This window comes from Antechinus flavipes, chromosome 1, assembly GCF_016432865.1.
Source record: "Antechinus flavipes isolate AdamAnt ecotype Samford, QLD, Australia chromosome 1, AdamAnt_v2, whole genome shotgun sequence".
NCBI lineage: Eukaryota > Metazoa > Chordata > Mammalia > Dasyuromorphia > Dasyuridae > Antechinus > Antechinus flavipes.
Window position 1 is genome coordinate 604526866 of NC_067398.1, and position 72089 is coordinate 604598954.

The following is a 72089-nucleotide window of genomic DNA, read 5'->3' on the forward strand; positions in this document are numbered from 1 at the left end:
TCAATTCAATGTAATCAAAGCAGTCCATTTTGCCTTTCATACCATCTCCAATTATTCTTTGGTCATATATTCCTTTCTTCTGCACAGATTTGATAGGTAAATTATCCCTTGTCCTCCTAAATTGATTATGTTATCATCCTTTGTGCCCAAACCATATACCCATTTTGGGTATTTTGGTATGGGGGTATGAAATGAAGATCTATGCCAAGTTTCTGATATATTATTTTCCTGTTTTCTCAGCAGTTTTTGTAATTTTTATTCCAGAAGTAGTTTGGAAGTTTGTCAAATACTAGATTACCATAAGATTGATTGTTGTGTCATGTGTTTCCAATAAAATAGACTGATCCACAACTCTATATCTTAGACAGTACCAAATGCTTTTCATGACTGCTGTTTTATAATTTTGGGTTTGGTACTGCTAAGCCACCATCATTTATATATTTTTTCATTAATTTCCTTGATATTCTTTACCTTTTGTTCTTCCAGATAATTTTTTTTATTTTTTCTAGTTTTATAAAATAATTTTGGTATGGCATTGGACAAGTAGACCAATCTAGACAGAACTGTTATTTTTGTTATATTAGCTTTGTCCATCCCGAAGCAATTCATGTATTTCCAACTGTTTAGATCTGACCTTATTTGTGTGAGAATTTAGAGACTGCTAAATTCTGTGTAATTCTGACTGTTGTTCCTCAGTATTTGAATTATTTCTCTCTGCCTACTTACAGTATTTTCTACTTGAACTGCTAATTCCAGAATTTAGCTACACTATTTCTTGGAGTTTTTATTTTAAGATCTCTTTCAGGAAATGATCAGTGGATTCTTTCAGTGATATTTTGGCCTCTACTTCTATATCTCAGAGCAATTTTCCTTGAAAATATCTTGAAACATGCTTTCCATACTCTTTTTTTTGTTGTTGTTGTTCATGATTTTCACATAATCTGGTAAGTCTTAAATTATCTTTTCTGGTTCTATTTTCCTAGTTGTTTTTCCAATGAGGTATTTTATATTTTCTTTCATTGTACTTTTCATTATATTGATCTTAAATTGACTGATTTTTGATGTCCCATTGAGTCATTTTCTTCCAGTTCCCTAATTCTAAGTAACTGTTTTCTTCAATTAGCTTTTATGCCTCCTTTTCCATTATGTCAATTATACCTTTAAAAGAATGTTTTTATTCAATGAATATTTTTCCTTTATTTGGACATTTCTGTTTTTTAGGATGTTGTTTTCTTCATTCAATTTTTGTTCTTCCTTTTCCATACTCTTGACTCTTTCATCATATTCCTTCTGCATAACTCATTTATTTCCCCAAATTTTCTTCTACTTCTCTTACTTTAAAATTTTTTTCTGCACTCTTCCAAGGGGTTTTGGGGCTTGAGATCAATTTTCATTACCCTTTGAAATATCACATATAGACAAATGAGTTTGTCATTTGATTTTTCCCTGTTGCCATACTAGTCTTCTATAGTTAGGATTCTTTTATGTTTTCTACCCATTTTTATCCTATTTTGGCACTGTATAAAAAAAACTTGGCTCCTGGGGTACAAAGGGCACTATCTCAAGATTTTTATTCTGGGGGTCAGGGTCTTGTTCACTGACTTTTAATTTTATGGTTTCAGAAAAGTGTGACTTGCCCACCTCATTGTAATTGGCCAGCCTATTTTTGTATCTTGTTCAGGAGACTTTAATTGCTGATTTATGGTTGGCTAACAACCTCCTGGTGGCTTCCCTGAATGCCAATTGTACCTAGCAATGCTCTCTTTTTACCCAAGTGAAACAGACTTTTTCTGATGTCATTCTAAGTTATCATATGCAGGAAAATTGTTTTACTCCATTTTTTTTTGTGAATTCCTTCACTTCAGAATTTATATTAACATTGTTTCTGAGGGAAACTGGGGAGAGCTCAAACAACTTTCTGGCTTCTCTCTGCCAACTTGGCTCCACCCTTGACACACATACACAATTAATTTTCTCTTACAAAAAGTACTGGAATAAATATTTTGTGTCCATAACACATTTGTTTTCAAACTTCTATCCTCATACACTAAAATAGTACTCATTTGTTTCTTTTATGACTTATGTTACATGCTTTGCCTAGCAATGTCATTGACAATAGCAGAAAAAGAGGCATGAAGGGAAAGATGAAGAAAAAATGGAATATCAATAACAATGATGCTGATGCTGATGATAGGATTTTACAGTTTGTGAATCATTTCACAAATATTTAATTTATATATATATATATATATATATAGATGCTATTATTAACCTCATTTACACAGAGGAAACTAAATCAAGCAATGATTGAGTTGATTAGGATTACATAGTTAATAAGTATCTAAGGCTGGATTTGAATTTAGATCTTTCTGATATTAATTTCAGTGCTTTATTAACTGCATCTTTCTTTTTCCATCTATCTATCAATCTACTTGTGTGTGGGGGGAGGTGTACTGAAACCTATCCAATGCAGGGGTCCTCAAACATTTTAAATAGGGGGCCAGTTCACTGTCCCTCAGACTGTTGGAGGGCTGGACTATAGTAAAAACAAAAACATTGTTTTGTGGGCCTTTAAATAAAAAAAACTTCAAAGCCCTGGGTGAGGGGGATAATCATCCTCAGCTGCTGCATATGGCCCACAGGATGTAGTTTGAGGACCTCTGCGACAGACCTGTAGCAAAGGTCTCTAATATCCCCCTTAATCTCTTTTAAGTCCTAACATTTCCATTATACTTTAATTTTTTTTCATTTTTATATTACTTGTTCATCTAAACAGCCCTATAAAATAGTTATTTTTATTTCATTTTGCATTTAGAAAAAAATAAATCTGAGAAAGATCAATTGACTTAAAAAGTATTTCTCAGTTTCTGTTTGTATGATACAAGGGTTAAACACAACTGTTCTTGCCCCCCAATATAAATCTTTATTTAATATGCCATATAATAAGAGTTCTTTTGAATCAAATAAAAGATGTAGTGTAATGACAAGAACCAATGAGGAACATTAATTATAATCTCTGATAAATTCTTTGGCAAAAGACAGATGTGATCTAATGTTTTGAAAGGACTTATACTCAGAAAGATAAAGACAGGTGCAACCATAGATCTAACAATCAGCCAAAAAAAAGTTGAGAGAACCAGAGACTTGAAATTTTAAAAACCTGACAAGTAATTGTAATGCGCTGAGGCTTGAGTGGATGCACTGAGGTCCCAAGCATGTGAGGCTAAATAGTAATTGGACCATACTCTATTAATATATATGCTTGGAGAAAGAATGGCTCCCTTCACTCTTTGTGCAAGTCCTGATGTGTTGTATGGGAAATGACGATTTTGGTGGGTGGAGGCAGGGGAGTGGAAAAGAAAGCGGAAAGAGAGACTGCTGCTGGCATCTTGTCACGACTGCTCACATTGCTACTGTGATCATCCTTCACCTCTGATCCCCTTTTCACCTGCAATCCCCCTTCACCTCTGCTAGCTGGCTTCCTGTCGCAGCTGCCCATATTGCTATCACAATCCTTCCTCACCTCTACTGAGAATAAAGATTGAAGATTTTTCCGTTAACCTGAATTTGTGACTCCAGCTGATTTTAAATAGGCAGTCCCAAGCAGTACCCAAGCGTGGGAACCAAGGACCTTACTTTCACTGAAGAAGTCTCCAATGACCAGGAACTTAGGTGAGTATAACAGACTAAACTAGTAACTTTTTTTGGCTGAAACAGGACAGATCCTAGCTAAAGATTGTCCATCCCCCACCCCAACCCCCCCCACCCCCACCCCTAACCCAGGAGTGGCACTATAGAAAGCCTGCTTAAACAGATAGAAGATCAGGAGCTACTTATAACTTGGGAACAGACAGCTAGACTTCTTGGTACATTAAAACGCACCACCCCTTAGTTCTTAGAGGAAGAGCACATCTCACCAGATAATTAGACATTAATTGGGTAAACAGCTCTCCGCATATTGCAACAAAAACAGTCCTCATTCAATTTCCATTGAGACATTCTATTTATACAATATAATACAGTTGGCCTTAAGAAACCTTATAAGTTCTAGAAGAAAAGGAAAAAAACTCTAGGAATAGCCAAATGGGGAAGCCTGAGATAAAGGAGGAAGGTAATGAACAGATTAATGGCCATATCCCCACAGGGCATGGAGACTTAAGTGAGGCTCAAGGGTGGGGTGAATCTGAGGCAGCTTCAGCCCCACCTAAGGAGCAGGTAACTGACTCTCCTCCATCAACTCCACCCTCTGGGATGGAGGGAGGAGGAGTATTGGGGGGAGGGGGGGGGAGGGGAAGAGGGAGCAGCTACAGCACCAGCACCTCCCCCCCAGCATGCAGCCACTACTATGACTAGATTGCAAAAGGGATTAATTAAGGCCAAAGTGGAAGGGAGAAATGTATTGGAATTTCAACACCACATTTTTCCTGTAATTCAACAGTTTAATTCTTCAGGTCAAGAAAGTGGAAAATATGCTCCTTTTAATAGAGAAATCCTCAAAGACCTGAAAAAGACTTGCACTCTTTATGAGGCTACATCAGCTTATGTTAAGATGTTATTATAGAATTTGGCTTTTGAAATCTTGACCTCTAATGACTGGAAATCTATAGCAAGGATATGCCTAGAACCTGGAGAAAACTACTTGTGGCTTTCTGAATATAGTGAGCTCTGTAGGATACAAGTCCAACAAAATAGTCAAAGTGGAGTTCATGCTGCAATCACCTGTGACCTACTAACAGGTATAGGTTCCTATGCAGATGTTGCAGTACAGGTTAATTATTCTATAGCAGCATATGAGCAAATTGCTGCTAATGCTATCAAAGCATGGGCTTCTCTCCATAATCAAGACGACAAGGGGGGGGGGGGGAACCTTCACAAAAATAACACAGGGCCAAATGAACCCTTTGCTGACTTTGTGGGACATTTGCAGACAGCTATCACAAGAACTAATGGGGAAAATGCAGTAACAGACATTTTGATAAGGCAACTTGCTAAGGAAAATGCTAATGAGATTTGCAGAAGAATTATATTAGGACTGCGCAAGGATGCTCCTTTAGAGGAGATCATAAGACGCTGTGCCACAGTGGGCACAGATGCCTTTTATACCCAGGCTATGATGCAGACTTCCCAAAATCCAGACATGGGAAGACAGGGTCCCTCCTAGCAAGGGACTTCCACAGAGACTCGTAGATGCTTTCAGTGTGGAAAAGTAGGGCATCTGAAAGCTCAGTGTTGGTATAGAGACAATGAGAAAACAGGGTGAGAGAACAAGACCCAATGCCCCATGTCCAAAATGCAACAGAGGCTTCCATGGAGCCTCAGAATGTAGACACATTCAGGGAAATGGGATGAAGACCCAGGCAAAAAACACTTAGGGCATGATGGCAGCCAATGGTGCAACCAGAGAGAGCCTACAAGTCCAGTACACAGGCATGACCAATCAGCCAGAAAGTCATATGATGGGAGAAGGGGATTACATAATCAATCAGCCAGGAAGCAACCTGATGGGAGAAAGGAATTACAATTGGGGAGAATAGAGCTGTATGCGGCTGGGACAACTGAGATAGCCCCTAGAGACGTGAAATCTGTTCCTCTCCAGCCTATGGATCCCTTACCTCCAGGCACAGTAGGCTTGACCATTTCACTTCCTTTTTGTATGTACAAAACAGTGTCCATCCACACACTGATGTGGAAAACTGGGGAATGTGTAGATAATATCCCAGTCACTAATACAGGTAGACAATGCATGACTTATCACCCAGGAGAAGTAGTAGCATCAGGTTTACTCATACAGAATCCTAATAAGCAACCTGGTGATAGTCACCCAGATTCTGACTCCAGACCACAAAATCCAGGAATATACTGAACAGCAGCTGTAACAGCTGACTGACCTATGCTCATGATCTACATAAATGGAACACCATTAGAAAGATTGGTAGACACAGGTGCAGATCGTACAGTCATTAGAGGTGCCAATTGGCCCAGTCACTGGCCAAAGATTAAAGCAGACACCTACATGTCTGGAGTAGGAAGATCAATAGCAGCTAAAGTTAGTGCTGCCCCTATGAGATGAACTTTTGAAGGCAAAACAGGAGTTTTTACTCCTTTTATAGTTGAAAAATACCCATCAATCTGTGGGGAAGAGACGTTTTACAGCAATTAGGTTTAAAAATGAGTACTTTGGTTTTTTAAGCAGGGCTGTTGTTGAAGGCCTGCCAACACTTTCACCTGTTTCTATCCAATGGAAAACTGATACACCAGTGTGGATACAACAGTGGCCCTTAGGTAGCGATAAAATTCAGACCTTATTAGATATAGTACAGGAGCAGCTTGAACAAGGGCTCTTACAACCTTCTCTAAGTCTTTGGAATTCCCCAGAAATCTGGAAAATGGAGGATGCTCACTGATTTAAGAAAAGTGAATGAACAGATGGAAACTATGGGAACTCTTTAGCCTGGACTTCCATCTCCTACTCAATTGCCTAAAGAATAGCCTCTTTGGGTCATAGATGTTAAGGATTGGTTCTATTCTATCCTTCTGGATAACTAGGATATGAAAAGATTTGCCTTTTCAGTGCCCAGCATTAACTTAGCTGAGCTTTATAAAAAATATGGACAGTTTTGCCACAGGGAATGAAAAACAGACCCACTATGTGTCAAATGTGTGTTGCTGCATGCATTTCCAAAAGTTATGCTATTACATTATATGGATGATATATTGGGATGTGCACCTGAGGAACAAATGTTAGAAGCATTTCTACAAAAGACCATAGAAACACTAAGATACCACAAAAAGATACATAGCTTAAAAAAAAAAATCCAAGACCTGCCCCTTTTCAATATTTAGGATAAGAAGTATACCCTAAGGTGCTTACAGTACAAAAACTGTCCTTAAGAACAGAGAAGCTAAACACCTTAAATGATTTCCAGAAATTGATAGGAGATATCCAATGGATGCGACCAGTGTTAGGCTTGACTACCTATCAGTTACAACCATTGTATGACATTTTAAGGGGAGACAGTGCTTGTGGCTAGAATTTTATTAAAGGCCATTAAGTGAGCAGTACAATTACCTGCGACAAGACCTGACAAAATATACACCTTTTACACCAATACACAAATTAATGTGTGCTGTGAGACCATCCCAGAGTGGCAAATTTTATTAGCCATGGCTCCAAATTTTGCACATGGGTCTCCATTAAAGATAACCAGACTATTACATAATAGGCGATGGATTCTTGAAGAAAAAGTTTCTAACGTTCCTCTTAAAGGACCAACTCTCTTTACAGATGCATCCAAACATAATATTTGTGTTGTATACTCTCATGACTTAACTATAAAGAGAGTAGTCAGAACTCCTTTTCAGTCCACTCAGCAGAACTAATTATATGAGATCAGACTAGCTTTTACTTATTACCCAGGAGACATAAATATAATATCTGATTCAGCCTATTGAGTAGATGCGGTACAAAGAATTGCCATAGCCCAAATAACATTTGCAGCTTCTAATATATATCAGCTCTTTAAGGAACTTCAAGAGCAAGTGAGAAAGCATCCAGGAAAAGATTTATATTTTGCATGTCCACTCACATAGTGGACTTCCAGGTCCTATTTTTGATGGAAATTCAAAGGCAGATAGCCTTTTAACTATGTTAGCCAGTATGCTTTATTTCAGGAGGCCCAGCAATCCCATTCTAAATACCATCAGGCTGCTCGAGCTTTGCGTTTACAATTTGAGATAACAAAAGAGGAAGCTAGGAGCATAGGAAAAGCCTGTACGGCTTGCCTTCTTTTCCACATTCTTACACTACCTCCAGGGAAGAACCCTCGTGGTTTGAGACCCAATGAAATCTGGCAAATGCATGTGACCCATTATAAATCTTTTGGTCGTCTGTCTTTTATCCATGTTGTGGTAGACACCTTTTCAGGATTCACTTTTGCCGTACCAGCAGCAAAAGAGACAGACCGAGTGGTCACTGAATTCCTCACACAAGCATTTGCCATTATGGGTGTGCCACAAGCAATAAAAACAGACAATGGTTCTGCAGATACCTCCAAACATTTTGCACACTTTTGTGCACAGTATAATATTTTACACACCATTGGCATACCTTTTAATCCCCAAGGACAGGCAATAGTAGAGAGGAGAAACAGAGACATTAAGATGCTGCTCCAAAAACAAAAGAAAGGGGGAGCCACAGATAACCCTAGAGAACTTCTAAATCTAGTCCTTTATACTATTAACTTGATTTTTGACAAAGATGCACTGGCTCCGGCAGACAGGTTTTATAACCCACTGGAAGGGCAGTGTCCAGTGCGAGCAGCTCCACTATCTTTAGATAATCACCAGGTGATATGGAGAGACCCAGAAAGTGGTGAATGGAAGGACCAGATAGGCTAACTGCTTGGGGGAGAGGGTTTGTGTGTTACAGGAGGAAAAGGAATCAGATGGGTGCCAACAAGCCGTATTTGCCTTGTCCATCGCAGAGAGACGAGCAGACCCTTGAAATGAAGGAGAAGACCCAAGAAATATCAAGTGGTTCTGTTGCTGATTGTGCTCACCATTGAAAGAGCATGGCAGTTATGGTGTTTGACTCATGGACATAGAAAATTGTTGGACTTCAAAACCCTCAGGAATCATTGGATTCTCTGAGACATAAGATTGTTGTAGGACTTGAAAACCCTCAGGAATCATTAGATTCTTTGAGACATGATAAGATTGTTATAGGACTTGAAAACCCTCAGGAATCATTGGATTCTTTGAGACATAAGACTTGAAAGCCCTCAGGAATCATTAGATTCTTTGAGACATGATAAGATTGTTATAGGACTTGAAAACCCTCAGGAATCATTGGATTCTTTGAGACATAAGACTTGAAAGCCCTCAGGAATCATTGGATTTTCTGAGAAATGATATGACTGTTACAGGACTTCAAAAATCTGCTGGAATCATTGGATTCCCTAACACATAAAAAGACTTTTGCTGAACTTCAAAAACTTGGGGGGATCATTGGATTCCCTGATATGTGAAGCAATGGACAATAAATTGATTTTGGACTATCTCTTGGCTGCTGAAAAAGGTATATGGGTGACTGCTGTTTACATACTCTCCTTCTAGGACTTCTGGCAATCTTTTACAACACCATGTTGATTTATATTGTTTGTTATACCATTACTTGCCTGTACAATTCATATTTGTTACACCACATCAAGCCTGCACTGACTGTGGGGAGAGTCATCACTAATAGCCTCTGTGTTATTGCTCTGCGCTTGTGTAATACCTCCCATGCTGATGGGTTTGTGCATACCTGTTTCTAATAAGACCCTTCAGCCCAGAAATCTGCTAGCAACCCCCCACTTCCCTTTGGTGCTTTTCATCTCCCTTTCTGAGATGTCAGGGAGGGCGTGATTATCTCCTTTTTAGTGCTTTCACCTCCCTTCCTGGGAAGTCAGGGGGGTCATGATCACCTCCTTTTTGGTGCTTTCACCTCCTTTTCTGAGAAGTCAAGCAGGGTGTGATCACTTTCCCTTGGGGGCTCTGACCTCCCTGAGGAGTGAGGGATGCGTGACCACTTGTGTTCTAAAACAAAAGAAAGCGGGAGATGCAATGGGCTGAGGCTTGAGTTGATGCACTGAGGTTCCAAGCACATGAGGCTAAATAGTAATTGGATCATACTCTATTAATATATATGCTTGGAGAAAGAATGGCCCCCACCCACTCTTTGTGCAAGTCTTGATGTGTTGTATAGGAAATGACGATTTTGGTGGGTGGAGGCAGGGGAATGGAAAGGGAAGCAGAAAGAGAGACTGCTGGCTGGTGTCTTGTCACAGCTGCTCACATTGCTATCGCGACTGTCGACTCTCCTTTCACCTCTGATCCCTTTCACCTGCGATCCCCCTTCACCTCTGCTGGCTGGCTTCCTGTCACAGCTGCCCATATTGCTATCACAATATTTCTTCACCTCTTCTGAGAATAAAGATTGAAGATTTTTCCCTTAACCTCAATTCCTGACTCTGGCTGATTTTAAATACGCAGTCTTCACAAGTAACCACTCAGAGATGTTGAAATTCTTATTTTCATCTTCCCTATATCTTTCCCCCTCTACCCATTTTAATCAGATATAATATAACTAAACTTTTTTTTTTTAATTTCACCATACATTATTGATAATCATATCTTGAAAGGTTGCATTCTGAATTCTATGTGAGATCTTATTGTCAAAGACTTTATTTGGGGAATATTATTAATTATATATTTTTGAACCTCTCCACTGATCCTTGATGGTATGTTCTACATATTGTTGCTTTGCTTCAATTTGTGAATTTTCTCACATAAATGTATTGTGTTAGTATCCTCTAATCCACTGTGGCATCTATACATTATTTGTTATTATTTTTTTAATAATATGTACCTTACAATTGTCATTTTCCAATCGCTCTGATTTTCATTATTCTTGAAATTATTATTTTTTTAATAGTAGAATGAACAATGGATTGGAGTCAGGAGCCTGAGATCCAAACAAAATTCTAACATTTAGTAAAAGTATGATCATAAACAAATCACTTTAATTCTCTTATGTTTATTTTTTTATATTAAAATGTGATATATTATTTACATTAATTACCTCAGATTTTTTTTTTCCCAAAAAAGCTAACCATTTCCCACTTTAAGGATATTTCATTTGTGGCTAATGACAAATGTGAGAAAATTAACTCATTTTTTAATTCTCAGAGAAAAGGTGAAAGCAGAATCACTTAAGAAAGTATGATATGAGAGAATGGCAAATTACCTTAAAACAAACTCAAGTACACAGAAAGATTATTTAGGAATAAATCTCAAAAAATGTCTAATAAAATTGGGTGATGTATGATAAGGATGAAAGAAAGAATATGTCCATTTCTTTGCATGGATATTAAAGTAAGAATTGCTGATAGAGAAAGATAAGATTGTTTTACTAAATACATATATGTGCATGTGTATTTCTTACTTTATTTTCTAAGGCCAATGGTCTACAGACAGGAAGATGCAGAGAAACTATGGTTAAGAGGAAATTTTTCCCCAAGAAAAGTGAGTTTTTTAAGGTAAACTGAAATAATCTTTAATTAGTTCAATATTCATCATACATTTCAGATTATTGGAAAAACTAAAGGATAGGATTACTCAGAAATGTTGAAAAATAATGGTTGACCTCTCATTATACATGTTGCAGTGGGTATGCCATTTACATACTGGCTATGCTAGAAGCCTGCTCAGTTCTCTTCCAAGTATATTCCAGCCCATTGAGAAACTACAGGACTGGACCTAATAAATGTGATTCTGGAGTTCACAAAGATACTTCCCAAAAGACACACTAACCTTTTTAAACTTTTGAAAACATAAAATCAGTGAACTTAACTATTTTTTCTGGCAAAATTTAAGTGCATGCAACTCAGATAAATGTACCATATCACATCAAGTTTAAAAATCTTAAGTGTTTGCTTGATTGCATTCATAGTAAAATACATATTATTCTTTCAAAAAGTCAATGTTCCTGGTATGTGGAATTATCATTATTCCCTTCTTTCTATTATCACATAATACTCTCCATATTCCAACAGTGGACTACTTTTCTGTTACTTAAACACACAATGTGTGGTCTACATACACAAAATCTTGCTTCAAACTATTCCTTAGGCTCAGGTTTTTTTTCTCTTCCTCCCTCTTGGTCTACTCCAATTCAATCTGACAAATATTTAATAGCCAAAGAATGTATGTTGTGCACTTTCTATGATTCTGTTCTTTAAGCTCACTTAAATTACCACTTCTTCAAGGGTATTTTCTTCATGTCAAATGTCAATAGTAACTTTTCTATAGCTCATTTGTCATTTTTCTACTGGGCTGATCATTAATAGTGTACCTTATATCTATATTTATTGGTGTCTTTACCCCATTTCTGCTGTACTATATCTAGTTTCTTTTTTTGTTGTTGTTCTTATCCAGCCATTTTCTGCAGAGCTGATTCATGTTTAATATAGTGCTATATAATATTAGAATTGGATCGTGAGCTTTTAAAATGAGAAGAGATGGCCATCTTACAACAGCAAACATTCATAAAATACATTACCCATCCCCCCGAAGTGATTTCTTTTTAACACAGTTATTAGTTTTAGAGGCAGTATGGCATAGTAGATGAAGAGCTGTCTTTGAATCTAGGACAACTTAGTTTCAAATCCTGTCTTAAAACATGCCATCTATATGAATCTAGACAATTCACTTGACCTATCAGTGCTCTAGTAACGCTAATATAATGGGGAGAAGATGCTGACTTGCAGTGGCAGAGAATGTTTTCTCACCTGCCATTTCTCTAATTAGTCTCATTCTTTATTCCTAATGGACTGCATGACTTAGGGAATACCGTAGATTTTTACAAGGCATTGGGCAAAGCTTTTCATTTTATTCTTAAAGAAAATAGAAGACATAATAAGATAGATAAATGGAACATTTGGTCAAAATAGTGCAGATTAATGGGCATGTCAAAATATAAGAAAAATCTATATCCTATCCTCTTGGAAAAGTTTAGTTCAATATTTTCATCAATAACCGAGATAATAGCATGTTTATAAAACTTACAGATAAAGAAAAAAAATGAGAGGAGTAGCTAATTTACCAGATAATATAATTGTGATCCTAAAATATCTTAGCCCAGATGAAGGAAGAAATTCTCTATGATTAATGAAATTAGAAATATAAAGTCAATGTTACAACAAACAAACAAAACTGAAATGTCAAAGGAAAAGATATGGCTGGACATAGATCAATGTAATTGGTCATAGACATCTAATAACCTGAAAACTCAATGGTTGATTTTCATCTTTGGTTCAATCATAGAAACACAGTGTTAATCTAGCTTTTGCTCTGATTTAATGATATCTAACCATTTTGTCTCGAATTCATCTTGAATTTTAGGCTGTATATAATACCTAGAATTATCGCTTAATTTTTTTATCTCACTTAATCTTCAAAATAGCACAGGTAAATTTGAATCCCAACTATTATTTTAGAGATGAGAAAACTAAGGCATAGAGTTGCTAACTTACTAGCACATGGCTAAATTAATAATCATCAATTATATAAAATGTATATAGAAATAGATCAGAAATTATGATGTTGGACTTCCAGGGGTAGAACCAAGATGGCAGAGAACAGGCATAACTCTCTGTAACCTCCTCTAACCTTCTCTCAAAACAACAGTAGATTAAGTTTCAAAAACAGATTTGAATTCAAAGAATTCACAAAGATTTGGAGTATAACACATTCCCAGAAGAAGATACCTTGAAAGAACTTCAGAACAGGTGTGTTTCAAACAGGCAGGCAAATAGTCTGCCGAACTCAGACTTCTAAAGGAGGTCTCTATAGGGGGATGACTGTTTGAGGGAGGTAGTCATTAAAAGCAAAATACTGGGGAGGAGGAAAGGAGAATAGGAAGGAGAAAAGCATAATCTAAAATAAATAAAATGGCAGGAAATACAGAATTAGCTATTTTAACTGTGAATGTGAATGGAATGAACTCCCCCATAAAACAGAAGCAGATAGCAGACTGGATTAAAAGCCAGAATCCTACAATACATTGTTTACAAGAAACATATTTAAAGCATAATGATACATACAGAGTGAAGGTAAAGGGTTGGAGCAGAATATATTATGCTTCAAGTAAAGAAAAAAAAAAAAGCAGAGCTAGCCATCCTGATCTCAGATCTAATGAAAAGAGATAAGGAAGGAAGCTATATCTTATTAAATGGCATTATAAATAATGAAGCAATATCAATATTAAATATATATGTACCAAGTGGTGTAGCATCCAAATTCCTAGAGGAGAAGTTAAGGGAGCTGCAAGAAGAAACAGAGAGAAAAATTATGTTGTTGGGGATCTCAACCTTGCTCTCTCAGAACTAGATAAATTGAACCACAAAATAAATAAGAAAGATGTTAAAGAGGTAAACAAAATGTTAGAAAAGTTAGGTATGATAGGTGATTGGAGAAAATTGAATGGAGACAGAAAGAAGTTTTTTTTTTTTTTTCCCCCCTCAGCTGTTCATGGAACTTATACAACAATTGACCATGTATTAGGTCATAAAAACCTCAAAATCAAATGCAGAAAGGCAGAAATAGTAAATGCATTTTTTTTCAGATAATGATGTAATAAAAATCACATGCAATATAAGGCCTGGAGAAAATAGACCAAAAAGTAATTGGAAACTAAATAATCTCATCCTAAAGAATGAGTGGGTCAAATATCAAATCATATACACAATTAATTAGTTCATCCAAGAGAATGAAAATAATGAGACAACATACCAATGTTTGTGGGATACAGCCAAAGCAGTTAAATGGGGAAATTTTAAGTTTCTAGACACTTACTTGCATAAAATAGAAAAAAAGAAAATCAATGTATTGGGCTTACAACTAAAAAAGCTAGAAAAACAACAAATTAAAACCCCCCAATCAAATACCAAATTTGAAAGTCTAAAAATAAAAGGAGAAATGAATAAAGTTGATAGTAAAAAAAAATTATTGAATTAATAAATAAAACTCAGAGTTGGTTTTATTAAGAAAAAAAAAAAAACAACAAAATAGATAAGCCTTTAGTTGCCTTGATTAGAAAAAAGGAAAGAGGAAAATCAAATTGTTAGTCTCAAAAATGAAAAGGGAGAATTTTCCACCAATGAAAAGGAAATTAGAGCTATAAGTAGGACTTACTTCGCCCAACTTTATGCCAATAAATTTGACAACCTAAGTGAAATAGAGGAATACCTACAAAAATATAGATTGCCAGAGTAATAGAAGAAGAAATAAATTACTTAAATAGTCCCATTTTAGAAAAAGAAATAGAAGCTATTAATCAACTCCCTAAAACAAAGTCCTCAGGACCAGATGGACTTACATGTGAATTCTACCATGCATTTAAGGAACAGTTAACTCCAATACTAAATAAAATATTTGAAAAAATGAGCATGAAGGAATCCTATCAAATTCCTTTTATGACACAGACATGGTATTAATACCTAAACCAGATAGGACAAAAACAGAGAAAGAAAATTATAGACCAATCTCACTAATTGATCCAAAAATTCTTAAATAAAATATTAGCATAGAGATTACAGAACATCATCCCCAGGAGAATACATCTTAATCAAGTAGGATTTAAGCCATGAATGCAGGGCTGGTTCAATATTAGGAAAACTATAAGCATAACTGACTATATAAAAAACCAAATTAACAAAAAAAAATATGATTTATCTCAATAGTTGCAAAAACAGCATTTGATAAAATCCAACATCCATTCCTATTAAAAACACTAAAGAGTATAGGAATAAATGGACTTTTCTTTAAAATAGTCAGTAGCATCTATTTTAAACTATGAGCAAGTATCACATGGAATGGGGATAAAATGGAACTATTCCCAATAAGATCAGGGGTGAAACAAGGTTGTCCACTATCACCATTACTTTTCAATATTGTATTAGAAATGATAACTTTTGCAATAAGAGAAGAAAAACAGATTAAAAGAATTAGAGTAGGTAATGAGGAAATTAAATTATCACTCTTTGCAGACAATTTGATAATATATTTAGAGAACCCTAGAGAATCAACTGAAAAATCATTAGAAATAATTTACAACTTTAGCAAAGTTCCAGGATATAAAATAAATCTACATCAAAAATTTTGTACATCACTAATAAAATTCAACAGCAGGAGACACAAAGAGAAATTCCATTTAAAATAACTGTCGATAGTATAAAATACTTGGGAATCTATGTGCCAAGAGAAAGTCAGGAACTATATAAGCAAAACTACAAAACATTTCCCACACAAATAAAGTCAGATCTAAAACTGGAAAAATATCAAATGATCTTGGAATAGGTTGAGCAAATATAATAAAGATGACAATACTCCCTAAACTAATCTATTGATTTAGTGCTATAGCAATCAAACTCCCAAGAAACTATTTTACTGACCTGGAAAAAATAACAAAATTCGTTTGGAAGAACAAAAGGTCAAGAATTTCAAGGGAATGAAAAAAAAAAAAAAAAGCAAATGAAGATGACCTAGCTGTATCATATTTAAAACTATATTATAAAGCAGCAGTCATCAAAACCATTTGGTACTGGCTAAGAAACAGCATATTTGATCAGAGGAATAGGTTAGATTCACACGACAAAATAGTCAATGACTATAGTAATCCAGTATTTGACAAACTCAAAGACCCCAACATTTGGGAATTCAGTATTTGACAGAAACTGCTGGGAAAATTGGAAAGTAATAAGGCAGAAATTAGCCATTGACCCACATCTAACACCATATACCAAGATAATGTAGAAATGAGTTCATGATCTATACGTAAAGAATATTATGAACAAATTAGAAGAACATAAGATAGTTTATCTCGCAGATCTGTATAGAAGGAAGGAATTAGTGACCCAAGAACTAGATATCATTATTGATCACAAAATAAATAATTTTGATTTTTATATTAAATTAAAACTTTTGTCTACCAAAAAAAAAAAAAAAAAAAAAAAAAAACACCCTAATGCAGACAAGATTAGAAGGGAAGAAATAAATTGGGTAAACATTTCTACATTCAAAGATTCTGATAAAGGCCTCATTTCCAAAATATATAGAGAATTGACCCTAATTTATAAGAAATCAAGCCATTCTCCAATTGATAAATGGTCAAAGGATATGAACTGACAATTTTCAGACAAAGAAATTGAAACTATTTCTAGCCATAAAAGATGTTCCAAGTCATTATTATTTAGAGAAATGCAAATTAAGACAACTGTGAGATATTACTACACACCTCTCGGATTGGCTAAGATGATAGGAAAAGATAATGAAGAATGTTGGAGGGGATGGGGGAAAACTGGGACACTGATACATTGTTGGTGGAACTGTGAACAGACCCAATCATTCTTAAAGCAATTTGGTACTATGCTCAAAAAGGTATCAAGCTGTGCATACCCTTTGACCCAGTAATGTTTCTACTGGGTTTATATCCCAAAGGTATCTTAAAGGAGGGAAAGGGTCCCACATGTACAAAAATGTTTGTGGCAGCCCTTTTTGTAATAGCTAGAAACTGGAAACTGAATGTATGCCCATCAACTGGAGAATGGTTGAAAAAAATTGTGGTATATGAATGTTATGGAATATTATTGTTGTGTAAGAAATGACCAACAGGATGATTTCAGAGAGGCCTGGACAGGCATCTCCAGAGAACTGATGCTAAGTGAAATGAACAGAACTAGATCATCATTATACATGGCAAAAGAAGATTATACCACGATGAATTCTAATGGACATGGATCTCTTCAACAATGAGATGATTAAAATCAGTTCCCACCATTCAGTGATGAAAAAAGCCATCTACATCCAGAGAGAGGACATGGGAACGGAGTGTGGACCATAACATAACATTTTTATGCTTTCTGTTAGTGTTTGTTTTCCTTCTCGTTTTTTTTTTTTCTTTCTGGATCCGATTTTTCTTGTGCATCAAGATAACTATAAATATGTATACATATATTGGATTTAACATATATTTTAACATATTTAACATGTATTGGACTAATTGTCATCTAAGGGAGGGTGTGGGGGAAGGAGGGGAAAATCTGGAACATCAAGCTTTGCAAGGATCAATGTTGAAAAATTACTCATGCATATGTTTTGTAAATAAAATGCTTTAATTTAAAATAAAATAATAAAATAAATCACACCAAAAAAAAAAAAATTTAAGATATTGGAGTAAAGAAGAAATTCCCTGAAGTCCTCCTAAATTCTTCTCCAAACAAAGCTTTAAAAATACTTTATATCCAAGTTTGGAACAAAGAGCAATTTATCAGGATAGCAGAAAAAGCCTGTATCATTGGGATTAGACTGGGATCCATAAGATAAAGAGTGGTAGGAGGCTACACCACAGAGGGTATACATGAAAGCTCTTAGTCCTAGAACTCCACCAGCAAGATCCCATTGTGACACAAGCCAACAGCCTAATACATAAACCAGCAGGTCCAGTATAGCAGCATAGCAAAACCTTATCAGCATTGAAGGTCACCAGTGAGATCCTTCTATCCTTTACTTATCAAGAACAAGGCCTTGATTCTAAAGAAAATCATCACTGAGACTTGATCACTGAGTGATCACTGAGATCACTCCAGAGTCAATCAGCAGAGAGACCCAATTCCAAAGCAATCAAATTAACCAAAACTATATCTATTTTTTTTTTCACAAAACCAACTTAGTTTTTTTTTTTTTTTTTAATTAGTTCAGTAGTGGTCTTAGTTTCAATTTTATTAATCTCTCTTTTGAGTTTCAGAATTTCTAATTAAGTATTTATTTGGAGGTTTTTAATTTGTTCTTTTTCTGTCTTTTTTAGTCTCATGTCCAATTCAAAGGACAGTCATTGAGGAGGAAAAGTGTGAAAGGAGAAAGAGAACAAGAAAAAGAATAGAATGGAGGGAAAGGCACAAATAGTAATCAAAAGCATGAATGGGAAGGAGATAGATTCTTCCATAAAACAGAAGTGGATAGCAGATTGAATGAAAAAAAAAATATATATATATATATATTTGTATAATACATTATTTACAAGACACACACTCACAGCAGAAAGACACACAGAATAACAGTAAATGGCTAGAGCAGAGTCAATTCAATTCTGAATATCAAGACAACTAAAGAAAAAATTAGGAAAAGAATTGAGAAGAACGCCTAAAAAAGCTAACCTGACCAAATGGCAAAGGAGATACAAAAACTTGCTGAGAAAAATAATCCATTGAAAATTAGAATACAGCAAATGAAAGCAATTGGCTTTATGAGAAATCAAAATACAATAAAGCAAAAAACTGAAAAGAAAAAAAGAAAAGAATTATCTCATTGGGGAAAAAAAAACTGATTTAGAAAATAGATCCAGGAGAAGTAATCTAAAAATTATTGGCCTATCGGAAAACCATGGTCAAAAAATGAACCTAGATATCTGTCAAAAAAAACTATTCTGATATGAATAATCAGAGGGCAAAATAGAAATGGAAAGAATGCACCAATCACCTCCTGAAAGAAATTCCAAGATGAAAACTCCTAGGAATATTGTAATCAAACCCTGGAACTCCCAGGTCAAGAAGAAAATATTGCAAGCATACAGAGAAAAGCAATTAATGTTTAGTGGAACCACAATTAGAATAACACAAAGTTTAACAGCTTTTGCATTAAAACAATGGAGGGCTTGGAATATGATATTCTCTGGACAGCAATGGAGCTAGGATTACAACCAAGAATCATCTATCCAGCAAAACTGAATATAATCCTTTAGGGGAAAAGTTGAATATTTAGTGAAATAGAGGATTTTCAAGCATTCATGATGAAAAGATTAGAGCTGAATAGAAAATTTTATTTTCAAATACAGGACTCAAAAGTAGTATCATCAGGTCATCAGGAAAGGGATAACACAAAGGACTTAAAGTTTATCTTTTTACATTCTTACAAGGGAGGATGATATTTGATGATACATCAGGACTTTTTCATTATTGTCATAATTAGAAAGAGTATATATATAGAGGGAACAATGTGAGTTGAATATTAAGGAATAATATCTAAAAAACCATAAAATTAAGGAGAAAGGAATTTACTGAGATTGGGAAAAGGAGTGGAAAGATATAAATTATATGCCAGAAAAGAGGCAAGAAAAAGCTTTTTCAGTGGAAGGAAAGAAGGGGAGGAGAAGAGTGAATGAACTTTATTTTTATCAGAATTGGTTCAAATTGAAAATAACATTCAATATGGGCATAGAATTCTATCTTCCTGGGCAGGAAAGTAAGATGGGAAGAGAATATGAGAAGGAAGAATGGTGATAGAAGAAAGGGAATATTCAGAGAAGGGACAGTCAATAGCAGAACACTTTTGAGGAGAGTCAGACTGAAAACAAAAAGTAAATAGGGGAAATGGATACAGTTAGCAATAGTAGTGTTGAAAATAATTTTGATGAAAATTTCTCTGATGAAGACCTCATTTCTCAAATCTATAAGGAATGGAGTCAAATTTATTTTTCAGAAAATAGCTGTTCCCCAATTGATAAATGATAAAAAAAAATATGAATTATTCTCAAAGGACTATAAAATCATGCATATTTTGACCTGCTATTCTATAAGCATGAATCCCAAAAGAGATTTAAAAAAAATTTATGTGTACAAAAATATTTATAGCAGTTCTCTTCTGAAGACAAAGAATTGGAAACTGAGAGGATGCCCATAAATTGGAGAATGACCTGAATAAATTGTAGTCTATGATTATGAGGCAATATTATTGTTCTATAAAAAATGAGCAGGATGCTCTTAGAAAAAAACTGGAAAATCCTCCATGAACTCAAGCAAAGTGAAATATACTGTGTAAAAAGCAATAGCAATGTTGTGAAATGGTAATCTGTGAATGACTTTGCTGTTCTCAGCTATACAATAATCCATGACTACTCTGAAGAATTTATGATGAAAAATCCTATGCATACCCAGAGAAGAACTGATTGTGTCTCAATTCAGATTGAAGCATACTTTTTCTTTTATTTTATTTTTTAACTTTATTTTTCTTGAGAATTTTTTTAGGGTGGAAGATCTATGTTTTCTTTCACAACATGACTTTTTTCAGGAATTGTTTGCATAAAGATATGTGGTTTCTTTTTCGCCCCCCAGGTGAAACACGGGCTTTTATGTACAACGGGTACCAGACGGGAGGGGGGAAGGGCATCAGTAATAAAATACATTCTCTATTCCTCGTGGCGGCCTTCTCCCCCACCCGAAGACCCCGCCCTGGCTGCCCCCAGTGAGCAGCTGACTATAAATTACAAAATAAATGAGAAACACCTCGAGGAGGGGGAAGGGGAAGAGAGGGGAGGGAGGCCAGGACTTATTGCTCTGACTGGGAGCAGGACAGGCACTTGAGCGGCTGCCAGTGGAGGGATGAGCCCAGGGACGGGAGGGGGCAGCAGCCATGACTGAAAGTCCCCGGTGGGGTGGAGGGAGAGGGCTAGAGGGAAGCCCTGGGGATCAGTTCCTGAGATGGTCCAGGGCAGTGGATGCTGGTGATCTGTGGGGATAAGGAAGAGGATAGGGTGGGGCCCCCCTCTCCCACCCAGCCTCCCCTTCAGTCCATTTCCATGGGCTCGGCCCGGGGACAGAGGCCTGGGCCATCACCAGGGGGTGTGGAGACCGTGCTGGCCACACCAGGTCGGGTTGGGGACCGCCGAACCTTGTCCTGCCGGTGATAAAATAGAACATAGGCCGCTTTGGACTCAATCTGGCTCTCAGACACAGGCGAGACGCTGCTGTCATCGAAGTAATGCCACTGGCCGCTGTCCTTGTTCCGGGCAAACGTGGTGTAATGCCCGTCTCGCAGGCCCCCGTAGTGGTTCGAGACAGCGATGAGGTCATATTTGCAGGGTATCGGGTCGGCCTCAGTCCTTGGCTTGATGATGAACTCAGAGAAATCGAGATCCCGGATGGGAAACTCGACCAGTGTGTCCAGCTTCTCACGGGAGAACTTGGTGTAGGAGAAACGCTTCAGGTGGATGATGAGGGCCTCCGGGAGGGACCACAAATCCAGCTTCTTGGTGGCCAGCTGATGGCGCTTACAGGTCGGGCAATACCAGGGATTCTCTTCTTCCAAAGTCTCCACGGTGGTGAATAGCTCGATGCACTCCTGAAGGCGCACAGGGGCCTTCCTCAGCACATAGCCCATGCAGTCATGTTTCACGTAGCCCTCGGCCTCCACCTCATTGTAGTAGCGCTTCTTCATGTCGGGCTCCCAGTCGATGGCGATGTACGGCTGGGAGTTAAAGGAGACTCCGTTGGCATCCTCGGCAAAGCCTCTGCGGTCACTGGTTCCGTTGGAATTCACCGTGTGGAGACTGAAGAGCACTTTCCGCCGGGGCCTCCGCCGCCGCCGTCGGCGCCGCCTCCTTCTTGGCTTCTTTGCGGGGCCGGGAGGGGGACTGGGAGGGGGACTGGGAGGAGGACCCTCCTCCTCTACCTCCCCTACCTGAATCCTGATGGCTGCACCCGAGCCCTCCATAGAGGGCCGGGCATCCAAGGTACTCTCCCCTCTCTCCTCTTCTTCATCTTGCTCTCCTTCACTCAGCCTGCTGGGGCGTTTATACAGATCCTCATCGTCATCCTCCTCTTCCTCCTCCTCGTCATCTTCGCTGTTGTCTTCCTCCTCCTCTTCGTCCTCTTCGTCCTCGTCATCCTCCTCTTCCTCTTCCTCCTCCTCCTCGTCGTCTTCATCGTCATCCTCCTCCTCCTCCTCTTCCTCCTCCTCCTCGTCATCCGATTCGGGTCGGGTGACGTAGCGTGAAAGGCGGTGTAGTAGAATATGGTAGAGGGCGTCCCAGGAGAGCCGGTCGCGTGGCACAGATACCAGTAGAGGGTGTCCGAAAAGCATGAGGCCGTAATAGGAGTCACTGTAGTCCCGGGCTGGGGTCCGCTCCCGAAGGTAGACAGGCAGCACCACGTCCTCTCCCGTGCCCTCTCCACCGCCAGCCCCGCCGGACACCTCATACACAAAGATGTCATCCCGATCAAGGATGCAGCTCAGAGACTCCTCCAGCTGGTAGATCTTGTAGAAGCGGTGACTGAACACATCAGCTACCATCATCCGGTCCGGAGAGACACCCGTGTGCTTAGCCAAGGCGAAGCAGAGGTCCAACACTTTCCCTGCCTTGGGCACAACCAGACGATGCTGCTCAGGTTTTCGGCGTGGATCCATGGAAACGAAGAAGACCTCCATGCCACGTTCTTTGCTCACAGGCAGAGGAACACTCAGATAGCAGAAGGGATCAAAGGTTACAGACACCTTTCCACACTCAGGGCAGACCAATGTTGATTTGAAGAGCCCATGGAATGTGTCCACAATTACAGAATCATTCCGACGCTTATGATTTCGCCAGGCTTCATCTGCCACCTCCTGGTCAGGCCGTCCAGCAGCATCCCGAAGCTCCACATACTCCTTCTTCTTGACCCGGTTCAGGTCCTCGTGCAGTCCATCGAGCAGGAAGGAGAGCAGCTCCTGGGAGTCGTGCTGCTGGTAGCCAAGGAATTGAGAGGCAAAGTGGCCGACCTTCGTCTTGAACATCCTGGGGACCACAGAACGGTGGTGGCCAGACCAGGCTTGTTTGACCAGGTCGGCGTAGGCCTCGGCGATCTCACCTTTCATGCCGAGGGGATTGCAGAAATTCAGCTCCTTTAAGTAGTGGTTGTGAAGGAAGTATTCTGTCAGCGGGGGGACATTGCTCAGACACTGCAGGGCGGAGTTCATGAAGCACGTGTTGCCCAGGTTGGTGAGACCACAGACGCCTGGCTGGCCCCGGAAGCCCTCGTCCTCTTCTGACACGTTTTTCATGATGTGAGGCCAGGAGCTAGGCCATGTGCCATCTTTGTTCCGGGTCTCCATGATGACAATCTGACCAGGCCCAAGGCAGGCATCTAACACAGACATATTTATATTCCTCAGCCTCTCGCAGGAGCCATCTGCATTCTTCACCCACAAGCGTGTCTCCTCATCTGGCCCCACTAAAAACTGCTCCCTGGCTGTATGAAGGACCAACTCAACAGGATCTGCACGGCTGAACTGAGCAGGCCGGGATATTTCCATGTCATTGTGCTGACACAGGAGCAACTCCACCAGATAGACTTCTACCTTGTGGGTGCTGGGCAGCTCTACCACCTTCCGCTCGACGGGTGGCTGCCCGGGCTCCAGTCCATACCAGTTAACTAGAAGATGCCAGGCCATGGCTGGCAGCAGCACATAGTCCTCGCCTTCCACCAACCGTTCCTTCAGACGCCAGGTTTCTTGGTCTTCGAAGAGCTCCGCATTGTTGACAGGCCCGGGGAAGGCGCTAGAGTCCTGGTCTCCAGCTCGGACATAGGCCTCCCACTGCTGGTACCAGTGTTGTTCCACCAAGAACCAGCTCTCCCCTGGTCGCAGGGGCCGCTCCCGGCCGCTCTCCTCATCCTCCACCAGCCGCCGCTGGATCTCCAAACTCGGCACCGACCCCACCCCCGGGCCCGACTCCGCCCCTGGCGCCGCTGCGGCCTCCACGGCCGCCATCGCAGCCCGAGCACCCTCAGCCCGATAGGTGGTTTCTTAATGAATCCTGGGGGTGGGGATAAGGGAAAGAATCTGTAACTCAAAAGTTTTAAAAACAAATGTAAAAAAAGTTTTAGATTTAAATGAGGGAAAATATTAAACTAATTTATTTTTTAAAAAGAAAGAAAAGTGTACATGGAGTCCTAGTGAATTCTTTTTATGACACAAATATGATGTTGATATCTAAACCAGGATGAGCTAAAACAGAGAAACAAATTATAGACCAATTTCTATACTGTATATTGATGAAAAAAAAATCAAGTCAATTACATCAGTATATCACAATAATTATATGATATGATCAGGTTAAGATTATACCAGGAATATATTTTGTTCAATATTAGGAAATCCATCTAAATACTTGAAAATATCAATATGAAAAGCAACATAAATCATATAATTATTTCAATAGATACTAGAAAAGTTTTTGACAAAATATAGCACCCATTCTATTAAAAAATACTATCTAAAACTATAAGAAGCATTATCTATAATGATGATAAGCTAGAAGTTTTGCCAAAAAGAGCAGAGGTGAAATAAGATGCCCATTATCACTACTCTCATTCAATATAACAGCAGAAATGTTAAGTGTTAACAATAAGAAAAGAAAAAGAAATTGAAAAAATTAAAATAAGTAATGAGGAAACAAAACTATCCTTTTTTGCAAATGATGATATTATATTTAGAGAACTCTAAAAATCCAAATGAAAATTACTTGTAATAATTAATTTTAGCAAAGTTGCAGAATATAAAATAAATCCACATCAACAGCATTTTTATATATCCCAGAAGAGAAATAGAAATTCCATATTACATTATAATAAATAATAAAATATATTTAGAAGTCTACCTGATGAAATAAACCTAGGAACTATGTCAACACAAATACAAAACATTCTTCACACAAAAAATTCAGATCTAAAAAACTGGGAAAATATCATTTGTTCATGGGTAAGCTGAGCCAATATAATTTTAATGATAATTCTGCCGAATTTAATTAATTTCATACCAATTAAACTGATAAATCTAGAAAAGATAACACACTTTACTGGAAGAATAAAGGTCAAGAGTATCAAGGGAATTAATGAAAATAAAAATACAATAAAAGGTAGCCTAGCAATATCAAATCTCAAACTATATTATAAAACAGGGATCACCAAAATTATCTGGTATTGGATAAGAAATAGAATGGTGAACCAGTAGAGTTGACTGGATTTATATGAAACAGCAGTCAATGACCAAAGTAACTTTGTGTTTCATTAACCCAAAGACCTCAGTTTTTGGGAGAAGATCTCATCATTTGAAATCTATACATATATATGGAAATCTGGAAAACAATAGGACAAAAACTCATTATAGACCAATTTTCATATCTTAGTTTACCTAGTTAAGGTCAAAATGGTTTATCATGGTTTATTATGAAAGTTGACACCATAAACAAACTATAATATCAAAGAATAGTTCATCTATCAGATTTATGGATAAAGGGATAATTATATTAATATGGATAATTTATAAACAAACACAAGATATAAAGTATGATAAAATGCAAAATAAAGTAATGCAAAAAATGATTAAATTGTTTTTGTATAAACATAGATTATATGCAACCAAGATTAGAAGGAAAGCAGAATACCCTTTGATCCAACAGTATTTCTACTGGGATTATATCCCAAAGAGATCTTAAAGGAGGAAAAGGGATCCATGTGCAAAAATGTTTGTGGCAGCCCTTTTTGTAGTGGCAAGAAACTGGAGACTGAGTGGATACCCATCAATTGGAGAATAACTGAATAAATTATGGTATATGAATGTTATGGAATATTATTGTTCTGTAAGAAACGACCAGCAGGATGAGTTCAGAGAGTCCTGCAGAGACTTACATAAACTGATGCTAAATGAAATGAGCAGAATCAGGAGATCATTATACATGGCAACAAGACTATATGACGATTAATTCTGATGGTGTGGCTCTCTTCAATAATGAGATGATTCAAACCAGTTCCACTTGTTCAGCCCATCTACAGCCAGAATGAGGACCAAGGGAACTGAGTGTGAAATCACAATACAACATTCTCACTTTCTCTGTTGTTGTTTGCTTGCATTTTGTTTTCTTTTGCAGTTTTTTTTTCCTTCTTGATCTGATTTTTCTTGTACAGCAAGATAACTATAAAAATATATTAATATATTGGGTTTAACATATTTAACATTTATTTTATATTTTACTTTAACATATTTATATTTTAGCATATTTTTATTTTAACGTTTTAACATTTTTTTTTATTTTAACATATTGAACATATTTTAACATATTTAACATGTATTGGACTACCTGCCATCTAGGGAAGGGGGTGAGGAATAGGAAGGGAAAATTTGGAACAGAAGGTTTTACAAAGGTCAATGTTGAAAAATTACCCATGCATGTTTTATAAATAAAAAAAAAAAAAACTTTAATAAAAAAAGAAGGAAAGCAGAAAACTGGAAACAATTCTTATATCAAATGTCTTTGATAAATGCCTCATTTCTCAAATACATAGAGAAGTGAATCAAATTTATGAGAATACAAGCCATTTCTCCAATTAAAAAATGGTGAAAGGATATGGACAGGCAGTTTTCAGATTAAAAAAGCAAAGACAATTATAAGTATAAGAAGAAGTTCTCTAAATCACTTTGGATTAGAAAATTGCAAAAAAGCAAAAAAAACAAAAAACTTTGAAATACTACTGCATATTTATCACATTAGTCAATAAGACAACAACTAATTTTTCTCTTTTTTTTTCCTTTTGATCTGTTTCTTCATTCACAACTATGACTAATGTTAAATTATATTTCAGATGATATCAAAACTATATCAAACCATCTTCAGAAGAGGAGAGAGGCTAGAGTGAAGGAAGGAGGAAGACAAATTTGGAACTCAATCTTATAAAAATAAATAGTAAATGTTTTTCTTGCCATATAACTGAGAAAAAATAAAATACTATTTAAAATTTAAAATAATATTTATATGAAACCATTAGCAAGCATCATCTATATTACAGGTAAAGTAGAAACCATGCAATATGAGGTATGAGGACACGCCACATTATCACCACTATTGCTCAGTATTGTCTAGAAATGTTAGTTATAGCAATAAGAAAAGACAAAAATGAAGAAATAAGAATAAGCAAAAAGAAAATTATCAATCTTTGTAGATGATGTGACTATAAATCAGAGAATGAACTAAAAATAAAAATAGTTGAATTAACAATTTTAGCAAAGTTTCAAGAAACAAAGTAAATCCACAGAAATCATCAGCATTTCTATATACTACCAACAAGCATCATCATCAAGAAATAGAAATATTTAAAATAACAGTAGACTATATAAAATACCTGGGAACTTGCCAACAAAACACTCTTCATAGAAATGAATACAGACCTAAACAATTGGAAAAATATCAATTGCTCATGATTGATTTAGCCAATTAAAAAAAAAAAAAGGACAATTGTACCTCAATTATTCTTCTTATTCAGTATTATATTAATCAAAATACCAAAAAATTATAATACAAAAAATAACAAAATTCATCTGGAGAAAGAAAAGGTCAAGAATATCAAGGGAATTAATGGGGAAAAAAAATGCAAAGAACAGTGGCCTACTAGTATGAGACCTAAAACTGCATCTGGTATTTGCTAAGAAATGGAGTGGTAGATCAAAGGAAATAGTTAGGTACACATGACACAATAATCAATGAATATAGTAATCTAGTGTTTGATAATAAACCCAAAGACTCCAGCTTCTGGGGTAAAAACTCACTATATGAAAAAATTGCATGGAAACACTGGATAATAGTATGTGAGAAACTAGCAATGGACCAATATTTCACACCTTATATCAAGATAAAGTTCAAGTGGGTATATGAGTTAGGCATAAAGGATGATACCATAAGCAAATTAGGAGAACAAGAGGTAGTTTATGTATGAGATCTTTGGAGAAGAGCTGAATTTATGGCCAAAGAAGAACTAGAGTATTATGAAATGCAAAATGGACATTTTTGATGACATTAAATTTAAAAAGTTTTTGCACAAACAAAAATGATGTAGTTAAGATTAGAAGGGAGAGAGAATGCTGGGAAACACTTTACAGTCAGTATTTCCTCTTTTCTAAAATATATAGAGAACTGAATAAAATTCTTTAAAAAATAATTTACTAGTTGATAATCAAAGGATATGAATAGACAATTTTCAGATGAAGTAATTAAAGACATCTATAGTCATATAAAATGCTCTAAGTCATTATTGATTAGAGAAATGCAAATCAAAACAACTCAAGTACCACTTCATACTTATTAAATTGATTAAGATGGCAGGAAAAGAAAATGATAAATATCAGAGGGGATGTCCTAATGCATTGTTGGTGGAGTTGTGAATTGATGCAGCCGTTCTGGAGAACAATCTGGAACTAATGGATAAGAGAAAAATTTAGCACTAAGCAAGATATAGAAAGCATAATAAAACACATTATCATAATTACATACAATTTTAAAATTGAATTTTAAATAAACAAAACCAATGAAACTGAAATTAGGGGAAAAAAGTAGAAACTTGGTTTACATGAGAATATCAATAAGTATCTCTGAAAAAGTCTTCATTTCTCAAATATGTAAGGAATTGAGCAAGATTTATAAGAATAAAATTCATTCTCCAATTGATAGTTAAATAATATGAAAAGTTCATTCCCAGGTAAAATTAAAGCTAACTGTAGTCATGCAAAAAATGCTCTTGTGTGAGATAGTCCTCACACTTAAAAGATTGGCTAATATAATAGAAAAAAAAAATGACAAATGTTGGAGAGGATATGGGAAAACTGGCATATTAATACATTGTTGGTGGAGTTATGAACTGATCCAATTTGGAACCCAAAAGGATATAAAATTGTGCATACTCTTTGATCCAGCAACATCCCTGCAGAATCTATATCCTAAAGGTATTTTTTTAAGGGAAAATGATCTGTTTGTACAAATATATCTATATGTATAGCTATATGCATATATAGGAACTCTTTTCAATAGCTAAGAATTTGAAATTGAGGGGATGCTCATTAATTAGGAATAACTGAAAATTTATAGTATATTATAGTAATGGAATATTAGTGTTATAAGAAATGCCAAGCAGGATGATTTCAGAAAATCTCAGAAAAACTTAGATGAAATCATACTAAGTGAAATGAGAACAACCAGAAAATATTGTATATAGTAACCAAACCACTGTATGAATGAAAAATGGTAATTCTCAGCAATTCAATGATTCAAGACAATCCCAAAAACTTATATGAGGAAAAATATTATCAGCTTCCAGAGAAAGAATTGATTGTTTCACGACAAACTAAAGCACACTTTATTTTTTAATGTGTTTTGCCATTCTAGCTTTGATTTAGAGATTTTAAGTTAATTGAAGGGTCTTGGAGTAGGAAAGTCCTTGCTTTTACTCTGCCATCTTGACTCTGAATTCCTGCATTTATCTTTTCCTGTAGGGTCTTCTCATGGTTAATTCTCTGGCTTCTTATACCTACTAATGATTCAAATCAAAGTCTCTTGCTGGTAGATGACATTTATCTTATGAAATAAAAGGCAATAAGTCTATTTTTCTTAATTAAGGACTCTTAAATACAATTTTTTATTATGTATCAAAGTTCTTCTATAGTGTCTACATTTGGCCAAAGGTGAGACTAAATTTATAATTTAGTCAGTCAATACCTGTAAAACTCAAAAAACAATGAAATATAAATAAGATGAAGAACCATAAAGGTCTGTAAACACTGCTACTTGAGTCATTGCTTCACTCTGTATTATTACAGGGGTGATATTTTATTATTTGTGTAAACAGACATTAAGAGAAGACTGGTACCTTTGGTATTAACAGCTGCTGAGTTCTGTTTCAGGGCTTCTTTCCACCTTTGGTGTCTATCTGCCAGTCAATTCTCATCTGTGAATATAAGATGCAAATGTTTGGGGTATGAAAAGTTTTAGTAAATGACAATGTTTAAAAAAAAAAAAAAACTGGCTTTGGGAATCTCCCCTGTGGAATGCAAACTTCTTGAGAATAGAAACTATTTTTCATCTTTTTATACTCTCATTATAGCTGAATGGGTGTTGCCTTAGACAAACTGAGACCTGGAAAAGACCTTAGTCTTCCACTGCATCTACAGCCATCTCTAGGTCTGTCTTGCCACTGGACTCAGATGACTCTAGAACAGTGATGCTGATAACTTTGCAGAGTCCTGAATTACTTAAATCCAAATCACTTGCAAATAAAAACATCACCCTCCAGATGTCATTGGTCTCTTTGAGTAGTAAAAGCAATTTCACTGGGGATCCAACTTTACAGTTCCACAGTGGCAATTGTCCTTTCTCCATATTTCCCTCCTTCTTTCACTCTTTCTTTCCTTCCTTCCTTCCTTCCTTCTTTCCTTCATTCCTTTTTTTCTGTCTGTCCAAATGGGGAAACATACTCTTTCATGTGGGTGTTCTGCCTGAAGCCTCACAAAATATCTTGGAATTTGGAGGATAGATTTTTTTTTTCTTTCTCATCATCTACTATAGTGTCATACACAAAATACACAAGTGATAAATCCTTTTAAATTGAATTAGGCTAGAATGAACTGGATTCTATTGTAATTAACAAATGATAATATAAAGTAATGGGGAGTTGAACATCTATAGATTCCCCATAGAAAAAGTAAATCCTTCTAACATCTATGAATTAGTAGAAAATGTTTGCTAATGGAAAAGTATTATAAAAACCTGTAAAATAAGGCCAGTGGTTCTCAGATAAATTTTCAGTGATTAAACAAAAGCCTTTTAAACAAGCTTCAACAGCATCCTGCCTTTACAAACTTTTCAAATACTATTAAAATAAAAGAAAGTCTTCTGCTAATGGGACCAATTTGCAAAATATTTATTTTAAATATTATTTTAAAACTCTTATATTTATTTTCCTTTCATATCAATTTAACAAGAATATCAACAACAAAAGAATCAAACAACAGTATTAACAATATGCTTGTAGGAAAAGACACTTTTTTCTGGAACAATATTAAACATTGTAAAAGTTTCACAGATATTTTCCTGTTCCCCTTAATTTCATCATATTAGAACTTAAAAGAAATATGTTATTTTTCCCTAAAAGACTAAATTTCTCTATCAACCCAATCACAGAACAAACAATTATTAAGAACTTAATGTCTTTCAAACACTATAGTGAGAGAAAGCGAGAATGAGAGACAGAGACACAGAAAAATACTGACAGAGACAGAAAGAGACTGAGAAACAGTAAAACAGAGAAAGAAACAAAATACAGAATGAAGAATAACAGAAAAAATAGAAAGGAAAAGAGAAGGAGCTGGAGGAGGATAGAGAAAGGGGAAAAAAGAGAGTGAACAGTCAGACACAGTGAAAATAATTCCCTGAGAATATCTTCTAAATTTTCTTTATTTACAGTTGTATATGCGTTATTTTGCTGAAATTATCATATCCAAACTCAATAATGATCTCGTACTTTCAATTCAAAAAGCTGGTCTCTTCTGTCATCCTTATTCTTTTTCTCTAAAAGTTTTAGCCTTGTTGATCAATTTCACTTTCTGTTTACTCTCTCCTCCCTAGATTTTCATATCACTTCTCCTGATATTCTACCTATGTAACATTTATTTCTCTGTCTCCTTATCTAGCGCTTCTTACATATTATATCCACTAAGGATAGCTGTACTCTGGTAGCATAGTCCAGAAGAATCTTTTCTTTTCCCTTTATGTCATTTGTCTAGGAGATTTCATAGGGTTCAGAAATATGGTTATTACCTTTATGTAATAGATATGTATGTATGTATATATGCAAACTTAGTATTTATTCTTAACTACAGCCACAATTCACAAACTCCCTAAGAAATATCTTGAACTGGAGAGGTATATAGGCATCTCAAATGCCACATGAGATAAAGAGAATTAAGTCCTTGAGAACTTATCTAGTGTCTTTGAGAGGATAGACAAATAAGAATAGTCTAAGCCTAGCCATTTTATCAGCAGTTGTTTAAATAGTGTTAAGCCAAAGTCAAATGTAAAATGCATGTTTAACAGCACTCTGAGCTGTTTATTCTATGATAAAGTTTAAATATCAACTTTTTAGTATATTAGAATAGTTACTAGATGTTGTTAAATCTTGTTAATGTATGTGGAATATTTCATCAATTTTTTTTGATATAAGAAGGCATGCCTCATAACATTTATTTTATTTATTTGTTTGTTTGCTTGTTTACTTATTTATTTAGTTAGTTTCGTTTGTATGGAAGCTTTAGACTTTTGATCCCTAACATAACTTATTTTAATTAGTGTATTTAAATTGGTATATGAAATTACAGGATGAATAATTTAATGAGCCAAAGAGAAAAGGGAGATCCCTGTCATAAGAGGCCAGATTCCTAGAGATAACATTGGTATAAGTTTCAGGTTTTGGCACAGAATAAGGAAAGGTACTTCTGTCTAAGTCCCTGCCAACTATTGCTTCAAGACTCAATTAAAATAGAATTTAAAATAAATGAATCATAAAAGCTTTCTTCAGGATATTCTACCACTTGTTGTATTTGTGTAGGTGTATTTGCAGTACAGGTCAGGAATAGGTACTTTACAAGTATTATTTCTAAGATTTATATGTAATCAATATTAATTTATTAGAATAAAAGATAATTAATTTAGATGTCAAATGAAATAAATCTATTGTTAATAAGAATATACTGTATTAACAGGCCCTGTATAAAGTGTTAGGAATACAGATAAAAGCAACAACAACAAAAAAAATCTCTTCCTTAAAGGAAATTGCATTCTACTAAGGGCACATAAAACAAGCTTGAAAATACCCAAAATGGAGTGGAAAGAAATACTCTTCAATGGGGACAATTCCAGAGATACAGAAATAGAGCAAGAAGTGAAATTAGTTTTGGTTAGGCTAAGCTTCCTCAAATAAATTTTATGGCTAGAAATTTTTCAACGGGAGGCAGTGATAGCTGCCTTTATTTTTATTTTTCTATTTTTTTTTTGCTTTTAACAATCATCTGAAACAATTATTTAAAATTCTAATAATAAAAGAAAGGTAATGAGATAGAAATGTTGCAATGAGAAACTATGAATGGTCATTTCAAAACTGAAGAAAATAAGTCACTAAAAATTAGAACTGAACAAATTAAAGTTAACGACTTCATGAGATATCAACTCAAACAAAACCCACCAAAGTAAATAAATAAATAAATAAACAAACAAACAAACAAACAAATAAATAAATAAGAAAAGGAAAGGAAAAAATAGAAGAAAATGTAAAACACCTCAATGGAAAAACAACTGACTCAGAAAAATAGATCCTGGAGAGACAATTTCAGAATTAGTGGACTATCTAAAAATGGAAAGAAAAAAAAAAAAGAAAAAAAAGAAAGAAAAAAAAGAGGCTGGACAACATTTTTTTAAGAAACCATCTAAGAAAACTACCCTGATATCTTAGAAGTAGAAGATAAAATAGCCATTGAAAAAATACGTGGATCACCTCAAGAAAGACACCACAAAATGAAAACTCCAAGGAATAATGTAGCTAAATTCCAGAATTATTGGATCAGGAAGAAAATATGGCAAGTAGCCAGAAATAAACATCAAATATGGAGGAACTATAATCATATTATGCAGGACCTAGAAGCTTCCACTTCAAAGGATTGAAGGCCTTGGAATATGATATTCCAGGAAGAAAAGAACTTGAATTATAATGGAGAATCCACTACCCAGCAAAAGTAAGCTTTATCTTTTAACAGAAAAGATATTCAATGAAATAGGGGATCTTAAATAAGATCTTATCAAAGAGATTACAGCATCTTATCACTAGGAAATTACACTATGACCAAGTGGAATTTACACCAGAAATTCAGTTATAGTTCAATATCAAGAAAACTATTAGCATAATTGATCATATCAATAACCAAAATAATAGAAATCACATAATTTATAATAGATACAGAAAAAAATTGACAAAACACAACACCCATTCCTATTAAAATACATTCAAGAGCATAGAAATAAAATTTTCCTTAAACTTTTTTTATTAATAATTAATTTTAATTATTTAATTATTAATTTGATTAATAAATAATAAAATTTATTTTATGTAGCTGTTACTTATCAATTTTCCTTAAACTGATAAGTAACAGCTATCTAAAATAATCAGCAAGCATTATATATAAGGGGGATACTAGGAATATTCCTAATAAGATCAGAGTGAAATAAGGATGCCCATTATTCAATATTGTAATAGAAATGGACTTTAGCAATAAGAGGAAAAATAGAAGGAAATAAAACTATCACTTTTTGCAGATGATATGATGGTATACTTAGAGAATCAAACAAAAACAACTAGAAACAACAATTTTAGCAAAGTTGTAGGATATACAATATACACACATAAATCATCAGCACTTAGTATGTTAGAAACAGAGCCCAGCAGCAAGAGAGAAAGAAAAATTCCATCTCAAATAACTATAGATAATAAAAAATATAATTTGGAGTCTGCCAAGAGAAAGCCAGGAACTATATAAACACAATTATAATGCAGTTTTCACACAGTTATATATAAATGATTGGAAAAAATATCAAGTGCTTACAGGTAAGCTGAGCTAATATAATAAAAATGACAATTTTACCTAAATTAGTCTACTTTTCAGTATCATACAATCCAAGTACAAAGAAATTTCTTTATAGGGCTAGGAAAAAAAAATAACATTTCACTTAGAACAACTAAACATTAAGATTTTCAAAGAAATTAATGGGGAAAAAAAGCAACAAATTTGGGCTAGCTGAAGCAGACCTAAAACCATATTTAAAAGCATTGGTCATCTAAACTATTTTGCTTCTGCCTAAGAAAAAGAGTAGCAAATCAGTAGAATAGGTAAGATTCACAAGATACAATAGTCAATGCCTATAGTAATCTAGTATTTTATGAACCCAAAGCCCACAATTTCTGGAATAAGAACTATGTGACAAAAATTGCTGAGAAAATTGGAAAATAGTATGGCAGAAACTAAGCCTTGAACAACATCTAGTACCCTATACCAAGATAATGTTGAAATGCTTTCATGATTTAGAAATATATGGTAATCCTATAAAACAATTAGGAGAACAAGGGACACCTTACCTGTCAGATCTATGGAACAGAAAGAATTTATGGCCAAAGAAGAACTTGAGAACCTTATGAAATACAAAAATTGCTAATTTTGTTTATATTAAGCTAAAAAAAAAAAAAAAAAAAAAAGGTAGCATGCAAAGAAAACAAATGCAGCCAAGATTAAAAGGAAAGCAGAAAGCTTAAAAAATGATTTTTACATTCAATCTGATAAAGGCCTCATTTCTAAAAAATATAGACAATTAACTCAAATTTAAAAGAATGCAAGCCATTCTCCAATTGATAAATGGTCAAAGGAGATGAGCAGACAATTTTCAGATAAAGAAATAGACAACAAAACTATGCTAGCGGGGAACCTCAATATTTCCCTCTCAGAATAAGACACATCTAATTACAAAATAAAGTAGAAAAAAATTAGAGAGGTTGATAGGAACCTAGAAAATCTAGAAATGATAGACCTCTATAAAAAATTGAATGGTGATAGAAAGGAATACACATTTTTCTTGGCAGTACTTGAGATCTACACAAAAATAGGATATGTAGTAAGGCATAAAGAAACAATCAAATGCAAAAAGGCAGAAATTGTAAGTGCTTCCTCTTCAGAGCACAATATAATTAAAATCATATTCATAAAGGGCCAGGGAAATATAAACTAAAAACCAATTGGAAATTAAATAATTTAATTCTAAAGAATGAGTGGGTCAAACCACAAATCACAGAAGCAATCCATAATTTCATCCAAGAAAATGACAATATGCCACAACCTATGGGATGCAGCCAAACTACATAAAAAATATATAGAAAGAGGAGATCAATGAATTAGGCATGCAATTTAAAAAGCTAGAAAAAGAACAAATTAAAACCCCCTAATTAAATACCAAATTAGAAATTTTGACACTGAAAGGAGAGATTAATAAAATAGAAACTAAGAAAATTATTGAATATAATAAAAATGACAATTCTGCCTAAATTAGTCTACTTATTCAGTTTCATACGAATCAAACTGCCAAAACATTATTTTATAAAACTAGAAAAAACAATAACAAAATTGATCTGAAAGAACAAAAGGTGAAGAATTTCAAGGAAATTAATGAAAAAAATACAAAGGATGCTGGTTTAGCAGTACCAAACCTAAAACTGTATTATATAGCAGCAATCATGAAACTATTTGGTACTGGCTAAGAAATAGATTGGTGGATCAGTGGAATAAATTAGAAATACAAGACACAATAATTAAGGCCCATAGCAATCTAGTATTTGAGAAACCTCCAAACTCCAGCTTCTGGAATAAGAACTCATTTTTTGTCAAAAATTGCTGGAAAAACTGGAAAATAATGTAATAAACTTGGCCTAGACCTACAAGTCACATCCTATATCAAAATAAGGTTAAAATGCCTTTATGCCCAAATTACAAGGAAGGGTGGGGTGGGGCAGGTGGCCCCCCTAAGCTGGTGATTTTCTCCATTCCATGTCTGGAATGGGGGAGCAAGATGCCTTTGCTCCGAACCTCTTGGTGCTAGCAGCCTGTGGGGCTGGCCCTCTCCTCGGTCACGGTCCCCATTTCTACTGGGGTTGAGGAGAGGAGCCATTCTCTCCAGCCAGAAGGTACATGATGTTTCCCCACCCCTTTGGAACTGGCTTTTTTTCTCCCTTCTCTTCCCCACTTGGGGCCCGGACTCAAGAGTCCAGACCTTTCCACTGGTCTTTGAGCCACAGTAATAGGGCTGGGTGGAGGGGTGGGAGGAATGTCACGCTAAGAGGTGCAGAACCTCCCTCTGCCTGGCTGGCCCTTTTTTGGGGCAGCAGAGATGGACCACCTGGGAGGAGCTTTCTGCCCACATCCTCCCGAGGAAGGAAAGGTTGGGGAGACCAAGATGGCGTCACTGGATAGCTACTGCAGTCCCTCTCTCCAACTCTTAGAAACACATCCCTTACTGCAGACATTAGCCCCTCCCCCAAACCAGAAGCATCAACTGCCTGGAGTGGGGGGGGGACACCTGTTGCCATCCCAGCACCCTTCTGGGGCCAGGGGCCCACAAAGTACAAGAACAGCACCTCACTGACTTGAAGGAGCAACGTGGAATGCCTTCTTTCCCCCTCCAACCCCATTTTCACACTGTATATTCTGTATAAATCAATACAGTTTTAAATGGAAGCCCAGCTCTCCCCTCTTCCAGCCCATGATTTGGGTACAAAGGATGATAACAAAAAAAAAAAAAAAATTGGGAGTACAAAGCATAATTTACCTATCAGATATTTGGAAAAGGGAGGAATTTATGATCAAAGAACTAGAGAACATTATGAAAGGCAAAATGGACAACTTTGATTTTATTTAATTAAAAAGGGTTTGCACAAACTAATCCAACAGAAACAAGATTAAAAGTTAAGTACAAAGTTGGGGAAAATCTTTACAGCCAGTATTTCTGACAAAGGTCTGTGTCAAATTGATAAGAATATAAGTCATTCCCCGATTGATAAATAGAATATATCATTGGACAATTTTCAGATGACAAAATTAAACCATTTATAGTTATATAAAAAATGCTCTAAATCACTATTGATTTGAAAAATGTAAATTAAAACAACTCTGAGGTACTATCTCCTACCTCTCAGATTGGCTAAGATGACAGAAAATGATAATGATAAATGTTGGAAGGAATGTGGGAAAATTGGGACACTAATGCACTGTTGGTGGAATTGTGGATTGATCCAACCATTCTGAAGAATAATCTGAAACTATGCACAAAGGGTTATCAAACTATGCATACCCTTTGACTCAGCAGTGCCATTACTGGGTGTGAATTCCAAGGAAATTATAAAGGAGAGAAAATGAACCACATATGCAAAAATGTTTGTAACAGCTCTTTTTGTGGTAGCAAAGAATTGGAAAAAGAGTGGATACCCATCATTTGGAAAATGGCTGAACAAGTTGTGGCACATGAAGGTAATGGAATATTATCATTCTATAAGAAAGCAGACTGATTTCAGAGAAGCCTGGAGATGCTTACATAAACTGATGCTAAGAGAAATGAGTAGAACCAGGAGACCATTGTACACAGCAACAAGAAGATTATGTGATGATCACCTGTGATGAACTTAGCTCTTTTCAACAATGAGATGATTCAGGCTAGTTCTAATTGTCTTGTGTTGGAAAGAGCCTTCTGTATCCAGAGAGAGGATCATGGGGACTAAATGTGCATCACAATATACTATTTTCACCTTTGTTGTTGTATTTGCTTGTTTGTTTTTCCTTTCTTATTTTTTCCCTTTTTATCTGATTTTTTCTTGGGCAACATAATAAATGTGGAATATGTTTAGAAGAATGGCACAAATTTAACCTGTATTGGATTTTTGGCTGTCTAGGGGAATAGAGAGTTAGGGAAGGAGGGAGAAAACATGAGACCCAAATTTTTTCAAGGATGAATTTGAAAACCATAATTGAAAAAAAGGGAAAAAAAGAAAACTATAATATTATGTCTTCTGAAACATAAAAGGCTATTAGTATAAAAAATGAAAAAATAAGAAAAGAAAGTGATTATTGTCTTAAACTATAGTTTTTATAGGTGCTTTTTTAAAAAGAAAATGTCATAATACACAAAAAACTTAAAATATGTCTCGTTTGGTGTTCTATAATTTATAAGTATATGGCAATTCAAAAAATATTGCTTCATGTAGTGACTATTCAATGATCTCAGCATTATTCTGTAAGAGAATATAACACTATTCTAAAATGTTGCATAAATTTGTAGTAACTAAAAAAAAAAGAAATTGACATAATTCCATAAAGAATGACAATATTAAAAAAAAACATAAAATTAATCATTGTGGTGTTGAGTTTTCATAGCATTTTAAATTTTGATCTTTTTTACAAATAAGAAACTATAGCTCTAAGTTGTTAAGTAAGTTCCTCATGGTCACAGATAGAATAAGTGGCATAGATGGGATTTGAACCAAAGATATCTAATTAATAACTCATTTTTGTTTGTTTATTTTTCCATTTGTATATGTGGACTTAATTGAAATAATCTTAAATCATGGTGAACTCCTTGAAGTAAAGAGGTAATAACTTATATGAACAAAATTGGTATATTAGACATGTTGATTTGATGAATTATTTGCCCTGTTATTTGTTGCAAGATATTATTGCAATAATAAATAATATTACAATATAATATTGAATGTAATAAAGTCTATTGTTAAGAAATAAAATTCAAAGAAGGATAGCAATAGTTTAACAAAAACAATAGCAACAATACCAGGTAGTATTTATATGGTACACTATTTTTCAACAAATGTTTCTCGTTATCTACTTTTCACAATAACCCCACCACAGAGGTATTATTTTCATTTCCCATTTATGGATGAGGAAATTGAGACGGGGAGAGGTAACGCAACTTTCCTAGAGTGAAAAAAACTAAGTTTGTGAGATGGATGGTAGGACTTAGATCTTCCTGACTCCAAGTCCAAGACTCCATTCATGGAGGAAGGACCAATATTGCATTTTGCAAAATGATTCTCGGAAGGATTCAAGAAAGAGCAAAACTGATTCTATAGAGAATGACTCATTCTGATTTTGGTATGTGTTGACTTAACATGACATTTGTTTAAATGATAAAATGTTCTTTAGAGGTTAGTTGTTTCAAGAATGTCACCTGATAACTTCTTTGCCCATTTACAATATTGCCACATTTTAAAATAAGATATTATATTTTTAGAGTCAAGAGAGAGCACTTTGGGTACCATAATAGAAAGTTCTGGCAGCTGTGGAATATGTTATAAGAAATGCTGGGATAGATGATTTCTAAAGTCATTTTGAACTTGAATATACTGGCTAGTAAAGTATTTGAAATTCGCTAGCCAAGAAGCACAATAAATGGGGTATCAGGCCTCTGAATCAAGAAAACTCATCTTCCTTTATTCAAATTTGATCTCAAACACTTACTAGCTTTGTAACCCCGGGCAAGTCATGTAATTCTATTTGCTTCTGTTTTCTCATCTGTAAAATGAACTGGAGAAGAAAATGGCAAACTAGCAAAAAAAATTAAATAAAATCAAACAAACAAACAACAACAAAAAAAAAAACCAGCTTAAATACACTCCCAAAAATTCAGATAAAACTGAAACAACTGAACAAAAACAACAAAGAGGAGCTAAAACACACACACACACACACACACACACACACACACAGACATCACATACTCAGAAAGTGGCTGTTGACATACCTGTCATATCCTGCACAAGGATTTGAAACCCTACTTTCCTGTTTTCCTGACATAAACTTTTGCAAGGTATTTTCCCTGTAAGATTAAGTGGACTCACTAATCAAGACAGAAGAAAAAAATGGGAGTTCCAACCATTCTGATCAGTTGGCCTTTAAATTCTTCATAAAAGAAACTCAAACCAATTATTTAAATTGACATATCTTTCACCACATCATTCATGTTTATCATGTTTAACAAAAACATAGCTGAATTATGAAGGCAATGCAATGGGAGAAGGGGAAGAGGTTGAAGCCCTTTAAAAAGGAGTTGAATAAATAAAACTATCAGTGAATTATAATCTCATTATAAGCTTTGATTCTCAGTTGTGACTGAAGAATGCTTGAACAGTTCTTTTCACAGTTAATTCTAGAGTGAAAGATATTGGCATTGATTGTTATGCACAGAGCAATTTAGATTAAACAAATACTTAGAGAAAATATAAAGTAGTCATGTTTTTGCTCTGTCAATTTAAGGATAAATAATTTAAAAATAAAAAAAGAATTTCTCAACTCTCTAATTTCCAGTGACAGATTTAGTAGTTAATAGTCATTACATAAAGAACCTGAGATTGTATCATGGTTACTACAGAAAGAAATGCTGAAGTAGGCCACTTATATTATAATTAGCTTCCTAACTTCCTTTTCTTAATACATTAATATTTTTAAGATGATAATATTGCATATTATAAATATAAGAATGAAGAATGAAAAATTAGCTTGGCTAATTATATAAGGAAATAAATTTACTTCTATAGTATGCATTTAATCTACATATTGAGTCTGGGAATATTATATTATTTTTGCTATATTTGATTAGTTTTCCACAAACAGCTATAGAGAAAAATAGAGGTAGACAGAAGAAAACTAAATAAAATAACTGAATTTAGAGTAATCATTACAAAAACAAATATTGAGGGATATTAGTCAAGCCATTTTAAGCACAATGTATTATAGCATTTGGATTATTTTGTGCCTATATTTATAAATTTGCTGTATTCTTCAGGTAACATTAAATCTTTTATCATTCTGTACCTAGAAATTCAGCTGATTTAGCTCACAAATAAACAAGACAGTTTCTAACCTATGTTGGAATCAGTGTGCTTGTTAAGCAGTCATTCAACAAATATTCAACTGCTTACTATGTACCAGATTGTCTTATAAGGGATTCAAAGAAAGACAAAGAATGGCTCCTGCCCACAAATTGCTTATAATCCAGTAGGGAAAGGTTATACTAAAAGAAATTGACAATGAAAGAGAAGAGAAGGAGAGAAGGAAGGAAGCACTTGATTTAGGGGATAAAATGAAGTTCTTTAGGCAGGTGAGTAATGATCAGATATCTGCCCTGAGCAATGTCCTCAAAGAGATGATGTTGGAGCATCTCTGGTGTTCACTATAGTATCTTCAATCAAAAGGGGTAAAGACAGGAGAGACAGGAGGCACTGAGGAAGTATGAATTTCATATATGCTTTTATTTGGGGAGAAAATGAGTTTTTAGAAAAAATAATGAAATCTACGTGAGCAGTTATGGTACAATGGAAAGAAGATTGGTCATTGAAACACAAGTCTTGAATCCTTACATTATCACTTACTACCTGTATGTCCTTGGGTAAAGGTCACATCACTTACCCCTTATCCACACATATTACTTACCCTTTCTAGGACTTTCTGCTTTAAGGAAGCATGTTAAAAAAGCATGTTATATGTTTTTTAAAAAAAAAAGTATTTTAATATAAGATGACCACTAAATTCCATTTCAGTTTTAAATCTAATCCCATGACCCTACAATCTGGCTGATAAAATGCCTTTAATTGGTAAAAAATGGCTAAATAATGCAGGGAAATTGTGTAGTAACAAACATAGAATATGTTTTATTCCATTCAAAAACTACTTTGTAGATATACCTAACTAAGGAATAAATAAGTATATAATAAATAAATTAATATATCATAATTATAAAAATAGGTCCAGAATAAGGACAGTAAGATAAAAATAGATTTGTGCTATTTATTTATATCCCATTTCAGATAATTTGTCATATTTCTGGGCTTCATATTATTAATCTGGAAAGTGATGAAATTGTATAACATCATTCTTATACTCCCTTCTAGTTCTAAAATCTGTCATAATCTGTACTATAAAAGAAAATGTCTTACAAAACTGTCTGATGGATTACATCCTCAAATCTTTCTTTTATCCAAAATCTAGTTTTCAATGAATTGAACTTTAAAAAGATATGAAATATATGATTGTTATTAAGTCAGATGTATCCTCTCTACTTACCTAGGAACTATATGGTTCTATATATTTATTAATTATACTGTTAGAGAACAAATGAGCTTTTCTTTATATATAACATTTCATCTTCCATCTTCAATTTTTTTTATGGACCATCTCTGGAATGTTCTCCTGTTTTTTCCTCTCTCTCTTAGAACTCTTGACTGACTTCAAGATTCATCTCAAGTGCTCCCTCTTAATATTAACTGATTTCATTAGTTATTAGTGCCTGATCCTACCACATTTGGTAATGAATAGGGTTACTGTATTCATTAACAACTTGCAATATGTAACAAATAGGGAACTATGAATGACATTGTGAGAGAATGATGGAAAAAGAGTTGGTTGCATGGTATAAGTGAAGAATAACAATAGCCTGTGGAAACCTACTGTATTAACTAGTGACCTGTCACTTTTTGAAGAAAGTGAGGGAAAGCTCAAGTTTACTGGTGTATGCTCTGTGTCAAACTCATTAGAAGATAACATTAAACATTTCAATTTTTATGCTTCCTTTTGCAAGGTTTTGGTTTTTCCCAAAAATTTTTCATAATTCTCATGTAATGCTTTTATTTTCTCTCATTTTTCTTTTATCTCTCTTTTAAGCTTTTTTAAAAAACTCTTTTAAGACAGCCTTTTGAACTGAAGACAGTTCATATCCCATTTTGAGACTTCATTTACATGCATTTTGCCTTTGCTGCCGTCTTTTGGACTTGTGCTGTAATCTTCCCTGTCTCCATAGTAGTTTACTATGGTCAATGCTCTTTTTGCTTTTTTGCTCATTTTTAAAGACTGAATCTTAGGGCCCAGGGAAGATTGTTCTAACCTTCCTCTTCAGGGTGATAGAGGTTTCTCACAGATTGTGCTCGAGCTGGTACTGCACAGCTTCCCCCTGTGTTGAGTGGCCTGGCCAAGACCTGCCTGTTATGCTGGGGTTTAGGGCTCATAATTCGTTTTCTGTAGTTTGTTTGAGGCCTTAGAGCTGACCTGGTCTTTTGGACCAAGACAGAATAAGCAATGCTACTTAATTTTGGCTAAGAGACTCTGGGATTTCAGGGTACACGCTTTACCTTTTGTATTTATGTTGGATGTTTTATAACTTCTCTGCTGAGCTACTGGCTTTCATCCATGGCAGAGCAGCCAACAGTGCTGTAGATTCCTGCTTGTAGATTCTCCTCAGAGCAGAGTCTGCACTGCCCCACAGAAACCTCACCCTACCCCAGGACCACACAGTGTGCGCTGGTGTCCATGCTCTGACTGCCTGCCTGCACCTGGCCACCTCCCTCCATGCCCAAAGGAAACATACCTTTTCTGGTGATCTTGAAATTATCTTCTGCTGGTAATTTGCTGTCCTCCCAATATTCGTAAGATTCTGTTGGTCCTGAACTAATTCAAAGGCTGAATTTGCTAATTAATTGAGGGTCTTGGGAGAAAATCGGAAAGAAGTGTGTGTCCTCTCTGCCCCTCTTGGCTCTGCTCCCCAAAATATCCTTTTACAAAAAGAAAATCAATTTATTTATATACTATTTTGAGCCTGGTTTCAAAGTATACTTGCAGAGTGTACACAAAGAGAGATTAAAAGACCTTTGTTAAAGAATTAAAGAATAGATATTAGCACTGGAATAGAATTTAAGGATCATCTTACCCAAGTTATTTTTTTTAATTTTAAGAAGTATATTTATTTTTAATACACATTGCTTTATGAATTACATTGGAAGAGAAAAATCAGAGCCAAAGCGAGAAACCAAGGGACAGATTAAAAAACAGAAAAAAGAAGTGAACATGGCATGGGTTGATTTGCATTCAGTCTCTTTAGTTCTTTTTCAGGATATAGATGTCATTTTCTGTCCAACATCTATTGGGATTGCTTGGGATTACTGAACTGTTGATAAGATAAGAACCATGTCTTTCATAGTTGATCATCACACATTTTTATTGTTACTGTGTACAATGTATTCCTGGTTTTGCTTGTTTTACTCAGCATCAATTCATATAAATATTTCCAGACCTATCTATAATCAGCATGTTTATAATTTTTTTATAGAATAATAATGTTCCATAACACTTATATACCACAACTTATTCAGCCATTCTCCAATTGAGCTTCCACGCCTTTTCCAATTTTTTGTTACCACAAAAGAGCTGTTAGAAATATTTTTTGTGCATGTGATCTTTTTTTCCTCCTTTATGATTTCCTTGGGATACAGACGCAGTAATGGCACTGCTAGGTCAAAGAGTATGTACAGTTTGATAGCCTTTTGGGCATAGCTCCAGATTGCTCTCCAGAATGGTTGGATCATTCCACAACTCAACCAACAATGCATTAGTGTCTCAGTTTTCCCACATCCCCTCCAACTTTTGTCATTATCCTTTCCTGTCATCTTAGCCAATCTGAGAGGCATGAAATGGTACCTGAGTTGTTTTAATTTGTATTTCTAAAATCAATGATGATTTAGAGCATTTTTTCACATAACTATAAATGGCTTTAATTTCATCATCTGAAAATCGTCTATTGATATACTCTGACCATTTGTCAATTGGGGGATGTCTTGTATTCTATATATTTTAGGAATAAGACCTTTATCAGAAATAATGCCTGTAAAGATTTTTCCCAACTTTGTACTTCCCTTTTAATCTCATTTCTCTTGGTTTTGTTTGTGCATTTTTAAAAAAATTTATTGTAATTAAAGTTGTTCATTTTATATTTCATAATGTTTTCTAGTTCTTCTTTAGTCATAAATTCCTTCCTTTAACAAAGATCTGACAAATAAATTATCGCTGTTCTCTTAATTTGTTTTTGGTAATATCCTTTATGCTCAAATCATGTATCCATTTTGACCTTATTTTCATTTTCAGTTTGAGATCGGTCTATGCCAAGTTTCTGACACCTTTTTTTTCCTGTTTTTCCAGAAATTTTTGTCAAATAGTGAGGTCTTATTCCAGAAGCTAGAGTTTGGGTATTTATCAAATACTAAATTACTATAAATCTTGATTATTGTGTCCTATGTATCTAATCTATTCCACTGATCTATCTCTCTATTTCTTAGCCAAAATCAAATAGTTTAGATTATTGCTGATTTGGTTTGGTACTGCCAAGCCACCATTCTTGATATATATTTTTTTTTCACAAATATCCTTGATATTCTTGATCTTTTGTTCTGCTAAATGAATTTAGTTATTATTTTTTCTAGTTTTATAAAATAATATTTTGGCAGTTTGATTGGTATGGAACTGAACAAGTAGACCAATTTAGGCAGCATTGTCATTTTATTATATTAGCTCTGCTTAGACATGAACAGTTGATATTTTCCCAATTGTTTAGATCTAATTTTACTTATGTAAAATGTGTTTTGCAATTATGTTCATATATTTCTTAGGTTTGTTTTGTTATGTAGACCTCCCATGTATTTTATTTTATCTACAATAATTTTACACAGAATTTCTCTTTCTATTTCTTGCTTTGTTAGTAATATATAGAAATGCTGATGATTTGTGTGGGTTTATTTTATATCCTGCAACTTTGCTAAAGCTATGAATTTTTTCCATTAGGTTTTTGGATGATTTTCTGTAATTCTCTAAGGATATCATCATATCATCTGTAAAGAGTGGTAGTTTTATTTCCTCATTTTCCATTCTAATTGCTTTCATTTTTTTTTCCTTATTGCTAAAGCCAACATTTCAAGTACAATTTTTCATAATGCTATTGATAATGGGCATCCTTGTTTCACCCCTAATCTTATTGAGAATGTGTCCAGTTTCTCACCATTACAAATAATGCTTGCTGTAGGTTTTCAATAGATGTCATTTATTATTTTAAGGAAAACTCCCTTTATCCTATCCTCCCAAGTGTTTTTAATAGAAATGGGTGCTATATTTTGGCAAAATCTTTTTCTGCATCTATTGAGATTATCACGTGGTTTCTGTTGGTTTTATTACTAATATGGTCGATGATGGTTATAGTTCTCCTGATACTGAACCAACACTGTATTCCTGGTATAAATCCCACATGGTCATAGTGTATTATCCTGTTGATAATTTGCTGTAATTTCTTTGCTAATATTTTATTGAAAGTTTTTGCATCAATATTAAAAGTTGTGGATCAATATTCATTAGGGAGATTGATCTGTAATTTTCTTTCTCTCTTTTACCCTTTCCTGGTTTAGGTATCTGTGCCATATTTATATTATAGAAGGAATTTGGCTCAATTCCTTATTTACAAATTTTCCTAAATACTTTACATAGTATTAGAGTTAATTGTTCTTTAAATGTTTTGTTGAGTTCACTTATGAATTCATCCAGCCCTGGAGATTTTTTCTTAAGGAGTTCAGTAATCACTTGTTCAATTTCTTTTCCTAATATGTGACTTTTTAAGTATTTTATTTCATCTTTTCTTAACTTCCCAGGCAATTTTCTGTGATTAAGATCCTCTCACTGGTTTCCCCAGAGTCTATCTGACCTGGGCTGAATACTCTTTTCTATCCAGTGAGACTAACCTTTATTGAAGTTTTTTCAACCTACCTTGAGCAGGAGAGTGGTTTCATTCCATCAGACTCTATTCAGAGGGTGGCTTTCATGTGGTTTGAGCAGCATCCTGACTTTATTCTGCTATGTTGGCTCCACCCCTGAAACTCCCAAGCCAATTTTTAATAACCTAGTGAAAGAGAGGTCCTGAGATGGAATATTAAGTTTCCCAAAGTCATACAACTTGCTCCTCCCAGAGTCAAGATTAAAACTCATGTGTAGGGATATTTTCACTCTAAAAACTGCATGTATTAGTTCAATGAGTTTGTTTGCTTTTCCACTCTAACGTGAGAGAAAAAAGTTAATATACAAGAAAAATATAATTCATTAGTAACTATGAAATAAGAAGAGGAGAAGGGTAAAGGATATCATCAAAGAAATTTATGAACTGTCTCATGCAAAAATGAGGACTAAACAATGAATAGAATGTGAAGTATACGGGGACACTCATTATGTCCAAAGAAAAAGAAGAAAATTTAAAATATGTGATAAATTCACTATGGAGACTTCTGGAAAGGCTTGACCAATTAGAAAACTAGATTGGGAGCCAAAGATGGGCTATAATCTTCCTTACTTCTGAGAATATTTTCATAGACTAAAGCAGAACTGTAACTTAATATTTGAAAACTTTGATTTTAATTTATAGTTTTAAAATATAATTTTACTGCTTATGAATTAATACATTGTCCAGAGAATCAAGATGAACAGAAAAAAAAAAGTTTCCATTTTTTCCTAGAGGAAAACTGCTGAAGAATGCTTATGTTTATTCTTTAGTTTTCAGTCTGCTGTCATAGTTTGAAGGAGATTTTTTGCTTTCTGTCCCCCAACCCCAGTGTATAAAACTTGCAGAAAAGGAGAAAAAAGAATAGTGATGTATAAATAATTCCACACACACAAAATGTCATGTATCTACAATAAATGTTAACAAGCTATTTAAAATAAAATAAATTTAAAATATTCTATTTTTAATAGGGAAGATAGTGGTACCAAGAGGAAAAAAATCTACATTTTTTTTTTCTTAATTGAGATTGAATATGAGACTGAGAGTATTATGACTTTCAGTTCTTTTCTTTTGAGTGCATGCTTAGATGATTTATATCTTCCATAGTAAAAATAAGGTGTCACCATTAATATCTGAATATATTATAGGTGTCAGATGAAGTGAAATATATTCTAGAAGAAGAAAATAATAGAAAATCATTAATAAGAGGTTAAGTATTGAGTAGAGAATAGTATTCCTGCTTCATCCACCATCTCTAATGAGTGAGTTATTTTGTTAGACATATTCATAAAATATCAACTAGAGTTTGAGCATTAGTAATGTCATATTTTCTCGTCCCCTTCAAAAAAAAAACAGTAAGGAAACTGTATTTCAAACGTTTGCTCTGGCAAAATGTGCAGCAATATATTTAGATTCTTAAATAAGAAGACACAATTTAATCATCCAAAAACTCTTTGGGGAGATGATGATTGTTGTTAGGGAGAACTTAATTACTTTAGGACAAAAACATTATGAGGATTCTTTCATGAGTATTACAACCATTCTCCTACCTCACTCCTTTTTCAAGCCATCTTCCTTAATATTCTGTAGTAACATATATGAAAAGTGTTGATATTTCTTTTGACTTTATAAGGGTTTTAATTCTCTTAAAAAGACATCTCTTTTTTTCTTTTCTTTTTTTTTTTTTTTTTCAGCACTTGCTCAGTGTTCTGCTCTGAGGCAAAGTACATTTTACTTTATTTTTTAAATTATTATTAAAGCTTGATATTTTCAAACCATATGAATAGATAATTTTCAACACTGACCCTTGCAAAACCTTATGTTCCAAATTTTTTCCCTCTCTTCTCTCCATCCCCTCCCCTAGATATGAAGTTATATACTAAGCATGTGAAATTCTTCTATACATATTTCCACAATTATCATATTGCACAAGAAAAAACAGATCAAAAAGAAAAAAAAAGTGAGAAAGAAAACACAATGTAAGCGAACAACAAAAAGAGTGAAAATACTATGATGTGATCTATACTCGGTGCATCTCTGGATGCAAATGGTTCTCTTCATTACAAGACCTGACCTGAATCATTTAATTGTTGAAAAGAGCCACATTTATCAGAATTGATCATCTTATAATCTCACTGTTGCCATATACAATGATCTCCTAATTCTACTCAATTCATTTAGTATCAGTTCATCTAAGTCTCTCCAGGCCTATCTGAAATCATTCTGCTAAGTGTTTATTATAAAACAATAATATTCCATAACATTCATATACCATAACTTATTCAGCCATTCTCAAACTGATGAGCATCCACTCAGTTTCCAGTTTCTTGCCACTACAAAAAGGCTTACCACAAATATTTTTTCACATATGGGTCCCTTACCCTCTTTTATGATCTCTGGGATAGAGGAGAATAAAGGATATGCACAGTTTGATAACTCAGAGTTGAGTGCACATATGCAACATTCTTTTATCTTTTAGATATCTTTTTTCATTATCTTTTACAATATGTCATTTTATCTATAATCCCTACTAACAGGTAACACATTTCCCTTGAGGCATTTCATTCCACTTATGGAAAGTGCTAATTGTTAGCAAGTGTCTTCCTGAGTATATCTTTTGATAAACTTTTCCTCATTTTTTTCCTCTTAATTTACTCAAATAAACTCAATAAACTTAATTTTCTCAATAAAGTAAACTTTAGTTCAAATCCAGCTTCAGACTGTATGACTCTGGGTAAGTCCTTTAGGTTCTTTTTCTTTCCCCAACTATAAAATCATTATAATAATAATGATGATGAAATCCTGGGTAATTATATGGGATGGGCAGAAAAGGCCTGAATTACTGATAAGATTATAAAATTCCCTGAGGCAAGTAGGGAAGGGCACTGATGCTGTTCAGCTCTGCCTTAGCAAACTCCACCTTAATGTATTAAATCAGAGAGCTAAGTTGTGATGTAAAATCCTGATGCTAAATTTCCCCTATAAATCTGTCCTTGGGCTACAACATCTTTGCTGAATCCCTTCTGTAGTTAGTTCATCACATCTTTCTGACTTGTTGGTGTCTTTCTTCTCCCTCTATCCTCTTATAACTCATGGTGTCTTTCTCCTTGTTATAACTAACTCTTTTAGGGTGCTAAACTCCTTTATGGATTTAGCCTGCCAGTCAATGGTGTACTCCCATCTATAGTATATTACTTTTCTCTTGGTTAATTGTGAGTTCCCAAGGAAACTTGGCTTTTCCCTTGTTGATTGTTAAAATCCCTCTCCCTGCTAACTATATATTATATTCTCTCAAATCTATTTCATATTTACTTTTCCTAGTGCTTATGTTACCTTTTCATATTGTCCATACATTATTCTCTTAAATAAAGGTGACTTTTGCCAAGAGAATGTCCTTGCAAATTCAGTACACATGCCTCATACTTTGTATTTTGAAATAGGAATTGCTACCCAGCCTCATCAATAACACTTACTTCCTGGGGTTGCAATCAGGATCAAATGAGAAAATTAATCAATCACTAATTACTAAATATTTTTTTTAAATACCAAATATTTGCAGTCATTTTGCTAAGCAGTGAAGATGGAAAAAGAGGCAAAGGAGGTTACAGTCTAATGAGAAAGACAACATGCAAAGAAATTATATACAGTATAAATAGAAAATAATTAACAGAGGGAAGGCAGTAAAATTTAGATAGGCTAGAGATTACTTCCTAAAGAAGGTAGGGTTTCAATTGAGACTTAAAGGAAAACATGGAAATTAGCAGTCAGAAAAGAGGAGAGAAAGCATGCCAGAAATGAGGGATAGCCAAAGAGAATTTCCAGAACTGAGAGTGCCTTATTTATGGAAAAGGCAAAAAACTAGTAACAAGGAATTAAAGCATATGTGTCAGGCAGTTAGATATAAAGAGACTGGAATGCTAGGAAAGGGTTAAGTTACAAAGGGCTTTGAATTTCAAACAGAACATTTTATATTTGCTCCTAGAGGCAATAATAAATAATAGGAGTTTATACAATATTGTTAAGGACTATGCCTAGGTGAAGGGACAAGTCAATTCTCCAAGAGCCTCCACAGTTGTGAATCATAACATCTGAAGGAATTGCAAAGCAGCCTTTACTGACAAAGATGTTGCTTGTGGACTGGGAATGAAATAAATTGGAAACAGAGGGAAGAGGAGAGAGGTCAGACAACACAACTGACTCTCAGTGGAGAGGTCAGAGAACGCAACTGCCTCTCAGTCTCCTTGTGTCATCATCATCCTCTCACATGAAGAGATCCATTCCACAGAGCTGAGTCAGATCTCCAGCAGCCACTAGCAGGTGGCTCCCATATCACAACAAAGGAGGTAAATAGAATTTTAGAAAAGTTAGGTATGAGAGACCAAATAAAAAAATTGAATTAAGACAGAAAGGAATATACATTTTTCTTAGTAGTACATGGAACCTACACAAAAATTGACCATGTATTAGGCTATTATAATCTCAAAATCAAATGTAGAAAGGCAGAAATAGTAAATTCATGTTTTTCAGATCATGATGCAATTAAAATTACATGCAATAAAGGGTGAGGGAAAAATAGACCAAAAATTTATTGAAAACTAAATAATCTGATCCTAAAAAACAAGTGGATAAAACAACAAATCATAAATACAATTGAAAATTTCATTCAAGAGAATGACAATAATGAGACAATATATCAGAATTTTTTGGGAATAGTCAAAGCAGTTCTTAGGGAAAGCTTTATTTGTCTACATGCTTACTTGCATAAAACAAAGAAAAGATCAAGGAACTGGTCATGTAACTAAAAAAAGATAGAAAAAGAAAAAAATAAAAATCCCCAATTAAATATCAAATTTGAAATTCTCAAAATAAAAGGGAAATTAATACAATTGAAAGAAAAAAATTAAACTAATAAAACTAAGTGTTGGTTTTATGAAAAACAACAACAAAATAGATAAAACTTTAGATAAGTTGATTAAAAAAAGGAAAGAAAACCAAATAATTTGTATAAAAAATGAAAAGGGTAAACTTTTCAACAATGAAGAGGAAATCAGAGCAATAACTGATATAATGGGCTGAGGCTTGAGTTGATGCACTGAGGTCCCAAGCACATGAGGCTAAATAGTAATTGGACCATACTCTATTAATATATAAGCTTGGAGAAAGAATGGCCCCCACCCACTCTTTGTGCAAGTCCTGATGTGTTGTATAGGAAATGACGATTTTGGTGGGTGGAGGCAGGGGAGTGGAAAAGGAAGGGGAAGGAGAGACTTGTGGGATTGCCATTGCCACGGTTGGCTCAGCTCAGACCTCTCTCTCTGCTATGTGGCTCAGTGGATGGAGCACCAGCCTTGAAGGCAAGAGGACCTGAGTTCAAATCCAGCCTTAGACACTTAACAATTCCTGGTTGTATGACCATGGGAAGTCACTTAACCCCAACTGCCTCAGCAAAAAGCAAAAAGAAGAAGAGAAACAAACATAGCAGAGAGAGAGGTCTGAGCTGAGCCAACCCTGGCAATGGCAATCCCACAAGTCTCTCCTTCCCCTTCCTTTTCCACTCCCCTGCCTCCACCCACCAAAATCGTCATTTCCTATACAACACATCAGGACTTGCACAAAGAGTGGGTGGGGGCCATTCTTTCTCCAAGCTTATATATTAATAGAGTATGGTCCAATTACTATTTAGCCTCATGTGCTTGGGACCTCAGTGCATCAACTCAAGCCTCAGCCCATTACAAACTGGTATCTATTTTGCCCAACTGTATGCCAGTTGATTTGATAAGTAAATGAAATGGATGAAAATTTACAAAAATATAGATTCCCCAGATTAACAGAGGAGGAAATAAATAGTCCCTTTGGGAAAAAAAAAATTGTACAAGTTATTAATTAACTCCCTAAGAAAAAAATCTCCAGGGCCAGATGGATTTACATGTGAATTCTACAAAACATTTAAAGAACACTTAATTCCAATACTATGTAAACTATTTGGAAAAATAGGGAAGGAAGAAATTCTAATAAAACAGATATGGTGCTGATAACTACACCAGGTAGGCTCAAAACAGAGAAAGAAAAGTATAGATCAATTTCTCTAATGAATATTGATGCCAAAAATCTTAAATAAATTATCAACAAAGAGATTACACCAAGTTATCCTCAGGATAATACACTATGACCAAATAGGATTTATAACAGGGATGCAGGATTCAATGGTTCAATAATAGGATACCTGCCAAACTAACAAACATCATATTATTATTTCAATACATGCAGAAAAAGCATTTGATAAAATCCAAGATCCATCCCTATTAAAAACACTAGAGAATATAGGAATAAAAGGAGTTTTCCTTAAAATGATCAATATTTAAAGTATTTTAAAGACTATTTAAAGTCTTCAGATGTACATCAATATGTACATATTACATGATATATAATGGGGATAAACTAAAACCATTTCCAGTAAGATCAGGGGTAAAACAAGATTGCTCATTTTCATCATTACTGTTCAATATTGTATTAGAAATGTTAGCTTTGGCAATAGGAGAAGAAAAAGAAATCATAACTTTGCAGATGACATGATGGTATATCTAGATAATCCTGGAGAATCAACTAAAAAAAATACTAGAAAGAATTCACAACTTTAATATAGTTGCAAGATATAAAATAAATCCACAAAAAATCATCAGCCTTTTTATATGTTATCAACAAAATCCAGTAGCAAGAGATAGACAGAGAAATTACATTTAAAATAATGGTAGATAATATAAAATATTTTGGAGTCCACCTGCTAAGGCAAATTCAGGAATTATATGAATACAAAACACTTTCCACACAAATAATGTTGAATCTCATCAAGTGAACAATATCATGTGCTCATGGGTAGGTCGAGCTAATGTAATAAAAATGACAATATTACCTAAATTCATCTACTTATTCAGTGCCATAAATTATTTTACAGAGCTAGAAAAAAATAGCAACAAAGTTCATTTGAAAGAACAAAAGGTCAAGAATTTCAAGGTAATTAATTTTTTAAAAATTCAAATGAAAGTAACCTAGCTGTGCCAGAATTAAAACTATATTATAAAGCAGTGGTCATCAAAACTATTTGGTACTATCTAAGAAATAGAGTAGCCAATGAATGGATTAGGTTAGGTCCCCAAGACACAGTAGTCACTGATTATAGTAATCTAGTGTTTGATAAACCTAAAAAACCCAGTTTCTGAGTTAGGAAGTAATTGTTTGACAAAAATTGCTCGGAAAACTGGAAATTAATATTCCAAAAACTAGCCATTGACACATCTAACACCCCATACTAAGATAAGATCAAAATGGATTCATGATTTAGACATAAATAGTGATATTATAAGCAAATTAGAACAAAAGATAGTGTGCCTTTCAGATCTGTGGAGGAAAAAAAAAAAAAAAAACTTGTGACCAAAGAAGAACTGAAGTACATTATTGAATACAAAATGGATAATTTTTATTACATTCTTTAAAAGTTTTTGTACAAACATAACCAATACAGACAAGATTAAAAGGGAAGCAATAAACTGGGGGAAAAAAATTTCCATTCAAAGGTTCTGATGCAGGTCTCATTTCTAAAATATATAGAGAATTGATTCAAATTTATAAGAATTCAAGCCATCAGCCAATTGATAACTGGTGAAAATATGTGAGCAGACAATTTTCAGATGAAAAAATTAAAACCATTTTAGTTACATGAAAAAAATGCTGTAAATCACTATTGATCAGAAAAATGCAAATTAAGAGAACTCTGAGGTACTTTTATATACCTCTCAGATAATCTAAGGTAACAGGAAAAGATAATGATGAATATTGGAAGAGATATGGGAAAATTGGGATACTATTACACTGTTGATGTAATTGTGAACTGATTCAACCATTCTGGAGAAACCCACAAGAAATAAGAAAACATATGTTCTTTCCTCCTTTGTGTGGATAATTGAAGAAAAATATATAGGAGTCAAGTTATTGAAATTCCTTTTTATATCTATTGTAGACAAACCTGTTATGACTGAGAAAGGAATTTTCTACCCAAACACTTATTAAACCATGGATATAACAGTTTTGCCTTTGATGAAGCTTGTATTATATAGAGAAATGAGTGTGTATTGTATATACACTTCATAAAATGGGAAAGCAATTAAAATAAATTAAAGTAAATCAAGGCCTAAAAATTATTTTGCTCTCACACCCAAGGTATGTTTGTCAGAATTATTGCTATAATTCCTTTACTATTAGTGTTGCTTATTTAGACACAATGATAAGACAATATGCAGCACAAGGATGAAGGTTGACAACTATCCAAGGTACAAAATGAAATAATTTTTTTTTTTTGTCTTGGGATAGCAATAGGACAATTTATAATGACATTAATGGGTATACAACAACTTTGACTTTATTTACATCAATATTTTACTAACTCAAACAGTACAAATTTCATTTTAAAAAATTAGAAACAGGATAGAAAAAATTGTTCTTTTTATTATTGTTTTTAGAACAATTGTACTTTTAATAATAGTAAAGGGATACTTGAAACTCATCAAGGATACAAGAAGAATACATTCAAAAGAATATATAGATAGCATTAAGATATAGGAGGAATAGTCAAATATAGAAAAATGGAGCATTTGAAAAATCAAATTGAGAGATACTCCTAAGACAATAAAGAAGAAGCTAGTGTTTTTGTTCATTTTTCAGATTTTATAATAATAGAGTAAGGGAATAGACTTTAATATTACATGGATAAGATGCCATAAATTAAAACAAAAGCTGAATAGTATCACCATTTCAATTTTTTTTAATCTTTATTTTTGTCTTAACATATGGAAAATTGTTCATGGAGATGTTTATTATTTCAAAATTAGCTCCCTGTGTTCATCTAAAGTATCAACTGTTAATACAAAATTCAAAAAGGAATGATAAATTGGAAGACATGATTATAGTTACTCTAAACTGATATTGTAATAAGAATATGTAAATTAAAAAATAAGTGGACAAAACTAAAAATGTTTACTTTAATACTTTTTGTAGAAAAGCTAATTATATAAACATAACTACAAAAGAATACTGAAGCCAACATAGAGTGAATAACCTTGCTAATCAGGAAAACAATGGCAGCCAAGGTCAACAATGGTTTTGTGTGTAAGAATATTTGAAAAGTATTGTGAAGGAGATTGAAGAAAAATTATAAACATCCCATTTCCTTTTACAAAAAATGAGATTTTGAATCTTGAAGTGCGATCCAGCTAAGATTTATAAAACCCTCTCTACCTAAGACTGATAGGAATGGAGTAAATATACAGAAAAGTGAACTGATTCTATAGCATTTATTGGGTGATTGATTTTTTTATCTTTAAAAAGAGTGGGTTCAGAAAAGTTGAACTTATTGGCCTTAGAATTTGATGCACTATATAAAGAAATACTGAACTACTTAAGAAAATCAAATTAGAAGAGCTAAAACTAACCAAATATAAAGAATCATTGTAGAAGACATAAAGACATCAAAAATAGAAGAACATTATACAATAATGCTAAAATTACATGTCATGCTAAATGGAGTTTGGGAATTTATTGCTTCTCTCTCCAATCAAAGGGATAGAAGCTACTAGTGCAGTTTGAAATTAAAAATATTAACTCTATAGATAATGTGGTATTTTAGTCAAGAAAGAAATTAGCTTCCTTATTGTTGTCTCTTAGTTCTACGTGATACTATTTACAATTTTTAATTATCCTAAGGATGAATACTCACTAAAATAAATTTAACATATGCTAATTTATCAAAATAGAAAGATACTGGATACTTTGAATTATTTGATTTCTACTTTCTCAGGAGGAGATAAGTGATTTAAAAATTATTTATTTCTTTAAGAATCATGATCCTTGAGGTAAAAAAAAAAAAAAAATCTGCTAATGATACAATATTCCAAACAATGTTATATGCCAATGAAATACTTTTTTTTTTTTAATTTCTCCAAAGAACAATCCATTTTTTTTTTCAAATAAATATTACCTTCTCTGGGAGGCTTAATAGTGTTCTATGACCCAGGGTCAATCATACATCAATATCTACAATAAACAACATTTGGTGATTTTCATAAGTAATAGGGAATGCTTCTTTAGTATTTTAATGTACCCCTTCCATCAAACCAGCAAACAACTTAAATTAAGAAACGCTTTAACATTTCTCTAATACTTACACACACTAATGTTTGAACAAAAGTATCTTTTTAGTCGTGAACAAAAGTATCTTTTTAGTTGTAAAAAAAAGTCTTGTTTGCCATATGTATGCATAGGAGATACTTAATAATTTTAAATGCAATCTTTTTTTATTTATTTTTCAAAAATGACTCTTTAAGATCAAGCTATGATAGACAAATATGTAAGGAGAGTATTATATTGCCTAATCACACAATTTTTCCAGTTAAAAATTGATTAATTTTTTATTCTTTTTAAAACCAAGAACATAATTTCAATTATAACTTTCATTTTGTTAACTAGAAAACAAAATGAAATTACTTTTCTAATTTTTTTTCATTTTTTGAGGTAAAATGGCATTTTAAAATATTCTGTATTCATTATTAAATGTTGGTGTTGTTTTACTTTATGTTCACTTTAAATGGTCTTTTGCCAGGATACATCATTTTCTGATGATGCACAACTTCTATATTTCTTTAGTTTGCCAAACCTCTCTGGAAATCAAATATCTGTTGGCTTTTTCTTCTTCATTATGTTGATAGTAGGGATGAACTCACTGTTCTCATTATCATCACCCTTACCTTTATGCTTAGCTCTCCCCTTCCTAATTACATGGACAATTTTTTTTTTTTTTTTTCTGATAGAAAGTAAGCATAACAGAAGTCTATAAGTACAAAATAATGTACATAGGCCAAGCACAGCTTTGATAGAGTACTTGAGCCAGAAATTCTTTAACTACAATTTGATTTTCTCCAGATAATGAGCCCAAACTTTTCCAGTCATCCATGGTGACCTGGCAACTCTAAATTTAATGTCCACAGAGAAGACTACCAGGTTCCAGAGTGTAAAACGCCTTTCTTCTCTCTCAGTAAACATAGAGGATTCACTGGAAATATGCCTCCTCTCTTGGTAGAACTAGCTTATTGAGCCAGGACAGCTGCAGATCATTAGAAATAATTAAAAGTAGGAAGCTTATAGTTTTTCTTTGGCTGGGGCACATAAGACATCTGGTTCTAGAAAATTTGGTCAATGTTATGGGAAAATTTCCTATTGAACCTTGTATAAAGTCTAAAGTATAAAAGCACCCAATTAAACATTTTGGAATTTTTAATATTGACTATATTTTTTATGTGTATGAAAGTGAGTTTATTTACCATATCAAAATGACAATATCATATGAATAGAAAATAAATATCTTTAAAAGGCAGATTTAAAAATGTTTAATAGAAAACAAAGCATAAATGAAAATTACACATTCAGGTATGCATAATTATAAAAAATTTAATCTTGGATCACTAAACATTCTTTGTCTTTCTCTTCACATGGTCAGAAAACCTAGGTCAAAAATTCAGGCAGTCATCCAGATATTTAGAATTTTATATACATGGTTACGGATACTCTTAACATGACTAAACTTATCTACACCATTTCCCAAATTTTAACCCTGTTCCTATGTTTCTATTGAGAATATCATTATTCTTTCAGTCATTTAGATTTACAATCTAATCCTTCTCCTTTAACTCTCTCCATTTCTAATGGATTTCCAATTTTTTTTTGTTGTTGTTTTTAAATTCTATAACCACAATCTTTCACATTTTTGCTCTTCTTAGTCATCAAATATCTATTACACTTTGGTAATTCCCTAATTTCTTACCTAGCCTCTAGTCTCTGCTCACAACTGTCAAATTATTATTCTTGATGCACAACTTTGAGCATGCCATTTTTTACCTAGCAAATATCTCTTACCCACTATGACTTCTAGGATAAAATGTAAAATCCCCTATTTTTAGTTGAGAGTAAAATTTCCAAATTACATTTCCCAAGGAATTGTATATTTCCTTCTTTTATATACTATAAGTTCTAAGGAAACTTGGTCACTTGCTTTGCTTTGTACATATTATCCTACTCCCTCCTTCATTTCAAAATAATAATATTATATTGAATGGAAAATGAGGATCTTTTCCAAGCATATTTAAAGATATTGTTCTGCTAGAAAACAAAACATAAATGAAAAATAACTAATTACCCAAATATACACAATTATAAGGTATTTAATCTTGGAATACTTTGGCTCTATCTGCACATGGCCAAAGAATACAGGTGAAAAATCCAGGTAATTATTCAGATATTTGAAATTTATATATACATTGTTTGAAAATACTCTTAACATGAATAAATGACCATATTATCAATCCCATCTTGACAATCCATCTCTTTTTCTACCATTCTGCTGAGGTGACCCATAATTCTTTTCTTCATCAAAATTTACAATGTGAGGTTGAAGAGTTGTGGGAGTGAAGGATTGTGTAGGTGGAAAGGGTAGAGAAGTGGAGGGCAAATCTAAAACAATCAAAACCTTTTTTTTTTTACTTCCTGGAATTCCAAGTTCCATTCAAAGACAAGTTTGGTGCTACTCACTGGCCTCAGGCATGAGATCTTTACTGGATTCCCAAATTATTAAAATTGGTGTTCTCTCTCAAAAATTAATTTGAATTTACTTGATATATAATATTATTTTTTCTATTAGAATATATATTTCTTAAGGATAGAGATTTATTTTCTTTGCTTTTATCTTTGTTTTATATTCTTAGCATCAAAAACAGTGTGTGGCAAAAGAAAAAAAAAAGCATATGTTTGGTATCTACTTATTTAGGTAAATGTATCTGAAACAAACATTTTTAATCTGGATGGATTTTTTTTTTTGCCTCTGTGTATTTGTGTGTGTGTATGTGTGTAATTAAGAAATATTTCCAATAATATCTTTTAGGTTACATATCTGTGTATTCATTTTTTATGTATTCAGTTTTTCTAAAGTCCTTTCTTTCATCTTTTATAGCTTTTCCTAACACAACTGATATCTATTCCTGTTATATAACATGCTGGAATGCTACTTCAATTACACGATAGAATTTCTTCTTAGAACTTGTCCACATAATTCCCTGGATTTAACTCACTTCTTTCATCTTGGAAATTCTTGCTCTAAAATTGTCTGTAATCAACACATAAAATGAGCCCAACAGAAGGGAATTTCATTTTAAAAAACAAAAATCTATTATATATATTTTTTTTATTTTCATAGCACCTAAACATCACACAGCAACACTGCTTCATTGAAAGGCATCCCATATAACACAGAAAAAATGTAAAAAGAAAATATAGAAAAGGAAAAAAAAATCCCTGAAAAATCAATAATAAATCAAAAATATCAAATAACATAGTTAATGTTCCACACCCATGGCAATCCTGAGCAGAAGTATCTTCATATATTTTTTCCTTTGGCATCAAGTTTGTTCTTTGTAATTTTTCAGGAATCATTTTTAATTGTGGTTTTTCTTTCCACTTTCATTTTTGTAGTCATTGTGAATATTAGTTATTCTATTCTAATTATTTCATTTTTCTTCATTTTTCATATGTCTTTTTAATTCCCCATATATTTATCATATTAAATTATCATATCATTTCTTACATTATTTTTCACAGTAATATTCCATTACATTTATGATTCACAATTTATTTAGCCATTTCCCAAGTGATAGACATCTACTTCATTTCCAGTTTTGACTGAAAATAAAATCCTACTACAAATATTTTGTCATATATGGTACTTTCCCTTCCCTCCTCCCTTCTCCCCCCCCCCCCCAACAATGAATTTACTTCTTGGAAAATATACCCTGCAATAAAAAGAGAACATGATTTCTATATCAGAATATGGGATTAGCATCTCTATGGGTGAAGGGATATATTCAAGCATAAAAGTATTCATATATATATATATGTGTGTGTGTGTGTGTGTGTGTGTGTGTGTGTATACTGCATGTATATACCCACACACACCTATAAAACTGTAATAGAAGAAAAAAATGAGAATTTTATTGGGGGAGGGAGTATACTGGGAAATCCTTTGACCATAAAAATGAGGCATCAGAACAAATACATAAATAAAAAGATCGATGATCATATGCATTAGGGAGGTCCATTGACTATTGTTTCCATTATATATATATATATATATATATATATATATATATAATCAGCAACAATAAGTCTTTGTTCATTTTGACAAGGAGTCTATGCTATATGCAACTCCAAGAGTTAAGTGTATAATGCTGAGTGTTACTGCATGTGAAGTTGTTGAATTTGAACTGAAGCCAACAGACAATAGAGCAGTCCAGAAAAAGACTCAAGGGACAGGTTTCTCCAGTGCTCAAGTTGTGCAATGAAGGCCTCCATTGTGGTCAAAATGTGGTTTAATCATTAACTTGTACATGATGCCAAAATGGGAAAAATGAAGAATAGTTTTATACTTGCTTCTGGCAAGGTAAGATGATTTTTTTTTTTTTCTGCCAGCACATTTAAGTCATAGACTGTATTCAACCAGAGTAGGCAGGTTGCATTATCCACCCCTTCTTCATTTTAGAGTTTCTGGGTCAGATCCCCAAAGGTGAGTAAAACAGCTTGAAATAGGACAATAGCACAACCAGCACACACATCTGCTCTTATATGTCTGTTTCAAGGACTTTTGGTTCTGCTTGTAGTCTCTAAAGTGAAGGATTTTCCTAAAGGAATAGACACATATAGCAACATCAGCTTGTAAATTCCTTGTTATCCCTCTATAAAAATGATTGAATAAGAAGTAATAATTTCATAGCTTTTACACAATCAGAATGTATAAGATCAAATCCATATTCAAAATAAATGACACCTGGGAAATACAATTCAAAATGACAAATTTTCACTGGAAATCTAATTGAGAGGGTTGTTATTGGATCATTCTTTAGTGACATTGTAATCTCCAAAATACAGTAACAGACAGAGAAAATTATATTTGGAGAAATAATGGAGGTAAAGCCTAAATGTGGCACCCAACAAACACCACACTAAAATCTTGACAAATCACTCTTCTATTTTTCTATACTAGTTTTTTTTTTTTTAAATGATATCAAACATAGTATAAAAGTCAGTGACTATGAAGCAATGAACTCTATAAATCATCCTTTAACACTGAAGTTAATAATGGTAATTAAAAACACATTTGAAGAGTGCTAATTATATTAATGTCAAAACACAAAACTACAAAATCACTGAATGCTAGAGCCCAAAAGGAACTCAGAGTATTTAATATAATTCTTTCATTAGCAAATGAGAAAACTGTAGCCTTCAAAGATTGTTTTGTGATTATAAGTTATTTATTGCCTGATGAGAAAAAAAATTGGCTTACCTTAATTTCAAATGATAACAGAAAAAAAATACAGAGTAAACATGCAGATGCTGGCAAATAAGTTGGGAGGTGACCAAAATAGATGAATTTTGAAAGACTCTTAGTTCATTAGTGAGAAGTTGAATTTCAGTTAATAAAAAATGTTATAACCCATCAGATAAAGAAATAAAGTATAAGAGTTTTTCAAATAATAAAACACCAAATATTTGCTTAAATAATTGTCACATATAATGACTTCAAAAAATTACTGTATTTTTATTTGGACCCATGGGTAATTTCATGGTTAGAGTAGTTGAGAATCTACATTGTCTAATTAGAAGAATTCTATAAATGGTTTTCTGCCCCTATATTTCATTCCCACCATCCCGTCAAAGAATCTGAATTCTATCTTGAGAGATTCACTGTTGTGATTCCATTACTTTTCTTTAAAATACAGAATGTGATAAAGGATTCTGGGAAGATGGCAGACTAAATCAGAAAATTCCAAGCTCTCAGATCTCCAAATCTTAAGACAAAATAGCACTTTAGGATGAATGTAGAGAGTAAATACAAACAAGATTTGGGGCAGAGCAATGTTTTTCCTGGGATAAACTGAGAAGATACAAAGAAAGTTCTATCAGGACAGATTTGGCTCCTTTAAACACCTCCAAGCTAATTCCACTGAAACCATAAATGATGAGCCCCAGGGCACTTGGACAGTGTGAGGAGTCTGGTATCTGAACAGGGAATGAGAGGAAACCTCTGCTAATAAGAGATACCTGGACTATTGTGACTTGCCCTGGACAAAAAGGAAGCAGAACATACCCAATGAGTACAGACACAATGGTGCAGGGATTCTGCTGGCTGTGGGCAGAGGCCTTGGTTTTTGTTTCAGAATAGAAAAGGGAGTCGAAAGAGAACCTGAGGAAAGAGGTACCATCTCCCACATTTCAGGACTAGAGGTGATAATACTAACCAGCTGTTATTAAATATAAGGAGCACACAAATATAAGGAGCCATAGAAAATTACTATGGGGATAGAGAAGGCTAAGTTTTGTCTTTAGAAGAAAATATGAAATTTAAAAAAGTCTCTCCTACTCTAGAGAATGATATCAAATGGTCCCTGCCCCAAAATAATTAATGAAATTCATATTACAATATATTTCACATTATGAAAAAAAATCAACCAACTCGAAAAGGAGATCCAAAATTCCCTTGAAAATTGGAACTGGGTAAGTGAAAGCCAGTGAATTTACAAGAAATCCAGAAATAACAAAACAAAATAGAAAGAATGAAAAAATTGAAGTAAATGTAAGACATCACATAAGAAAAAACAACTGCTCTAGAGAACAATTCAAGAAGAGAAAAGAATAATAAGACTATCTGAAAACTATGATAAAAAAAATTGTGACACAAACTACAAGAAATAATTAAAGAAAATTGCATTGATGTATTAGAACAAGAAAGGAAAGTAGAAATAGAATTTTTTTTAAATCCACCTTAAAAGAGATTCTATGAGGAAAACCTACAAGGTACCTCTTAGCCAAATTCTGAAACCCCTATGTCAAAGAAAAATTACTACAAGCAACAAGGAAAAAAAAAAAATCAAATACAGCAAAACCTCAGAACTATACAAGATCTATCAGTGGCTACATTAAAAGACTATAGATCTTAGAATATTATATATATAGAATAGCAAAAGCTTTGGGATTGCAGTTGAAAGGATTAAACCCTGGAAAGTTAAATATGAGTATTCAATGAATTGCCAGACTTCCAGGATTTTATTGCAAAAAGAATTTAATAAAAAATTTAACTTAAAGGATCCAAGATTAATAAAAAGTAAACATGAAAGACTATTTACAAGGCACTTAATAAAGACATACCTTTATGTTTTATACATGAAAATATAAAACATATATCTAAGATTGTAATTAGTAATTAGATAGTTCAAAAAAAAATGATTGGGATAGAGCTGAGTATAATGTGATTCTAAAAAATACAACCATGTAGGAAACATAAAGAAATGAGATGGAGGAGAACAGATAGTTCTGGAACCCTATTTTCAACAGGAATATATCAGGAAGCAAAGCATTTATGTTTAGAAGGATATAAAACTTTTCTAAATTCAGAGAGAAATAAGAGAGGGGGAAGAGAAAGAGGGTTTTTTTTAGAGGCAATCCCATTCATATCAGATCAAGGTTAAAGAGAAAACAAATTATACAATTATAAAGGAATAAAAGCCTTTTAAATTACTAAAGAAATAAATGCAAGGGAATAGAATAAGGGGATATAGACAGGTATGCTGATTAATGAGAATGGAATAAAGATAGGGAAGAAGATGAAGGTGGATCATTGGAGTGGAGGTAGAAATAAAGCAGAGGAATCAGCAGGAACAGGAAAGAAGAGATAAACACAAACATAATAACAATGATCAGGAGTAGAATTTAGAAAGAAAAACAAGAACAGGGATTGTAATCATCAATCTCAAAGTTAAAACTAAAATAAATTTAATCAAAAGGGTAAAAATAAGGAAACTATACTATATGTCAGCCATATTAATCAATGTTGTTTTAGACTATTTAAAATAACTAGACAGTATAAGATTGAAATGTTTCTGTGGTGTAGGAAATGATGAGTTGCTCGATTTAGAAAAATATAGAAAGATTTGGATTTATGAAGAAAAATGTTATCTACCATAGAAAAAGGACAAATAAGTATTGTACAGTATGAATGTATATGCATATATCTATGAGACTGATTATAGATATCGACATGTATGTATATGTATATGTGTATATACACATGCTTAATTGTAACCTTTTGGGGGACGGGGTAAAGGGGGAAAAGAATAAAATAAAAAGTACATAGCTGAGAATAAAAGAAAACTTTCAAGGAAGCAAAGAAAAGATGTACAACTCTGAACAAAATGTGTTGTATTTTTTATGTTGTCTTTCTTGAAATGGAAATTTATTGCTGTTTTTTTTTTTAATCTTCTCATGTTCTGCTATGTACCTAGAAAGATGTTTCTTTTATTTTTCTATTTTGTATTAAAGTTTTAAATAAAATTGTTAAATTAAAAAAAAAAGACAGACTGTGATTTAATGTATCTAGTAATTATAACACATTTCTATTTTTGTATAATTTGTTGAACAGTTGTTTTTAAACCTCTGGAATCAACTATCGAATATCCTATAGTATATTCAATAGATAGGCAAGAAGGAATGAGGATGTCAAGGAAAGAACTGGAGAATAAAATACCTTGAAGAAGGAGAAAGAGTTTTTTGGGTTTTGGGTGAAAGGTAATAAAAATCCAGAGGTGAGCAGGAAGAAACTGTACATCATTAATACTATTCTATCCCAAAAAAAGTTTTGCTGAAATGGACTATGAAAAACTTAATAACTTGGAATGGAAAATGCCATACACATCAAGAGAGAGAACTATGGGAACTGAACATGGCACAAAGCATTCTATTTTCACTTTTTTTTTTCCTTGCTTTCTTTTGTTTTTTTCTTTTTGTTCTAATTTTTCTTTCACAATAAAACTAATATGGAAATATGTTTAAAATGACTGAACACATATAACCTATATTAAATTGCTTGCTATCTTGCAAAGGGAGGAAGTAAGAAAGGGAGGAAGAAAATAAACTTGAAACTCAAAATCTTACAAAAATAAATGTTGAAAACTGTCTTTCATATAATCATATAAATAAAATACCATGAAATATATATGTGTGTGTGTGTGTGTGTGTGTGTGTGTGTGCCTCTCCTATAGAATGTAAATCCCTTGATAATATGTATTCTTTTCAATTTTGTCTTTGTATCCTCAGGACACAAAGTGACAGTGCCCTTATAGAGTAATTGCTTTAAAAAAAAAAGTTCTTAATTAATACTTACTCCCTAAGAATAAGGGTCACTGCTTCTCCCCACAGATTTCTAGGGCTACTTCTGAGGGATCTGATTGTTTCTTTTTCTAATAATGTTGGTTGGAGTTTCTATTCTAATGTGTCTTCTCACTCCCACATGTACACAGTTAACCACAAGTGACTAGACCCTCAGGTTTATAAAATTAAGCAATATCAATTAATTGTTAAAGTGGAATATTTATATTGTACAAAGAGCAAAATCATAAGCATACATATTACCCCCCAATACCTTTGAGAACATTCCTCCTTCAAATCCTGGACAGAATGGGCTCAAATATAAAGCAGTTTCTTTTTGCCATAACCAATGAATAAGTGAGTTTGCATCTATACCATTGGAAGACTTGGTAATAAACGGTCTTTATGATTTCATAAAGACCTTCAGTGATTCGGAATTCTGACATTGCTTTTTCACAGTTCAAAAGGTCATAGCTATCTCCTTCACTTAAGGCAAGAAAATAAGGGTAAAACATACATATTCACAAGAAAAAAAACCCCTGTTCTATGGATCACATGTAAAGAATACAAGGTTTTTCCCCATCCAGAGGTTTAGATATTTTCTCTCTCTTAAACTGCAATCAGGGAATAGGAAAACAGTCAGAGGCACAGAACTGCTTTGTCTGGTTAACACCTCTTGAATGAATCCACAGTAATCTTTCATCTCTTCATCACTTGGATTGCATATTGAATCCAACTACAATATCTATATAAGCTTCAAATTAAGGAGCAAACTTATTATCATATCTCTTCATGCCTGTCCAGAAACAAGTTCCTCAAATTTTATGGCAGGAGGCATTAAAGCACTTTGTGCATGTTCTTCTGTCTTCCTTTTACAACAAGGTATAAGCAAAATAAATATGGGACAATGGGAGAGGGAGAAATTGGCAATTGGGAGAATCAGAAAAGGAATAGAAATCTTGAAGTATGATAGAGTTTTCAAAAAAAAAAAAAACCCAAAAAACAAAAAAACAAAGATTAATAGTGAGAGCATTCTTACATTACAAACAACCTGTACAAAATTACTGAAAGTAGGATATTGAATCTCATGTTACAGAAATCAATAGACTGGATCATTTGATTAGGATATAGAATGTTGAAGGAGGTATATGTACCTCTGGGAAAGAGCTATTGGAGCCATGTTGTAAAAAGCTTTAAATGTCCAAAGAGTAGTTTGTATGTTTACCTAAAGACATTGGAAACTACTGAGTTTCCTGAGCATAGAAGTGGTGTGGTCAGACCTTATACTTTTAGGACTGCCAATATGGCAGCTGTGAAGAAGATGTAATAGACAAGGAAAAAATGGGATTCAAGAAGATTAGTTATATGACTATTTTCATTGTTTAGGTAAGAGATACAATGTCACGTAGCCACAGACACTACTGCCTCTTAGGAAACTGATACTTCCTGTGGCAATAATAATAATAAAAACAACTATATGTCCAACCTAGACATGAAATTCTCAGATACAACCAAGATGATCTTCATTTTTTGTATTTCAAACTTTTTGCTTCTTTTCTTTTTGAACCTGTCAGTCATTTATGTTTAACTGTCATATGCTTACTTTAAGAAAACGTTTCTTAATTATGATTAGGCAGCAAGAATTATTTTATTGAAAGAATATAATGAGGTGATAGCATCTTCATCTCTTCCCATACATCTGTGACAAACTGATGGGAATCTTAAAGTCTAATCTCCAATATTATTGAAGAAGCAACCCAGGGACAGCTTAGATAATAATATTACCTCTCCTATAGATGTTTTGATTCTCTAGTTCATTCTGAAGGAAAATCAGATATGAATTCTAAAATAGACACAATATTTGACACTAGCCTTCATCTTATCTTCCTGAAAAAATATCTAGTGGAGTTTTTCCTGTAATAGAAAATAAATTAAATTTCCCTATATATTTTTTTAATTTCATTTTCTTCTGCTTTGAGCTCTGATTAGTAATGAGGAACATGTATTTTATAAAACGGTTATTGAGAGAAGCATATGTACTTAAAATTATCTTGAATTTTATTTTTAAGGGCAAAGAAACTCAATTTTCCTTCTAATAAAATCAAATAATATTTATTTGTTATCACATTTGATTTACAAAGTAATTCCAGGCAAACTCCTGAATACTGGTTTAATAAAATTAATCCATGGAATATTTTTTATCACATCATTTTTTAAACTGTAAAGTTAAACAAAAAAGTAATATATATTTTACAATCAAGTTAGTTATTTTATGTAAAATTTATCTTCCTTAGGATTTAGTATGTTTTTTAACCAAATGAATTGAAACTGCAGTAACAGTTAACTGTATAGTTTTACAGCTTTTCTTTTATATCGTAATTAATTTAAAGTGCTTGTGTTAATAATATATGTGCTGGGGCTTTTAAGACTGTACAAAGGAGATGCCCCAATTTCTTAGTTATTTTGAGAACAATGAAGCACTTCTCAACTACAAATTGCCTTTCCTAGCTAAAAACAAAGAAAAAAAGACTGAAATCCTCCAGGGAAAAGCAAGAACTACCATAGTAAGCTGGTGGCCTGAAACAGAAATGTAGTCCTTTGTTTGATCCAAGACAAGTTGGATCATGACTAGACCATGGGATATATGCCTAAGTTTCAAAATGATACAAGGAAAGAGAGCAACAAATTTGATGTATAGGTTCAAATCCCAGCTTGGCCTGTATGACCTTGGAAAGATATTTTATTAACTTCTTTGTACCTTAATATACTCATTTATAAAAAATAAAAAATTGGACTAGATGGCCTCAAGTATTCTTTCCAAATTTGCTATCACCCCTTTGTTCTATTGCATATGTACATCTCATCATCCCTTCTTTATGGCACCTAAAGTCTTTCACAATTTGGTATGAATTTTTGATCTTATGATACATTAGTTTCCTTCACATACGTTATCCAAATCAACTTGCCTTCCTGCTTTTATTCCCTTAAAATATTTCATCTCTCATCTCCACATCTTTATACAAAGGTCTGTATTATTTGTAATACATTTCCTCTTTACCTCTTAGGATCCCACACTTAGTTTATAAATCATTCTGAAATTCTCAGCTATTAGTTCTCTTCTTCCTCCCCCCACACACATCAAAAAATAAATAAAATAAAGATACTAACAGCTATTTTGTATTTTGTGTGGAAATTAAATGGCTCTGTATAGAGAAAACAGACCTGGAAGTCAGGAAAACAGAGGTCTAATTCCTATTTTTAACACATGTAATTTGTATGATCCTAGGAAAGCCATTCAACATTTTTTATATACTTTTATATATGTATGTTATCTTGCAAAAGCTCCTTTAGGGAAATGAGTATTTTTGTCATTGTATGCTCAGTGTCTTGTATAATACCTGATATAGGGTAGATACATTTTTTAATTATAGTTGATCGGATAATTACTTGATCACTATTCTCCTAAACATAGGTAGCATCATTGATAGGCTACTGAATTTAAATTGAATGTCAGAGATTTTATAGCTAGTTCTGTGACATCATTCAAATAATTTAGCCTCTCTCAATTCCAGTTACCTAATCTATCAAAAGGGATAATAATAATTCATAATTCACAAGCTTCTTAAAATGATCACATGAAATAATTTATTAAAACACTTTGTAAACTTAAGAGTGCCATATGTTAGCTATTAATTATTCATTGCTCTAATTAGAATTAATATCCTCAGTCTACCATCATATTTTCTTCAAACATCTCAACTATATGTGATGTCTTCCTGCTCTCAGCTCCTATGGTATAGATTTACTGTCTCATGTATTTCCTTTGCATGCTGCTTTATATTGAATTTACTTTTGGATAGAATTTGTGTAATCTTTCCAATTAGATGATAAGCTCCTTGAGGACAAGAACTATGTTGAATACACTTGTTTGAATTCTCTCTAAAATGTAAAGTATCACTTACATAAATTAGACACTTACTAGTTATTTATTATTGATTGATTATTGATGATGAGCTTCTCTAAAAGGGATGTGAACTGGGCTTAAAAAAAAAAAGCACAAATGGAAAAGAAAATTGTAATTCTAAGAAGTATTATCTTAATTTTTCCTCAGAGGAAATTAGGTCATGAAAAGGGTGACTTTCCCAGGATGGGAAATACTGAAGTTAGATAAGGGAATGTCATAGCTGTGGGAAGCTTCTAACTTTCCCATCTTATGGTCCAGTACCCTTCTCTGCTACAGTAAGCAGTTACCATGTAAGAGGACTAAAACTGTAGCCTATGACAGATTTTACAAGGAATTTAGAATGCATTTTTTTAGAAGGAAAAAAGAACAGCTAGTCAAGTGTTCAACTCAGGAATCCATCTTGCCCTGGGGTTTAAAGTTGAGGATTGTTTGATAGGTTATTTCTGTCACTGAAATCATTCATCACATATGCCCTGCCACCAAATGCCATTTCTATTCTTTTTAATGCTTTAACTGTTCTATGAAATATCATGAATTTTGTTGAAGCATATGGCAATGGTTCTTGAGTCTGAATTTGGGCATCTGATAGATCTTGTTCCATGCTGGGAAATAATTATTTCAATATAGTTTGACATTATGGCTTTTAGCATTCCATGCTTTCTTATGTCCCCCCCTGAAGTAATCATGCTGTTAAGAAAATTTATTCACAGTGGATCCTTTATTCAACTTGAATACACCATGGCCATAACCATAATGCTTTTTACTTATCTCCTTCCCAGATTTCCCTCTACTGTCCATAGACATGTACTACATATACTTATTCTTTATTATAGAATTAATCATATTTCTCAGTATTTTCTTTCTATTTCTCTATCTCTGTCTTTATCTCTTTGTTTTTGTCTCTGTCTCTGTTTATCTCTCTGTCTCTGTCTTCCTCTTTATTTTTGTCTCTCTCTCTCTGTCATTCTGCCTGTCTCTCTGTTTCTGTCTTTCTATCTCTGTATTTATATACATATATATATACACACACATATGTATATATAATACACAAACTTATATTAATGTATGTATGCATGTGTGTGCTTGTAAAGATAGAATATTTAACTGTTCTCAAAAGGAGAAGGTTTTCTTTTATTTCATAAGATCAGAAAATCATAAATATAGAGTTGGATGGGACAATAGAAAATTGTTTCCGTGTCATGTTACACTAAGGAAAATGAGTCACAATAAGGCTAGTGACGTGCCCAAAGTAACACAGCTAGTCTATCTCTGAGTCAAGAGTTGAACCAAGATCTCCTTCACTTTAAATCTAGTTCTCTATATAATATGAAAATGACTTCTCACTTCTAGATAATATATAAAATTTCTTTAATAATACCACCAAGTATTAATATCATTCTTTCCTGTATTTTTTGTCACCATTGTAGAATTAGACTATCAAGACTGGAA

General features: G+C 33.7%; 1 protein-coding gene across 1 annotated transcript; it reads right to left on the reverse strand.

Annotated features, from left to right (window-relative positions):
- Positions 1-20591: 20591 nt before the first annotated feature.
- LOC127544380 (ubiquitin carboxyl-terminal hydrolase 11-like) lies at positions 20592-24204 on the reverse strand. The gene has a single exon (XM_051971004.1). The coding sequence runs from the start codon at positions 24115-24117 to the stop codon at positions 21157-21159; it is 2961 nt and encodes a 986-aa protein (XP_051826964.1). The 5' UTR covers positions 24118-24204; the 3' UTR covers positions 20592-21156.
- Between the last annotated feature and the right edge of the window lie 47885 nt (positions 24205-72089).

Coding starts and splice junctions, on each gene's coding strand:
- LOC127544380 (XM_051971004.1), bottom strand. CDS start 24,117: ATGGCGGCCGTGGAGGCCGCAGCGGCGCCAGGGGCGGAGTCGGGCCCG.